Below are 68,528 nucleotides of genomic sequence, written 5' to 3'. Positions count from 1 at the left end.
GGATTTCCTAGGGAGCTTTCTCTTTCTGCCATTATACAATGGCGCCATCTGCTGGCTAGAGCCAGTACTGCGGTATGGGACAACAGAGCAGCCAGTAATATACAGTAAGAATACCCTGCCGGACGTCTTCTGGCATCGGAGCTGTACAGCCTTTAATCAGAATGTCTTCAGACGTCAGTGGATTGGAAAGGGTTAAAGGGACCCTGTCATCACCTTTGAGGCCCACAAACTATGTCATAGGGTTCAAAGATGAGGGAACGGGGAGATAAATGAGTGAGTGTATGCTCAGAGCCTTCTGAAAAGTGTCACACTGTTTACGCACACTAACTTTGTGGGGACACAGCACTGGAACACGGCTCCCCAGACTCCCCGTTTTTTAACCTTCGAACCCTATAATGTAGTTTATGGAGGTCAAAGGTGATGACTGTTTCCTTTTAACACCGCTCTGATCGGCTGGACTCTGTGCACTGCTAGGATGGCCTTCCTTTGTATATTGTTTCAGTCTGCACAATGACCGCTTGCACTGTGCTCTCATACAACTTGCATCAAAGCTTAATATATAGAAGTTTTTGGGGCGATCACCCAGCTATCCCAGACCCCAATGGCGAATTAACTTGGTGACCCTGCAATCTAGCGATAAAAAGTTACCGTTTCATAACTAGATTACCATTTCATATGTTGAACCATTTAGCACAAAGAGTGACTGAGGGACTTGTATGTTTTGGGGATTCTTCATTTGAGGTGGATGTTTGTTGCATGCACCAGCTCAGTATAGGCTCCACTGATCGCCAGTGATTGTACCTCTGCCTGTGCAAAACTGCTGACAGATGTACGTAGGACATGGGAGCAAGGAGTCATTGTGCCTTTATTAAGACTTTTAGTGGCCACATCAATTATAAAGTCAACTTTTAAAGTGACCCTCCGGCCGCGGACAAACTGGGATGGCCACCATGCTTCTCTGACTACCTGGTGAACTCTAGTATGCATCATTAGTATTAGACACTATACCTCGCTTTGATTGGCCAGTACTAACAAGTGATATTCAATTCTTGTTTTCTTGAATTGAGCGATGAACTCTTATTAACGTTGTAGGCTGTTATCACAGTTGCAGCGCTGATAAGATTCTTTCAGCTCGTGCCGCTCTGGTAGTTCACAGCGAGGCGTGAGCTGGGATCATGGAGAACAATACAGCTATTTGCATATGCAAAACAGCTGTATTGTTCACTGAGTGAGCCAATCCTCCTGCATAGCTCTTAAGTAGCTACTTAGCTACTATAGGCTATGCAAAGATGATTGAGTGACCGTTTTGAGCAAACTATTGTTTGTGTGACTTTTGAGCGATCATCTGTCAGTGTAAATGGGGTCCTAGACTAATGATGCATCAGGTAGTCAGAGTAGCCATGTGGCCATCTTTGTTTGTCCAGGACTGGAGGGTGGCTTTAATCCCTACAGCTGCAAGGGATCGGTGGACAGGACTTTCATCCAGTGATCTACCTCTGTGTCCAATGTGCTGCTCCACAGCTCGGTTTGACAGCAGTAGCGTCTAATGGAGTTATCATTATAGCTGTCGATCAGAGTTGTGGAGGAGCTCATTGTCTCGCCTACATAGTGGGTGGCAATGATTAAAATGTAAATTTATCACTGATGTAGTCTCTATAAGTCCTAATAATGGCATTATGACTCGCCTGGTGCCACCTGGTGTTCAGTGTATAATAGTACACGTCCACCCAATGCCTGAGTGCTGGAGGACGCCTATCAGTAACTCTCCGCAGCCGGGTGTCTACATACTGATTCTTGGTCTATAGAAATGGCTTTCTGGTGATTAGAAAGGAGCGGCCTCTGCCCTCCATGGCCGTACAGCTAAAAACACATGAAATTACTTTATAACAGCTATTAACGGCATTTCAGGACTTTTGGTATTAAAATGATCCATGGGATAAGTTCTCCAATGCCGTATTTACTCACAAGGCAATGGTAATCGCCATATGACCCGTATCTGTGTACATGCTTTGTTATATACTTCATACATATACACGGCTATATAACCTATAACCCTGACGTGTTCTGCGTGTGTAAGCCTGCTCATATACCTGGATGTGTTTACAAGATGACATGCATCTCTGTATACCGAGCTGACACGAGTATGGCACGTTAGAACGTAATTCACTATTAGGTTGGTGCGCACAATTCCCACTTGTGTGAAGCCGGCCTCGGGGTCTACTCACACAGTGTGATTCACGGCAGAATTTTCCTTATGAATTCCACATCTAAGGGTGCATTCAGACGACCGTATATTGGCCGGGTATTCACGCCAGCCGATATACGGCGTCTCTCTCTGCAGGGGAGGAGGCTGGAAGAGGCGGGAGCAGTGCTCTGAGCTCCCGCCCCCTTTCTGCCTCCTCTCCACCCCCTTGAAGACGTGGGGGGGGCTAAGTTCCGGGAATTGGCTCCGCCCCGTCCCAACCCTTCATCATTGAAAATAGTGCAGGGGGGGGGGAATTGCGTTTCACGGATCTGCCAAATGCACATGACCTGAAGCTCCATGTAGTGGCAGAGGACTGTGATGTTCTCCCATTGCTTTCCATGGGGCCAGCGCTGCTGCCGCCACCATTGACAGCAATGGGATGCAGGCAACCCCCACAGGAATTTTCGGAGAAGGACTTGAAATATAAGCCCTTCCCTGAAAATAAGCCCTAGCTGCTGTAAAAAAAATTCTAAAAATATATACATCACCCAGCAGCTCTGTCGGGGCGCCGGAGCGTCTTTATTCCTGGCTCCCCAGCACTCTTCTGAAGCAATTCTTTTGCCCAGAGATTTAAAAAACCCTGCCCCTTGAAAGCGCTGCCTCTGATTAGCTGAGCGCTATGACCAATCAGAGGCAGCGCTCAGCCATTCAATAAAAGCAATGGGAGAACATCGTGATCCTATGTGACAGCTGTGGCAGGGAATTCTTTCGTCCCCGCTGCAGTCCTGTCGTCACTGAATACTGTGACAGTGCTGGGGACTCACTGTAACATCACTCGATGTTACAGTGTAGCACGGACCTGCCCAGCGCACGGATGTCCCATCTTTTGCAGGTTCGAGTATTTTGTGCCTGTAAAAACGGACATGTGAACACTACATAGGGAACCAATGGTTCTCATAGACGCAATTTTTTTGTGCAGACATAGGCGAGCAGAAAAAAAAAAGCTTGTCTGACCTCAGTCTTAGGAGGGAATTAAGTAGCTAGGTTAAAAAAAAAAAGCAGAGCACCTCACAGGGTAGCAGTGTAAGGGGTTGTACCAACATAGATTTTTATCACTTATTCATAGGATAGGTAATGAAAATCGGATTGGTGGGGCTCACACCCTTGAGACCCCCTCTGATCCTGAGAAGGGGGATCCCCTGTTCCCTCTCCTCTTCAGGCCGCGCAGTTAGGAGGGAGATAGAATGGAGGGGCAGTCACACATGCTCAGTGTCACTCTATTCATCTGCAATGGCACTGCTGAAGACAGTTGCGTACAAGTGGCGCTCACGCATGTGTTGCTCTTGCTGCATTCAATCTGCTGTCACTGGGGGTGGGAGAATTTCCCTGCAGTTGCAGAAGAGGGGGATACTGGACCCCTGTTCTCAGGATCGGTGAGGGTCTCAGCGGTGAGACCTTTACCGATTACACCTGTCCTATCTTGGTACAACTGTGTTAATAATCATGTTTTGACTGATAGAAATGTGCTCCTCTTGTGTCATCATGTAGTAAACTATATGCCCATGGTGAAAGCCCAGCTGCAGGCGCCTCAAGTATCACCAAAGCAGAAGTCCACAGGGCCAGAGTGCAAAGGAGGAACACGTATCACCAGGGACTAACACTGAGGTCAAAGCTGAATGTGTCTTTATGGAAGCAGTCCAGAGCAGAACAGATATAATGCAATGATGGGGCATGTCCCTTTAAATATAAACTGTACACAAAAAGTACAAGACAAGTCTTATATAGGGGGTTTCAAGAAGAAGAGTGCAAAAGTAAAGCTGATTTCTTCATACATGGAGTGACATAAAACAGCCAGAAAGACATAAAAAGATAAAAGAACTCTTCGAGGTTTCACGGCACCTTACAGATGTTGGATGTGGGTGCCCCTAGTAACATGGCAGTTGTCAAGTCAGTAGTCCAGTTCTGCCCAGGTATATTCTCTTGTTTTTGATTCCACTACTGCAGCGGAGAGGAGTTGTTTTAGGTCATCTAGTGTCACCAGCAGCGCCCACATCAAATATCTGTAAGGTGCAATAAAAACCTGAAGAGTTCTATCTAATCGCGTCATTCTGGCCGTTGTAGGTCAATTCTTGCTCGCTCACATCTGTGCTTTTGCTTTCCGTCTAGCTGTTCTATCGGAGGAGTAGACGAAGGGAAAACAACGGTTCCCTTTAGGTTCCTATTGATTTCAGTCGGCACTAAAGTGCTTTAATTAGCCTCTGATGAAAATAATAGTGCAGACTACTGGGCCATTTTTTGTGATAAAAATGGAAATTGCACAGAAAGGACACATCTGGTTTTTTTACATTATAGTCAATAGATGTCGGAACTGAAGAGAGGTTTCTGTTTGGTTCCATTTTTGATGTCCATTTAACTGATCAATTTTTTTTATTGAGTATGCAGAAGGGTAGAAACAAAAGAATACAAAATGAATCAGTTAAAAATGGACATAAACAAGCCCCGCCCTCTCCACACTATGGGGGAGTTGTACTGTAGCAGGGAGAGAGAGTGGGCGGGGCTAGAGGGGCTCTCCCATAGCAGAGGGAGGGCGGCAATAGAGGGCAGTCCCCTCTAGCTTCACCCTCCATCTCTCTCCACTCTCGTGCAGGGAGAGAGATGAAGGAAAGTCCTGGGAGATCCTCCTCGGTGGGGCTTCCCTTCATCTCAGCGGGGGTGGAGGGATATTCCCTGCAGCGGCAAGATTGGTTCACTTGCAGAAGCAAATAGGGAAATCGCCAGCATCCGATGAATCCCTTATTCTCTCCTGCAGACGAACCCCAGTCTCACTGCTGCTGGGGATATCCGTCCAGCCCCGCTGAGATGAAGGAAAGCCCTGCAAAGAAGGAGGTTCTCCCGGGGCTTTCTTTCACCTCTCTCCTCCCGAAGCAGCAGTGACTTTTTTAAAACCCCATGCAGCTCCCAATAGTGTGAATGGGCAATTTCACTGCTATTTAAGTTCATAGCTTAATAATGAGAAATCGTCCATTCACGCTATTTTTCATGCAGTCAAACGCGATTTTTGTGCAGCTAACTTCAGCATGAATTTCACGCTCATATGAATGAGCCCTAAATGTGAGGCATCGATTGCAGGGTGTACTCACATGGGCGAGAATTGCACAAAAATTGAATATGCTGCGATTTTTTTTTTTCTCACGCTGCAGTTGAAAAAAATTCATCCACGTACATACAGCCATTGCAAATAATGGATTGCATTTTCTTGCAAGTTTTGTGCATCTCGCAATGCCCTAAAACTGCATGATTTTCTCATGAATGCACCTTCAGACAGGTTTGTTAATTCGATTGCCAGTTGCTCTTGGTTAAAGGGAAAGTTACTTAAAGAGAATGTTCCAGATAATTAAGCAAGTCAGGGTAATCATGCAATATGGGGAGGAAGAAAGACCTTTCTGAAGATGGAAAGTCTGATCTAGGCCAATATCTTCCAAATGTTTGAAAACAATTGATATTTCATGGAAACTGGAGAGAGATCATCCAACTGAGAAAAGATAGGTGAGGGATTCACAGCACAGGTGAATGGGATCCGCTAAAGGCCTAGCAGGGAAACTTCCTGCCAGACCAATTAATCTTATTAAAGGGGCAGCTGTAAAAATACCCCTGATGAGCAGCACACGGGTATTTGAAGGTTCTGATGTCTCCGGAGTGTCACGAGCCTTTCGAAGCCGGATCCTCCAGAGACTGGCAGTTTTACATAAAAGTTGGGCCTCCCCTGACCAAAGCTCACAGACAGAAGCATTTACAGTGGATTCAGAAATACATGGAGACTAACTGTTCAAACCATTTTATTCACCCATGAAGGCCGTGCTACACTAGATGGCTGCTGAATGGCAGCATAAATGTCTTCATGTAAATAAGCCCTTTAAAGGGGAATTTATAGTTGCTGAAAAAATAGGCCATCACCTTAACCCTTTGCAATCCAATTTTGGATTCAGGGTTTCCTAGGGGGCTTTCTTTTTCTGCCATTATACAATGGCGCCATCTGCTGGCTATAGCCAGTACTGTGGTATGGGACATGCTAGATAGGCCCCCAACAACAGAGCGGTCAGTAATCTACAGTAAGAATACCCTGTCGGACGTCTTCAGACATCAGAGCTGTACAGCCTTTAATCTGAATGTCTTTAGACATCAGACAGTGGACTCAGTGACTATCTTTTGCACCCCTCTCTGAGGGCAGCACGATGTAGTGACTGTCACACTGATTACAGTGATATGTCTGTAGTATAGATCGGTGTAGTAGATGTTGAGAAACTCAGTAGCAGTACGTATATAGAGGACTACTTATAGTAGTCCTGGATATTCATGAGCTGTTGGCAAGCCACACCCACCCCGCCCTCCAGCCAATGATTGACAGCTGTCTGCCTATTACTGTGCATAGAGAGTTGCCAAGCATTGGCTGCAGGATGTGGTGGGTGTAGCTAAGCTGCAGCTCATGAATATGCAGGACTACTTCTGTGTGGCACCTACTAATGAAATGTAAGTTTCTCCCAAACTACTGCAGAGATACTAACAGCAGACATATCAGTGTAATCCGTGTGACTGGCACGACGTCATGGTGCTCTCAGTGAGGACTGCACAAACATTGGGACCGATTGCCTTATAATAGTGCTATAGGTTGAAAATGGTTTTGAGTGAGAAGTGAAAGGCAATTGAATATTTGGTGAAATAAACACGAAAATGTGCCTTCTAGATGATACAACATGACGAGTAAAACCACACAGAATGTGAAATTAAACAAAATCTGAAAAAAATCATTCCTGTCTGATTGTTGGCGCCCAAACTGCGCAAATAAAGGAAACCTGTCAGCAGTTCTGTTTGCGCGACTTATACAATATTCATGCAGACATACACCCTGTATGATAAACTAATAAGACCGCTCTTGGCTCCCCGCTACGCCCCCTACTGCAGCCGTCGGTCGCTTGAACATACATCACATGGGGAGCATGAAAACTGTATAAGTCAGACAAGCCCATTAAGCCACTTAAAGCTTCAGACCAATAAAGCAGAAATCAATCCAAATCTTGCGCACATAGTCTTCGACAGCACCATTGATCGGCGACGCCATCCTCCCAGAAGTGGGATCCTCCGCTCGAGTGAAGCAAATCTGCCCAGGACAGGGCCAACCGATGTGTGCATGTGGCGGTCCTAGGTCGCCCAGCGGATGCACGAGTATTCTATTGTCCCGTGGTTGATATAGGAGACGTCATCCACATGCTTGAACCAGAAAGAAGCCAGGTTATGGAGCAAGTGTGGACTATACAGACGGTCTGGTCCCACCCACCTGACTATTTAGACTGTATTTTCATGCAGCATTGCAGATTTTAAAAGTCAATTTTTCAAGGTAATTGATTCAGCCACGATACCTAAAAATGTGGAAACGCCTCGGCTTTATGGGTCTGAGGGTGGATTCGGTTTTTACGCCGAGACGATATAAGGTGTCCTTGTCTGCAGGGGAGGGGGTGGGGGAGGAAGAGCCAGGAGCAGGAACTGAGCTCCCGCCCCTTCCCCGCCCCTCGCCACTATTTGCAATGGGAGGGGCAGGATATGGCGGAGCTAAGCGGCGGGACTTAGCTCCGCCCCTGTCTTGCCCCCTCCTATTGCAAATAGTGGCGAGGGGGTGGGAGTTTAGTTCCTGCTCCTGGCTCTTCCATCCTCCTTCCCCTGCAGACAAGGACACCGTATATCGACTCAGCGTGAAAACCCAGCCGATATACGGTCGTCTGAATCCACCCTGAAGCTGTAGGTGGTTTCATCGGTTCAGAACTGCGGACAGGTTTGTGCCACATGATTATAATGTCTGCCCTGCTAGACCCTGAAATGCGTTGTCATCCAGACACCTATATATTTGATCATAGTGTCTGGTGATTTTCTACTGCTTCCTCCTGAGACTTTCTAAGGACACACCCTATTGACAAGTGGAACAGTAACGCCCATTTATTGTACAATTCCAGGAGGAATAACAGAGGAATGGTACAATGCAGTTGGTGGAATTTAACATGCTTCCCTAATACTACGCAAAAAAATAACTTCATTTTCTCTTCTTCCTGAGCCTCATTTCAATAGATCCAGTATCACTCGTGACCCCAACGGGTCTTGGCCATGTGCACAGAGGATATATGGTGTTTGGCCGATTCCGCTCTGCCCATAGGGACTCAGCTATGTAAAGGCAGCAGGGTTTTCTTCTTCATCGCTTGCTCCAGCCTGTTCTTCAATCCTTCATCCTCTACTGCCACCCAGCTGAGACCCTCTGTTGTGACGGCGGGCAGTTCGGGACCATGGAACACCCCCATGATATTAAGACACAGTCCGTCTGCATCGTCCCCACCTTGGTGCTGAACTCCTAAGATACCGTATGACGTGGGAGGATCTTGCAGCAGATGAAGCAGCGGATGAAGGATGCTGCTGAGACGTCTAGTGCAAACAACGGTAGGGAGGTGAGCGGATTCAGAGGAGCTCCGTAGGATCTGCATCTCTCCAGGACTCGTACACACGAGCAGCAGACGCAGGACGAGAAAGGGCGATGAGCATAATTGTGGAAGAATAGGTGGGTGTGATGCCCGTTTGTGGTACTCGAGAGCAAGCTGGATGAGAGGAAGAATGTCTCTGCAGCGCAAGGGCAGGGGTGACACCGTGTCCCACCACGAGGCCTGGAGAGACTCCTTGTCCGCCGAGGCTGAAGATTTTAGAACGCCACCTGCAAAAAAAAGTTATGAGTATTACTCAAGATGGTCCAAAATTTAAGGGAGAGGGGCAGGATTAGAAATAAGACAAAGTGTAACTTCATGAACAACACTCTTAAACCTTTTTCTGTTGCATGGCTTCAAATCCCCTGCTTTCCTTTATACAGCCCTAGAGCAAACTCATAAGCAACTGGCTGCCACTAGGAGCAACCAATAGCATACAGATTTATACAGCTCCAATTGAACTCAATACTAAGTCTGTCTTCAGTAAGCTCCTGTGCTCCCCCTAGTGGCAGCTTAAGGCAACTGGAATTTAATCATTTAAAGTGCTTTTCCAGGCATTTACTATTCATGACCTATACTCAGGATAGGTCATCAATGGTTGTTTGGCATGGGTCCAACGCTCAGGATCTCTGCTGATCAATTGACCCTCCAGCCTGCTGCCAGTGCAATGGGCCAGGCGTCGTCATCAGTGGTCAGGGAAGGGAGATAGGCAGGCTTCACGCCAATTGAACTCAATAGAAGCAACGCCATCTATTACATTTCCAGCTCTGACTGCCGAGGATGATGTCTGGCTCAGCTGCACTGACAAGCGGCCAGAGAATCAGGTGATCAGCAGGGATCCCAAGAAGAGGACCCTGTTAATCAACTACTGATGAAATATCCTGAATAGTTACTCATAGGTTTTAGTTAACCCTTTAGCAGCATGTGATGCATATATAAGTCACATGCACATGGGGAGTGTAGAGAGCGGGCTCAGGAATTGAGCTAATACTGCCTGCAATGGTCGGGGGGGGGGGGGGTGAGATAACTCCGATCTGACCATTTAATCCCTCATATGAAGTGGCATCAGCATCTGTGGCATCTGGAAGGTTGAACAGAGGGATCGGACTCCCATTGTCAACCGATTGCTCCATGCGACAAAATCGAAGGGTGCCGAGCAATTGTCATGGCAGCCGAAAGCTTAGTGAAGGCCTCCAGACCTGCGACCTTAATAGTTCTATTCTTGTAATAGGATGACAGTGCTAGTACTGCAATACAGAAGTATTACTTTGTATTATACAAGCGATCAAGTGATTGCATGTTCAAGTCCCCTAGGGAGACTAAAAATATAGTGAGAAACAGGTTAAAGGGGTTTTGTCATTAAAAAAAAGAAAATCAATACTTACCTATTCCTCCCCCATCAGCCTCCTTACCGCATCTTTTCCTCACCAATCTTCTTCTGTTTCCTGCATTCCCCCAGGTCACCTCATCTCCAGCTGGACGATTCTTCTTCCCCCTGTTATGGAGCGTCCATTCTCTGCATTCTTCTTCCTGTAGGGCAATGTATACCACGTCACTAGTGATGTAGCGTTCAGTGGCTATGAAGGAATGCCGAGCTATTGCCAGGACTGCGCATGCACGCTGTCTCGCCGCGAGAGTTCATATACTATTGTCACGAGACAGTGCACATGCACAGTGTCGGCAATAGCTCAGCATTCCCTGATAGGCAGTGAACGCTACATTACTCGTGACTGGGTACATTGCCCTGCAGGAAGGAGACTACCGAGAATGGACGGTTCATCACTGGAAGAAGAATCAGCCGGCTGGAGGTGAGGTGACCCAGGGGACTGCAGAAGACAGAAGATCGGTGAGAAGAAGATCCAGTAAGCAGACTGATGGGGGAGCAATGGGTAAGAATTGATTTTTTTTCAATGACAGAACCCCTTTAAATACATTTTAATATAGAGATGCCTTAGCATGTCCTGTGTTGGTCTGTATCCAAAATACTGCCACCATGTGGTTGGATGAGCACATGGCATTCTGAGGTATTTATATATGGGGACCAATAAAGGGGACTTGATACCTAATTGTTTATACTGTAGAGGACACTGTTGCCTGAGCTCACCAGCTGGGGGTGGATGGAGAGCTATGCCGGGCCACCCAATCACCAGTGTAGCGGAGAGCGGATTCGACTACACTCACAGTCAGCACCCAAACCATAGCGCTGCACCAGGAGAGGAGAGGGAGCCATCTGATCCAAACAAAGGTGACCAGATTTTCCCAGGTCAAAGCGAGACAAAAGGGTGTGGAGAGGGGGCGGGGCTTATCCCAACGTATAATGTTACCTCCGTCATTATAAAAAGTATAGGGCCACATTGAAGCACTGTACAGGCATGTACAGTGTGATATGATCGCTAGCAGAAGGGTGTCCATGCTTAGCGGCACCTGCTGTCCAGGCACGGGGAGTGTATCAGTGGCTGCACTTAAGTAGATGCATTTTCTGTTACAGTCACCATCCTGGGAGGGGCTATCTAGTAGTATGCAAAATTAAACATTTTTTTGAAAACCCCTTTCCATTTATTTATATAAAAAAAAAGTAAAAACACATAATGCCAGAATTGCCGAGTTTTTTGGCACCTCAATTCCCAAAAATATGCAAGAAAAATTATCAATAAGGGCTTATTTACACGAGCATATATCGGTCGGGTTTTCACGCTTGGCTGATATACGCTCCCATCAAAGCAGTTCCCCCCCTTCCCTCCCCCTCACCGTCTCTCTGCCTTCTGCTCCAGTCCTGCGTTTGCAATGAGAGGGGAGAGGGGGGTGGGGGGTGGAGCTAAGCTCCCGCTGTCTCCCCGCCCCTTGTCCATAACCAGCAATGGGAGTGGGCGGGACAGAGCGGAGCTTGAGTGAAAACCCGACGGATATACGTCGTGTAAATAAGCCCTAAGGCATATGTACCTCAAAGTGATACCAATAAAAACTACAGCTCACCCCACAAAAAAACAAGCCCTCATACACTGCCCAACTACAGGAAAATTAGGAAACGTACGGCTCTCAGAATTATGATGACACAAAGCTAGTAAAGCATAACAAATACTATAGAAATTTGATACGGCCGCAATAACACAATAGAATAGCTACCTTAGTATGTAATTTTTCCTGCCCTGCGGACCCTGCGAAGGGCAACCCAAAAAACTCCACCCATAAAAAATGTTTAGCTTTTCAAATATTATATGGTACAATAAATGGAGACATTAAAAAACACCTCATCAGCTATATAGACAGAAACAGGTTTAAAAGTTCTTTGGAAAGCAGGGATGGGAAAAAAAAAACATTTTGTGATGCCGAGGGGTTAAAGCTGTTTGTCCCTGGTGTCTGTAATTCAAAACTAAAAAAAACCACTACCATACTAAAAATCTGGAGATGCCAGTAATCCTACATACCTGTTTCCTGAGCCAGGAATACAAACCGCACCCAGGAGGTGCCCCTCTCTTCTACCACCAGCAGGGTGAGAGGCTGGCACAGAAGCCCGGTCTCCTCTGTCACCTCCCTGCACAGACCTTCCTCCAGACTCTCCCCTCTCTCCAGCCGCCCAGCGGGCAGGTACCAGCTCCCCCGACACTGCACCTTGGCCTCCTGCATCATCAGCACCTCATTCTGCAGAAAGAGTCATACGATTAAAGAAGTTGTTCATTTCACGTACTGGAAGTAGGGCCGACCGTGTCATGCATACGCTGTTCATAATGCTCACGCCGAGTCCTCCAAAACAAGTATTACACTTTATATAGCAGCTTTACTCTATGTGCTATAGATGAGGTCCCAAACAGAAGGACCCCTCTGTAACCCTATAAAGCCAGAAGTGAAATAGACAACACAGACCAACAGAGCTAGCACTTCTCCTTCAGTCAGTGAGGGGGTTAATGTTTAGTATATTGGCATTATCAATACAGACCTTTGGGATCAATAAATAAAATGTCCCTGTCAATATTATATGCTCAACGCTCACTGAAGGTGGGGGAAAAAAGGTCCCTTAAAGGGGCTGTCCCAAGTTTATAGTGTCCAACCACTGGAACCCTCAGTAATCAGGAGCACAGGGGTTTCATGTACCCCGTATTAAAGGAGGCACTGCCATTCCACTCATCTTTAAGGGACCGCTAGGAGATTGCCAAGAACTGTATTTGGCCATCTCCGGCAGTCCCATATGGGTGATTGAAGTGACAGTATGCTCAGCCTACATTCCATTCATACAGGGGACATGGGAACCCTTGGCTCGTTATCATTGGATTGAACCCTAACAATCCTCAGGGAACAGGGAATAACTTCAAATCTTGGGCTAACCCATTTTAAGGGTATCCAAGTCTATGACATTTATGGCACTCACACAGACATACCATAAATGTGTGATGGCGCCACCTGTGGCGTCATCACCTATCAGGAGAATGTAGGGCTATCACTCCACTGTATACTACGGAGACAGCTACAGCAAAGAAGTGCCATGTGGCCCCCGTTTTCTCAAGAGATAAGGTTCACAGAGGTGGGATCTGCCCGACCCTATGATTTCTTAATAAGTGTGTAAGATGAGAATACCCCCTTAACCCTTTCCAATCCAATTTGTATCATGGTTTTCCTAGGGGGCTTACTCTTTTTCTGCTGTTATACAACAGCACTATCTGCTGGCTAAAGTCAGTACTGCATGAGGTGACACGTTGGATAGGCTCCGACAGCAGAGAGGCTGGCAATATACAGTAAGAGAACCCCGATGGATGTCTTTCAACATCGGAGCTGTACAGCCTTAAATCATAATGTCTTCAGACGTCAGACAGTGGATTGGAAAGGGTTAACTGCTTCCCAACCGCATTATGTAAGTATAAGTCATGTGGTCACGAAAGATGTATGGAGCAGGCTCAAGAGCTGAGTCCGCAACATACCTGACGGTTCTCAGCTTACAGCCGTCAGCAACTGCTGTGATTGGAGTTAGCGCCAATCACAGCAGTTAACTATTTACCGTGTTTCCCCGAAAATAAGACAGTGTCTTATAAAATTTTTGTTCAAAAAGGTTTAACTTTTTTACATGTATAGCTGCCTGGACACTATTTAAATTGACTTTATAAATTAACTGTTAGCAGGGCTTAATTTTGGAGTAGGGCTTATATTTCAAGCATCCTCAAAAAGCCTGAAAAATCATTTTGCATCCTCAAAAATTATTTTCAGGGAAACAGGGTAGATGCTGTGGTCAACACTATGTATCCAAACAGACAGCTGGAGAGGGGATGCTGATGGGTTAGCGTGGCAACCCGGCGCCTAGTAAAAGCTCCCCTGTAGCGAGTAGTGCCTTAGCCGAGTATCTCCCCGCTCGTCTCTAAATATTCGGGGGCCGGCGGGGGGGGGGGGGGAGCGGAGGGGAGATCGCTCTCTCACTCTCCGTCCCCCCCCCCCCCCCCCCCCCGCAACTCACCTGTCACCCGCGCCGGTCCCCGAAATCTAAACAATTAAATAAACCGGCACATTTCGTACGGCTATGCTTTTCCAGACGATTAAAGTAGTGTACTATTTGTCGCGCACAGTATACACTGTGAACAATAATGCAGAATGCCAGAAGTGCGGAGATTGTTGTTACCCTGGCTCCCAAGAAGAATAAGTTGAAATCGAAAAGAAGTACCCCAGAATGTGAAGCACTGAGCGAGAAGAGAACAATTCTCAATGATGATCCGCCTGCCTGAACATTCTGCACGAGCGCGAACAACTGCGAATGAATTAGCGGTGACGTCACACACGCGTGCGCTTGTCCAAACGAGAAGCAGTATATACCGTACAGAGTCCAGGAGCCGGTCCTCACCTGGTCATTCAGTAGAATCCCCATGACAATATAACATACATTGTGCCTCAGTTTCAGGGGCTCTGGGTTCTCGGGGGCCACATCATATTTGTCTGGAAGTGGGACAGCTCCTCCATCTAAGACAGCCTGTAGCTCCTCCTCCAGACTAGAAGACATGTCTGAAATACACGAAGAGCACATTCATTTCTTACCCCGTTGGGAAACATATTCCAGTGTGTCCGGGGCTCGGCAGTACAGTCCACAGAGAAAAAATATGGAACACCAACATCTCTGGCGCAGCTTATCCCCAGCCAGAACTGAAGAGAATTAGCTATCTTCTATACATTGGGCATCTGGCTGGGTCTACCTGGTCCAGTTTTCTAGATCTTGAGTCATCTTCTGTCAGGGTTTTTCCAGGACTATACTAACCTATCCTCAGGGTAGGTCATCAACAGTTGGATTCACCATTCAGGACCCCATCGATCCGTTGATTGAAGATGCTGAGGTGCTCGGTGACTGCTCTTCTCACGCCTGAGTTGTCACGTACATTGAACCCTTGGTTTGGCTTCAAGTGAATGAGACTAAGCTGTAATACCAAGCACAGCCACTACACAATGTACGGCACTGTGTTTGGTATGGAGTGAAATGACAGTGGCGCTCACCGAAATGCCACTATCATTTCAATCAACTAATAGGGATCCTGAGCAGCGGAACCCCATCAATTAACTATCATCAATGGTATAGTGCTGGAAAACCCCTTTAACCCCCCTTAACACAGTACACTACAGTCATCTGGAACCGCTGATTCGGGCAAGGCTGGACAACTCTCGTTTGCTGTTTGCATGGGGGACTCCCAATTTTTCCCTGGGGTTAAGGAAAATAAGGATGTGACATTGATGTGATAATCGATGGGACGAATGTTGAACACTTCAGTGCCCAACGATCGGCCCGTGTAAAAGTAGCCTTACCTGCAGGAATCTGGGAAAGCTGGGAATATTCTGTGTCGTGACTAATGTGGTGCCCAGACTGGTTGTCACCCAGTAAGGCCCGCTTCACATGGGCATATTTGCGCTGGCGTTTGTGCCCGCCGTATTTGCACGCAATATGCAGAAAATAGAACCCATTCCTTTAAGTGGGTTTGTACAGATTCATGTATTTCCAACGCGTTTCGGTCATGCCAAAAAGCATGCAGCATACTCCGCGCATGTGCGCACCCTAAGTCCTCATAGAAGTTAATGGCGATGTGCAAGCTTATCCGCAACTCATTAGACTAACTAGCCATTTCAATCAGTGCATCCTTGTTTGCCGCACGCAAATGAACATGCCTTGCGGGTGCACAGAGTCAAGTGCGGTCCCCTTCACACGGGCGCATGTGCATGCGCAATAATTATTGAATAGCACCTATGGCTTACAGCGGGTTCGTTCACATGAATGTATCGTTTTCTGTAGATTTTGGTTGCACAAGTAAAACACAGCGCGCTTTAATTTCTTGCACATTTGCGCACCGAAGGTCCCCATAAAAGTCAATGGGGATGCGCAAATCTGCGAAATATGCTGGGAAATGTGTGCAAAACTGCGCAATTACACAGGAAAAGTAACGCATCTGCAACTAATTAGGCCGCCTGCACACGAACGGGTCGGAATCCACATGCGGGAGACCACAGCAAAATCCAGTCCTGACCGCAGCTGCCGTTCTTCTTTATGTGTACTGCGGATGGCTGCAGCGCCCGGCAGTCGGTCACACGGAGTATAGATTTTTTTTGAATATTTCTTTTTCCTGCGGCCCCCCGAATCTTTAGAGACGAGCGGGGAGATACTCGGCTAAGGCACTACTCGCTCGAGTAATGTGCCTTAGTGAGTATACTCGCTCATCCCTAATGATAACCCAACAAGCGTGCATTCAGTCAATCAGCAGCGCCACCACATGGCAGCTGGTAGGGAACAGTCGGTCATGATGATCTGCCCCTGTAGAGACCCTACAGGGTATAATGCTCATGGGCGACCTCTGGCTCTGCAGCTACGGAGGAACTACAACTCCCAGCATGTCCATCCTGAGAGCTGTAGAATGCAGCAGCTTGCAGATGATGCGTATGTGACAGACACTACAAGTCTCAGCAGCTGCACCCTCACACCAACTGTCATCTCTCAGCGGTCTCACCTCATCTCTCCAAACCCGGAAATACTGGCAGGCTGCCCCCTGCACCGATTGGTCACAGCTGATCGAGCCTTTATTTCTGATTGGTTGATGTGAGATGCTCCATACATGGGGTGTGCTTTAGTTTAAAGAGACATGACCCTCCTGGACATACTGAGAAACAGAATGAAAAAATGGTTGTGGGTTTCCTTTTATTGGATGTAGAGTTATGTCATCTAAGGACAAAACACCGCTTGTTTCTCTGACAGCAATCCTATTCCGGCCCCTTCTGTCAGATTAGAAAAGCTTCACGTTAAGTAAAAACCTAAATGCCCCCCATTACAGCTGTGACAGGGGCGACCATCCCAATATGCAGCGTTACAGTATCCCGGGGAAGCTGAAAGCGTGCACGCTCCTTAGCAGGGTTCTGACTTCCCAAATCCACAGTAACAAGGCAAGCGAAGATTAAGAGAGCGGCGGAGTCTGTTATCAAACATGCATCTTTATTAACTCCGCAGGAAAAAACATCCACTGATTCGACCGCCGCTGTGGGCTTCTAACTGACAAATATGGCCCAGAGACGCAGCAATACACTCACTGTCAGCAGCAATCCCTCCCCTAGAAGGAGTATATATATATACACTCACTGTCAGCAGCAATCCCTCCCCTAGAAGGAGTATATATATATACACTCACTGTCAGCAGCAATCCCTCCCCTAGAAGGAGTATATATATACACTCACTGTCAGCAGCAATCCCTCCCCTAGAAGGAGTATATATATACACTCACTGTCAGCAGCAATCCCTCCCCTAGAAGGAGTATATATATACACTCACTGTCAGCAGCAATCCCTCCCCTAGAAGGAGTATATATATACACTCACTGTCAGCAGCAATCCCTCCCCTAGAAGGAGTATATATATACACTCACTGTCAGCAGCAATACCTCCCCTAGAAGGAGTATATATATACACTCACTGTCAGCAGCAATCCCTCCCCTAGAAGGAGTATATATATACACTCACTGTCAGCAGCAATCCCTCCCCTAGAAGTTGTCGGAATGAAACTATCTCTGAGTGATTGTAACGTTGATACTCAAGTGATTACAGTTTAAGAACAAACGGAGAAATTATTGTGGAGAACTGATCCCTTGTAAGGAGACTCTAGCTTGAATACAAGATGTGATACGGGTGGGCATGGGGGCTCTAGTATCCTGTTGTACCGCCTCTAGTTTGGATACAAGATGTGATACGGGCGGGCATGAAGTCTGCCTCTAGCTTGGATATAAGATGTGATACAGGCGGGCATGGAGGTATACAGGTTCCATATGGTATCTTGCGGCATTTCTCTCCAGATTTGCTGTAACTGAGCCTCTACAGTGTACAAACTCGTAGGCTGCTGCAGTTGGCGTCCCAGATGTTCCCATACATGATCTATTGGAGATAAATCTGGTGACCAGGAAGCTATGGAAGTGTGACAATGTTGTGGGGACATTCCTGTGACCCCCTTGTGTGTGCGGCCGAGCATTATCCTGCTGCCTCTTGGTAGCTACCATGAGAGGAACACATGTGGCTGCAGGATGTCCTGAATGTATCGCTGAGCTCCTCTCTACTTGTGGTCTGTCGGGCGTCCTGAGCCCGGTCACCTTGTGTGCCCTCACGCATCCACTGGTCCCAACACCCACTAACAGTCTGGTCAGACGCTCCTCTCTACTGGTGGTCTGTAGGGGGTCCTGCGCCTGGTTTTCCCTTGTGTGCCCTCACGCATCCACTGGTCCCAACACCCCCTAACAGTCTGGTCAGATGCTCCTCTCTACTGGTGGTCTGTAGGGGGTTCTAAGCCCGGTTACCTTGTGTGCCCTCACACATCCACTGGTCCCAACACCTCTTAACAGTCTGGTCAGATGCTCCTCTCTACTGGTGGTCTGTAGGGGGTGTCCTGGGCCTGGTCACCTTCTGTGCCCTCACACATCCACTGGTCCCAACACCTCCTAACAGTCTGGTCAGATGGTCCTCTCTACTGGTGGTCTGTAGGGGGCGTCCTGAGCCCGGTCACCTAGTGTGCCCTCACGCATCCACTGGTCCCAACACCCCCTAACAGTCTGGTCAGACGCTCCTCTCTACTGGTGGTCTGTAGGGGGTGTCCTGAGCCCGGTCACCTTGTGTGCCCTCACACATCCACTGGTCCAACACCTCCTAACAGTCTGTCAGACGCTCCTCCCTACTGGTGGTCTGTAGGGGGTCCTGAGCCCAGTCACCTAGTGTGTCCTCACACATTTACTCGTCCCAACACCTCCTAACAGTCTTGTCAGATGCTCCTCTCTACTGGTGGTCTGTAGGGGGTTCTGAGCCCGGTTACCTTGTGTGTCCTCACACATCTACTGGTCCAACACCCCCTAACAGTCTGGTCAGCGGGGGGGGGGGGGGGGGGGGGGGGGGGGGGGGGGAGATACATTATATGCTGCCCTATGTGTGTGCTGGGGGGGGGGGGGGGGAAGAGATAAATCTAGGGTACTAGAATCTCAATGCCTGCTCGTATTACATCTTGTATCCAAGCTACAGATGCCCCATGTAACCAAAGCCCCGCCCATGACCCGCCCAACCCTGCCGGGCCTTGTAAAAATGGTCTTGCTTGAAGCCGGTCCCTGGTGCCAAAAAGGTTGGGGACCACTGGTATAGATGAATTGTCGCCCACTGGGCCGTTCTGACCAGACTGTTAGGAGGTGCTGGGACCAGTGGATGTGTGAGGGCACACAAAGTGACCGGGCTCAGGACGCCCCCGACAGACCAGCAGTAGAGAGGACCATCTGACCAGAGTGTTAGGAGGTACTGGGACCAGTGGATGTATGAGGGCACATAAGGTGACCGGGCTCAGGACGCCCCCTACAGACCACCAGTAGAGAGGAACGTCTGATCATCCAACAAGCACCAGCAGCTCCAACTGTTTCATTGTTCGCCATCCAGACACAGGGGGCACCATCATTTCCCAGAGTCTGTCAGAACCATCTCGCGGTGCTAAGCTGTAGGACATTTAGTCTCATGGCGCCCATTACAGTCGCCCACTGTCACGTCAGTTTGCAGTGGTGTCATGAATGATGAAACTGGATGCTACAGAGTGGAACTGGGTCGTCTTCAGCAATGAATCCAGGTTTAGTTTGGACGACGGCCATGTTCATGTCTGGAGACCTCGGTGTGAGCGCCACAATCCTGTCTTTGCTGTGGAGCGGCACACTGCCCCCTGCTGGTGTGAGGAGCCATCGCATACAACCGTTGGTCACCCCTAGTAGTAGTACGTGGGACAATGACAGCTCAGCGATATGTTCAGGACATCTTGCAGCCACATGTGTTCCTCTCATGGTAGCTACCAAGAGGCAGCGGGATAATGCTCGGCCGCACACACAAGTGGGTCACAGGCATGTCCCCACAACACTGTCACACTTCCGTCGCCACCCGGTTGCCAGATGTATCACTAATAGAACATGTATGGGACCATCTGGGACACCAACCTCGATAACCTATGACTTTGCACGATCTAGAGGCTCAGTTACAGCAAATGTGGAGCGATATGCTGCACGATAACATACAGAACCTGCATCACATCTTGTATCCAAGCTAGAGGCGGTACAACAGGGTACTAGAGCCTCCATTCCCCCCCCCGTGTCACATCTTGTATTCAAGCTAGAGGCGGTACAACAGGATACTAGAGCCTCCATGCCCATCCATATCACATCTTGTATCCAAGCTAGAGGTGGTACAACAGGGTACTAGAGCTCCATCCCTGCCCGTATCACATAATTGTATCTAAGCTAGAGGCAGTACAACAGGGTACTAGAGCCTCCATGCCCATCCATATCACATCTTGTATCCAAGCTAGAGGTGGTACAACAGGGTACTAAAGCTCCATGCCTGCCCGTACCAAATCTTGTATCCAAGCTAGAGGCGGTACAAGAGGGTACTAGCGCCTCCATGCCCACCTGTATCACATCTTGTATCCAAGCTAGAGGCGGTACAACAGGGTACTAGAGTCTCAATGCCCAACAGTATCACATCTTGTATCCAAGCTAGAGGCGGTACAAGAGGGTACTAGAGTCTCAATGTCTGCTCGAATCACATCTTATATCCAAGCTAGAAGCGGTACAACAGGGTACTAGAGCCTCCGTTCAAGAGTGTTCAGTGTTCCCCAATAAACAATTCTTTTGCTCTGATATTGTAATCACTTAATTATATTAATTTTACAATCACACAAAGTTTCCTTCCACTCCGACAACTTCTAGGGGAGGGATTGCCTTGTTTCTTGCGTTTTTGTTTTGACGTGGAAGGGGGTGGGCGGGTAAATACATGAACACACTCACATACATTGCAGTCACCATCCTGGGACCAACTTTCTAGTTTCTGGATAAGTGACGAACAAACCTTTTGATTCACAAAGTAAGTGGTGAAAACTCAGTTACCAGATGTCGAATAACGGAGGGTTACTTTAAACAAGATGGCGCAAAGTGCCACACATTAATACGATCACGAGGAAACTGAAAGTAGCCCATGACTGATTAATGTCGAAAAATTGGTGGCCGCCAAGTTCACCAGACCAGATGCCCCCGGAGTTGTTCTTCTAGGGTTTCCGGAATGGCTGTACATACAGCAATAAGCCACAGACAACTTTCAGAGGTCCCCAGGCTGTCATGACACCCGGCCAGGACATTTAAATGCCACTGTCAGAACTGTATAGAGTTAACAGCCACAATCAGAATGGTCTCCGATCATGGCTGCCAGAGACCGCCGACACCTGCTGTGTAACCCCAAGATGGTATGTGAATAAAGCCTTGGTGACAACATTTCAGAAAATGTACCAGTCTGCCCAAATGAAGCATGACACACAAAGACCACAATTTAGGCAAAAAAACAAAAAGTTTATTTTCTAGGGTATCAAAAAACCGACAGACAAGCAAATATATAAAAGATTACAGAAAGTTCAGGCACTTGAGGCGAGGAGTCCTGGCCCCGCACACCAGGGCACTCCGATAAGACACTTGACATAAGGACACTTGGTTCATTGGAGGAGAACAGAAGCTGCTCAGTTTGGCACTTGTAGAAAGTCTCCGCACCTTCACCAGCAATGGAATTCATATCTTTGGGGAATGATCACGTTGTCGCTTTAAGTGGACCCCGAGGCAAGTACTATCTGTAGAGAGCAGAAATCTCACATACATATATACATACAAAGGAGCATTGTAACCGTCCGCTGGGAAGCGGTGGGTGAGAATGTTAGCCAGACAAAGAACACAGTGCAACAGAACAAGTGCAATCTTTTTAACCCATGCGCTCCCATAACATAAGCATAAGACCTCACCCCCCACCCCCCCAACCGTCAGTAAATATAAGTCCATGAGTCTGCCAAGCTATTAAAAAAAAACTCTCAGTAGGGGTTACTTTTACAAGGGTGATATGATGGGGCATGAGGGACGAAGCATGGCACTGGGATTCTTTGCTGTGCTCCGCCCCCTCAGGTCCTGGACTCGCTATACCAGTATCAGTTTTACTTAAAGTGTAAGAAGTGGAGGACTCAGGGACTTATACACGAGCGGTCCTACTGTTTGTGGTAATCCCATGGAGCTTTGGTCATCAGTGTAAAACAATTGGCTCGGATTTCTCCATAAGACAAGAACATGGAGCATGGCCACATTTTGGTAGCGCAACCACATTGGTGATTCAACTTCCGATTTCTCAAGTTTTGGCATTTATGGCATACATATGCCATGAATGACTGCTTGTGAGGGCAAGACAGCAAAGACCCCACAGATCCTGTAGAACAGGGGATGCCAGTTACTCTGGTATGTCTGCATTGGCCATTTACCATTATGGAGAGCGTATAAATGGCCACTGCATAAAATTAGCTTTTAGGATATGCAGGAAGTCCAACTGGTCAGACCCTCACAAATGTATGTAGTGTAAAACCTCCTTAAAATATACCTCCACATTGCTGAATCAATCTAAAGTAAAAAGAAAAAAAAAGTAATTAAGCAAAAAGTTTTCAAAACTTTAAAAAAAAGTTGTTTTAGTGTATACAGCGCGACTACCATGGTAACAGACTACAAACAAATCTGTGTAGTCCAATCCCGGTCACCCTTTCTTCCAAATTACACCTTTGGATGATGCAATTGAGATGGCACTATGACTGCAGAATCAGACTACACAGCGTTTGTTTGTAGTCTGTTACCATGGTAACACATAGGTATATACTTAGGAGCTGCAGACAAGACAAAATACATCTGTAACTCAAGATGATTTTCAAAGTTGACTCAATTTTCATTTTAGATGCACAGAAAGTTTTTAAAAGGCCCTAAAGATGAACCTTCCCTTTAATAAACGGCCCCGTATGCAGATCTCTTCTATATACTCAATAGCCAAATAACTACTGGAGAGTCAGGCGGCATAAACAGAGGCATTTCGTTACTCAGCGACATCCCCGCATCAACAGGTTATAGATTGCTTCTAGAGCACAGGCTATTGTAAAACAAACTAAAGAATGTCATAAACTGCATTTATAGTCCACACATGGGCTGCAATGGCAGCTGCTGGGAATTAGATGTCCTCGCAGCTGCCCTTCCGTAGGCTTGGAATGACGCTTCTGGGAAGAATCGGCCAGAGATACGCCTGCATATACGGGAATACCAAATAATACAGTGACCTGATATATTACCCTGCAAACCAGTTACACATAAAGGGGTTGTATGAAATTAAAACAAAAATGGCTGCTTTACTACAAATGTGACAAAAATTTTGCCAATGGGCCATTTTTGGTACTGCAGCTGAGTGAATGCAGTTAAAGGGGTATGCCAAGTTATAACGTTATCCCCTATCCACAGGATAAGGGATAACTATCAGTGTAGGTCTGACCGATGGAACCCCGACCAGACCAGACCCATTGACCCCGAGAACGTGAGTCTGGTCGGTCCCTGAGTAAATAAAGCAGAGGTTGCGCAGGCACACCGCTACTCCATTCACTTCAATGACCGCATTGAATTCCAATTGAACTCTAATCACCAGTGCCGTCACTAAAGTGTATGGAGCGACAGCGTGCCTGTGCAACCTACGCTCTCAGTCATTCGGGAATGGACTGGACCCCAGTTCTCGGTATCAGTCCCAGCAGTCAGACCCACCAATAAAAAATGTTGTCCCCTATCCCAGGAAAAGGGGATAACAGTGTAACTTGGTACAATCCCTTTAAGCTGCAATACTGCCCTCAGCCCATTGACCAGGAGAAAACAGGCATGTTTGTTCCAATTTTATAAAAGGTTGTCCCATTAAAGACATTTATTCCCATCAACAGGACCTCCGACGACACAAGACCGATGCATAGAAGTGAAAGGAGCAGCAGCCGAGCCGGCGCACCTCCATTCATTTATATACGGCATTGGGGTACACTGATCTTGGGACCACTGGAGTCCCAGAGGTTGGACCCTCAGAGATCAGACACTTATCTCCTATCCTGTAGATGAGGGATACAATTTCTTTTGTTATAAAACCCCTTTAAGTATGAAGACATTAAACAAAATGGAAAATTAAAATTTCTATTTGCATAGATTTTGCAATTGCAACATATCCTTACCCCAACCCTTAGTACGATTTACCAATAAAAACATATTAACCTTTAATTAGAACCATCAAATACTAGTAAAAAGAACAGAAGTCAATGTTAAAATAAATTAGTGCATCTATGTGTGCAAAGGTACGGCTCTGTGTACCCAAGGCCATTCACCCAGCGAGCATTACCTGTAACCTATGGCTCTCCAGATGTCACAAGGCAAATGGCTCTTGGTCATAGGCATGCAGCAGATATGTGGCAGCAATATCTGCTACGGTCTCAGTCATCCAAATGGGGCTTGCAGAAATCCCTGCTGCAGCAGCAACTCCATTCTTCGTGGAACGGAGTTTCAGCGTGCAAAGAGAAGGGTTCAGCGAGAAAAGGAATACCTCTAATCGATCTGTACTAAACCATGTACTACTATCTATCATGTGCCCAGCAGCAAGTAAATCCCACAGACACTGAGGCAGGATCTGAATTAGGGCAATGATAACGTGATGAGAATGCTATACATCACAGCTCTAACAAAGACGTATATACATACAGGCTCTATGGATATACACTGCGGTCTGTGGTCACATACACCTGTATAGGAATGCACAGACAGACATTAGGGAAGGAAAAAAATAAACTAGGCCACATGTAGAAACGTGGCTGTCTGTGTCAATACTGGAGGTGTAACTACAGAAATCATGGCGGCAACCATCAAAAAAAAAAAAAAAGTTCAAAAACTAAAATGGGTTACCTGGAACTTTAATATTAATGACCCATCCTTAGGGTAGGTTATGATGATCAGATTGTGGGGTGCAACTCCCGACACCCTCGCCGATCAGCTCTTTACAGGAGTTGTACTAAGTGAACTGGAACTAGCACAGCTCTATACACTGTGCGGTGGCCCAGACTGGTACTGCAAGCTCAGTCCCACTTAGGAGCAAGCTATATGTGCTAATTCAAATGCACTGCGACTCCTGCAAATGATTGCAGAAGTGCTTAGAATGACAATCTCCACCAATCGGAGAATCTAAAAGTCCCAGAATACCCCTTTAGAGAGATGTGGCAAGATGTGACACACAGCTGGAGAGGGGTGTGGGGTGGAGGGGGGCGAAGAAGAGCCTCCCTTTAATGTAACTAGACAGCCAGGTTTTTCCAACAGTTTTGAGGGCCAATAACCGGAGGTGGACATATTGAACGTCCGGTCCGGATCCCACAGTGCGTGTTGTGGAGACAGATAGATGGCGTTAGCAAAACATCTGGGTATCTCGGGGTTATGTAACTTGGATGATGACCACAGAAAACGAGTGCTAATACTACATAGAACGCAGCCCTCATATACATGTATACAGACAGACAGACGTATTGATCGTATTTTCACATATTTACACAGATATACATGCGCTGTGAAACCGCAAACTGTAACTCATAGCCAGTGTGAACATTAAATTAAAGGGAACCTGTCAACTGCCTAAAGCACCATAAGCTAACTTATGGTGCTGTTAGATCCAGGTGACAGGAGGCCGGGTCATGTATTTTTCATAAATCGCTCACTTCCTGCCGCACGCAGTCCGAAAATCCGATTCTTTTCAGAGTCCTATGCGCACGCTCTCCCATAGACTTGTACAGAAGAGTGAGCACAGGACTCTTGAGAAGAGTCGGATTTTTGGACAGCATGTGGACTTCAGCAGCGGGCACCGAAGGAGAGTAAGAGAAATACAGCACCCTGCCATAACAGCACCGTAGGTTAGCTTATAGTGCTTTAGGCAGTGGACAGGTTCCCTTTAAGAGTAAAATTCAGCGTTCTCAGCGTTGCATTGGGACGACGGTCGGGCATTGCACCCATCGGCTTCTCACTATCCTGATGTACATTAGACTTCCGATTCAGACTGCACCGTCTTCTTCTTGGCTCGAGGTTTGCTGCTCCGTAAAGATGCCTGGAATTCACAGTGGAGAAGTGGTGAGGGGTGGAAGATCTGTGTGCCGTTACAGTATAGCAGTAATGTCAAGTGATGCGCATGACGCAGTCTACATGATATGTGTAACAGTACATTCAAGATAGTAGTGAGGGGGAAGGCCATGTAGGTAAACACATTGAAAATGTGCCCAAAAAATGTCTTAAGTGCTTTGCTGCACATTCATGATGGGTTTTTAGACACTATTTTGCCAAATGGTGTAGCTTCACAGGAAAGGGGCATGGTTTAAAACACACCTTTTTCTACTAAAATGGGGATACAAAATCTGTCAAAAATTAAGCTAACTAGTACGTGGAATAAGCTTAGACTAAACAGCCTCAAGATACGCGAGATTTATCATTCAGCAGTCACTGTGATAAATCTGGTGCATTATAATACTGTCTAATTAGACAGCATTAGTAAATCTCCCCCACTGTCTCTACAGCGGTAATGATAAATAGAACATACAGGGTTATAACTACTGCTCACCTCCCTGGACAGCACCTTCTTCTTCGACACCCTCAGACTCTGGGTCCTCTGCAGCGGTTTGGAAGGTAGACCACCTCTTGTCCTGGCAGATGTTTTGGTTTCAGTGTCAGACCACCGCTCATCCATGGAGTCACTGTCGACTTGGGACTGAGTTGAATAACCTGCATAAGAGGCATTTATAGATACTATGCTAACAAATCACATTTATATATCCTCAAATCACAGAAGAAAAAAGCTCACCAATAGGCCGGCGATGGAGCTCAGCCTCCGGATACAGGGGATCTCTGTAGTGTATGGGGGCATCATCTGGGAGCTCCCTCAAATCTTGCATGCTGAAGCTGCGGAGACGTCCGACCAGAGCGCCTTGTCCCTGGAAAAAAAGCAAACAGAAGCTTTTAGATCATTGCTTTTGTTAATCTGCAGATTTTCATTGTAAAAAGAGGCGCAATAGGCAAAAACCGCCTTGGTGACACAGCGCCCCCAGCGGTCACTGTATGCATCCAATATTCACTATACAGCGCTCACTGTACTATGTAGTCTGCAGAAGATAAGACAGAAGAGGTAATAAACTGGTTCCGTCTTCTCTTCAGGGTGCCTGGCTGTCTCCAGACATCCAACATGGTCCTTCTCGATGGCAGGAGAGGGGATTATACCCAAATGGTACATTTATAGTTGGCAGGATGGATCTATTGATGACGTTTCATTAGGAAACACCAATAGTTGATTAGAGTTTGCCGCTTGGGACCCCCGATGATCAACTGTTAACCCCTTGCTGTCATTGCGTATGGAGCTGGAAGCCAACAACTCCGTACACATTGCAGCGGCTCAGGTTAGTAATCGCAGGTAGTGCTGCCCTTGAATTCAATACCTGCATTAGCAGCCCAGGCCGCTGCAACGTATACGGAGCTGTCAGCTTCCAGCTTCGTACACCCCAATAGCGGGCGAGATAACAGCTGGTTGTCAGAGGTCCTGAGTGGTGAACCCCCCCACCCCCCCGATTAACTATTGATGAGCTATTTTCAGGATAGGTCATCAATAGTTCAGCCTGTATATCCCCTTTAATACTACATAACGGCTTTAGTCCCCCATCATAGACATTTACTGCAACCAAATAAAGAAGAGTTCCCTTTGTTCAGGTACCTTGGTAGCTGCTTGTACGGCTACATTGGCCGCTATGTTGAGACCTCTGCGCCCAAGTGTGACAACCGATTCGTAGCTTCGCTCCTTAGCCTCTATAATATAAGAGTCTATCTCCTGCGGAAAGAAAGATTTAGGTCAAATGTGCACCAAAGAGGAGGAAGAGGCGGATGAGGAAAGCAGATACTTTAGTTAAGCAATTTTAAGTTGTGGGAAAATTCCTTTAAAAAGGACATAACTCATTTTCTCATTACTGCGTTCTGAGGCGGCAGTTGCTATTGACTGTGGCAATTAATGGATTAAAAGGCCGGGATCAGAGCTAGCCTGGTGATTGCAGCAGGGTCAGATGTAATATACAGCTGATTACCGCTGTGAATGATACCAGCCAGCCAGCACAGCTCCCATACCATTATGGTGCTTGTCACTTACTATGTTGCACAAGCACCATAAACGTATGGTGGATGATGACAAGGGGTTAAAATGTCACCGTCATTGAGACACTTTAATTACAGGCATCTACAAGAAACTAATGAGCAGTTAGACTAAGAAGTGCCCAAAACAGGTGCAGGTCCTTAATGAGAAATACAGCTGCCAACATGCTCCAGCGCCCTTCACAAGCCTTGATGGGAACAGTAGTTCTGCCTAGAATCATTACAGACTGTAGCTAGAAAGTGATCCACGGAGAACAGCAATACAGAGGAAAAATGTATCCAGCTCTTCCTCCTTCTCCCAAACTCCCCCCTCTTAAAAGGAATCCTCCACGCCATTTCTATTGATGACTGTTAAAAATCAATTCCAGCTGCAATGACTAGCACCGGCCACTACACAGGGATCGGAGCCCTCTGCTTCCGGGCTCTGGAGCCAAACAGCTGATCAGGTGGGATCCCAGTGGATAGGTCATCAATAGAAATGGCGTGGAATACCCCTTTAACAAACCCTTCTCTTGAGCTGGGTAAAAAAAACTACCCCTACTACTGCTTGACAAAGACCGGTGGTATACTGGTCGAAACGTTGCAGCCATGCTTTGAAATGGAGGAATAAAAGTTTTTTTTACTTTTCTCCGGCATCATTGTGCTGCCGCAGACTATGTGTTCCTGCACTACTACAGATGTCCTACCAGGCCACCTCAGGGTGGGCACACAGTGACGTACCTTTTCCCGCAGGGACAGGGCAGGATGCACGCACTTCCTGTACAGTAAGCTGGCCCCTCGTGTGTACGGGGACAGCAGCCACACCACAAAGGCCATCTTGATCTCATAGTAGAATGGGAACCTGTCCAGGAAAATAAATACGCATGAGTAGAAAAAGGGAAAAGTTGACTGAGCAACGCAAGGACAGTGGGGGAGGGGAGAAAGCCGTCCGTCATATATGAAAGTCCAGACAGAAGATCAGCAATACAAGTACATATATCACCTGCTCTGGACATGTGGGTGTAATACAAGAGCCGGCTGTCAGTCACAGCTCAGCATTTCCTCTATGGAGGACCCGGCTCCACCGCCCCTTCGTTTCAGTAGTTGCTGTGTAACGCTTTATTTGAAATTCGGTCTTCCCTCGGCAATAGAAGCCGATCATGGGGGTCACAACTCATCATCAGCCCTCATACGATGACCTGTCATATAGCGAGGGCTTGGCCAAGCAAGACCATTTCTGGCTGCCCATGAAAGTAATTAAAGGAATTGGGATAAGTATGACTGGTGTTGGGTCAAAGCACTGGGACCCTTACTGAGCGGCCCCCAAGGGATGCAGCCGCGGTCTGGCAATAGATTCAAATGGAACTGCAAGAGAGCAGATCTCCGCTGCCTTCGTTCAGGGACCTTCGGAGCCCTTATAATTGATAGGCTCAGACCCAACACCAATCACACAGTAGCTGTCCCTGTAGATAGGCGATAATGGGGTTGTCTCACCAAAATAAGTTAACTAATTTTGGATGATAAAACTTGGTGTCATATTAAAGAGACTGCACAGAAAACGCCCCTTATGTAGAGTGTTATTTCCTGCACAGGTTCCGGGGCGATTCCAGACAACCACCTCCCAGGACCGGTGGAAGCAGGAGTGGTGAAGGAGCCACCAGTACGAAGAGCCTCCTGGATCTATGACATGACAGGAACCAAATAAGTACAACTTTGAGGCCGCTTCCACACGGGCGGCGCGATATCGCCACAGAACATTACAGCAATATTGCATCTGCGTGATACTGCTGCATTTTTTTGTGGCGATATGGTGTCGTGTACATCACGTGCAAGGATTTTCTTTTTGGGGGGGGGGTTGAAATAAGCCCTACCTTAAAAAAAAAAAAAGCCCTCGCTGCCATAAAAAATGCACACGTTTTCGTGCGATGTGCCAGATTTTTCCATGTCGGCCATGAAGAGCAGAGATGAGAACGCCCCTTTAAGAGTGGGGTCAGTGCCTTTATTGCAGGCATAAGTACCAATCTCAGCATAGGAGCCACTTCACCTGCTGGCCTCCTCCGCGGCTCTCGCTGTAATGTCATTCCCCGATATACGGCCACAAGACAGACCCACCACAACCCCAGTGCCCTTACCATGCGAGGAAGATGTCGGTGAACGTTTCTACTGTCATGAAGAGGGCAAAGACGATCCAGTACATCATCCAGCGCACCTGAGGAGACAAGTGGAACGACGGCATCAGTGGAGGTGGTCAAGGATGATAAACATCTATAGGCGCTGGCAGACTTGGACCAGCAGTGTATTAAAGGGCACTGTCACATGGCCCATGCCACCTGAACCGGGACAGATCCGCCCATGTAGGTTTTATTCGGAAATTCTGCTGCATTTCAGGAAAAAAAAAACATGCTTAGAAAGTTTTACTCTGAGCTCAGATCTTAAGTCAAAGGGGCGAGCCACTCCACCGTCTCCAAGAGCGACAGCTTATCTCCCTGCTTCTGTATATGGAGAGCTGTCAGTCTGGATGAGGCCAGCGAGGCCTACCTGTCACTCGGAGCGCCGTCCAAGCCCACTCCAACTTCTACGTATGTTTTTTTCTGAAACCCAGCAGAATTTCAGAATAATGTCCCTTAAGACGGAACGACAGTCAGCTGACGTCACCGCTAGGTTGTCAGCGCTCCTGCAGGACGTTTACAGGCAGGTCACTGCTGGCTTCTCGCTCCGAGCGTTTACACTCAGCGAGAGATCAGCGATCCAGCTAAACGAAAACGAATCGTGCGCGATGGCTGTGCATTCAGACGCGGCGACCATCACACTAATTCATGCGTTTGAATGAATTTTGTGCGATTATCATCGTGTGTAAATGGCCCTTAAAACATACGGGGGCCAAATGGGCAGATCTGTCCGGGGTCATGCTGCCCGCTCCCCTTTAAATCTGCACGGCTACCATGTGGTGGTATATTATAGACCTCCGCTACTAGGATCAGCGGTAATGCACACGTACGCCCTAGGTTATATCAATACTCACGTATTCTCGGACATTTTTCGTTTTTACGGCTTTGTACGATGAGTAGGCAGGATATAACAAACCGAAGACAAGCCTACAGGGGGGAGAAGAAAAAAAGGATTTATTTGTAATATACTAGGCGACATAGCCATGCGTTATTATATGGTTAATAGGTGATATAGCCATGCGTTACACAGCAATTTTATGAATAGCAGTCCTGGAATATACAAAGGGGGCCACAAAAATGACCACCACACTTATGCAATCTGTGCAAAAGAAAATTTGTGTTGCCCATAGCAACCAATCACAGCGCAACTTCCATTTTACCTCAGTAGTACAAGCAATAGCAACCAATCAAAGCGAAGCTTACATTTTACCTCAGCAGTACAAGACATAGCAGCCAATCGCAGCGCAGCTTGCATTTTACCTCAGCAGTATAAGAAATAGCAACCAATCACAGTGCAGCTTGCATTTTACCTCAGCAGTGTAAGAAATAAAAGCTGAGCTGTGATTGGTTGCTATTGGCAACAAAAATTACAGGGGAAATCATTGAGTTTTCGGTTTTTAATTCCGCCACTATTCATCGCCGGATGCTGAAGAACACTCATGCAATATTTCACTCAAATCGGACGAGAACTGTGGATTATACACGACACAAACAGATTTAGTGTTCTTTATATAAGATTATATAATATATCTATATATACACTGGGCGAGGTGCCAAGAAACCAGCCGCCGCCCCAAACACTGCGGGTGACATGAGAGGTGAGGAGCGGGCAGGCCCGGCGCACTGTGTACAGGCTAAACAGGGACGGTTTACAGGCCACAACACGGCCGCACCCAGAACAACACTGAGCTGAAGATCCCAACCTAGTCGTTAACCACGTGCAGCATTAGTCAGCCTGAGCACACAGCAGCCTGCCAACCGCCTACAGGTGCCTGTACACACCACTGGCCACTACACTCAGTGCCCCCGGACCACCGCGTCCACACCAGCCTGCCACTGCCGACAGGTGCCCGTACACACCACTGCCCACTACACTCAGTGCCCCCGGGCCACCGCGTCCACACCAGCCTGCCAACCGCCTACAGGTGCCCGTACACAGCACTGCACATTACACTCAGTGCCCCCAGACCACCGCGTCCACACCAGCCTGCCAATCGCCTACAGGTGCCCGTACACAGCACTGCCCACTACACTCAGTGCCCCCGGGCCACCGCGTCCACACCAGCCTGCCAACCGCCTACAGGTGCCCGTACACAGCACTGCACATTACACTCAGTGCCCCCAGACCACCGCGTCCACACCAGCCTGCCAATCGCCTACAGGTGCCCGTACACAGCACTGCCCACTACACTCAGTGCCCCCGGGCCACCGCGTCCACACCAGCCTGCCAACCGCCTACAGGTGCCTGTACACACCACTGGCCACTACACTCAGTGCCCCCGGACCACCGCGTCCACACCAGCCTGCCAACCGCCTACAAGTGCCCGTACACAGCACTGCCCACTACACTCAGCGCCCCCAGCCCCCTCACTGGTCAGAAATGGTACAAGAGACACTTTACCATCTCCTCATTGATGTAATGCACTCTTCTGCCACCACTGCCTTTATTCTGATTTAAGTGGGTCCCTGTGCCAATTAGCTGGATAATCAATATTGGTACCGAATCTATTAAAGAAACTCAGACTCTAACCTTACGGATTCGCTGAGTCCACACCACCGCATCCACACCAGCCTGCCAACTGGTGCCCGTACACAGTACTGCCCGATGCCCACTACGCTCAGTGCCCCCAGACCACCGCGTCCACACCAGCCTGCCAACAGGTGCCCTTACACAGCACTGCCCACTACGCTCAGTGCCCCCAGACCACCACGTCCACACCAGCCTGCCAACCGCCTACAGGTGCCCATACACAGCACTGCCCACTATGCTGGCGCCCCCAGACCCTCAGGGCGTCCTTGTTAGAGCAGCTCAACCCTATTATATAGCGGTGAAAGAAGAACATCACACAAACAACTATATAGGGTCACAGATTAGAGATCTCCGACCGCCACAAAGGCCATCTGGAACCATTTTCTCCCGACCATTGGAACTTTTCTTGACAGAAACCAGCGTGGCCGCAGGCCGATATCTGTGGGGAAGATCTGACACGTTTTGTTTTTCAGTCATTGCCGGGCGCTGTGGTTAAAAAAAAATTATCATACTAAAAAACGTATCGGCATCCCATCAATAAAACCGGACACGGACCGCGGCGGACATTGTTAGCAATCTGTTGTTTGTACTTATGCCATCGTTGTCCAAGAGGACAACTTCTGTAGACCAACTAAGAAGATGGCTGCGTGAAATCACCTACAGTGTGTATGGACGGCGTTACCGCGAGGAGAGGGCGCATCTATAAAGTGTCCGACTAAATGGACAAAGTTAGGTAGATGGTCAGCTTTAGGTTTTCGTAGAGAAGACATCATTGGGCGACCAGCCATCCTTACATCGTAGCAATCCCTCTTGAACTCCCTACGGAGGAGATCTGTGTCTCAACGAAAACGGATGGCGAGGAACAAGACTCGTTGGAGGCGATTCATAAGGAGGCCTGTAACGCTTTGTAGGGGAAAACCGCCATTTGCATTGTAGCTTAGGGGCAAAAAATGCTACAAAATACGCCGATGTGTGGGCAAAAAAGCATGCGCAAATGTACCTACGTCCGTGTGACATCGGCGACTTTACCGCAGCAGTCCTAAAAATGAAAGTAGTACGTCGGTTGCTATGGGCAACGGAGGCAATTTGACAGTTTTGGCTCCCTGGTCTTATTCTACAGGCCCTCTAAGCGGCCCGGCTACCATCACGCTGCACCCCTAGCAGACGCATCACTGTCCAGGACCATCATACATCTTGTGGGGGGGGGGATTATATAAACTGGATGCCAAAAAGGAGAATGGAAGCTCAGCTGGGAGACGAGATGTTGAGTAAGAAGAGTCGTCAACAAGCGCCCGCTGCCCTTCGAAGACCGGTGGGTGACACGAGGAGCCAAGGGGCGCTCACCTGCCAACAGCACAGCTGGTTACAGACATTATTCCGAGCCACCCAGCAAACACAGTGCAGGATGACGTTAATTAAGGTGGCTGACGGACTCCCTAATGGCTAATTAAGTGTCCACAGATGGCCTTCATTATGTAGCCGTCATCTCCATAACTGTAATCACTTCTCATAGACTAGATGACTGTACTGAGGAACCCGAATGCCACCCGACTTGGTGAAGGGTAGGCGGCAATAGATATGGATGGCGAGCAGACTCAAGCACCCTCCATTCTGGGAGTCTGGGGAGTCCCAGTGTACGGCCCCGCACTGGTCTGGGGAGTCCCAGTGCGCGGCCCCTCACGGGTCAGGGGAGTCCCAGTGCGCGGCCCCTCACTGCCGCTACAGTGCGTTCTGTGGACCACATGGCGCAGTCTATATGTGCGCGACACGTAGTCTGCTGGAGGCGTCCAGCAGCAGGTTTCACGCCGGGGAGGTAAGTATAAGGGCTTGGTCCCAAGAGCGTAATATCACCGTGTATTACGGTGCGACTGCGGTCAATGACAGAACACTGTTTTTCATTGATCCATTCACAGTAGTATATACAATGCGTGAAGACGCAGGTGAAGGAGAGCGCGGCATGCTCTATGTCACTGTGTATTACGTGCGTACAGCCCTATTGTCCCCTATGGGTTGTATATTCAGCGCTGTACATACACAATACATTGCCGCCATGAGACACAGCGGGGAATTAAAAAAAAGAAACCAGTCCCATGGCGCATGAGAGCGTGCGTGAGACCCGCGGACACATACAATGGCTGTATACGCAGCGACAGCCGGCTCAGATCATCACTGAGGATCGCTGACTTCTCATCTACTGCTCATAATCCTATAATAATCCCAACCGGGGAGCGATCAGACACAACGAGAAGTCAGCGAGGCCGCGGGGGTAGCTGTGGCATATACAGCCATAACCCCCTCAGCACACGTGCCATTCAGGGGTCAGGCAGAGCTGGGTGTACCAGGCAGGATGTGTGACGTGCCAGCCACCAGCACTATACAGGTAACTGCACTGTAGTAACCAGCTGGCTTCAATGACACTGAGCTCCCAGCATGCTTTACGGGCAGGGAATGCTGGGACTTGTAGTTCTACTAGCGATGTATGCCGGGATACTCACACCACCGTCCGAGAGATGATCCAAGACACCATCCTTTCGCCGTCCACTCTCCGGGTTCTCCGGACTTCCGCTTCCGCTCTGTGGGGCCTCAGCAACTCAAACTTGGAAGAAAACAAGACGCAGCCAATCAGGAGTAGAGTGGGCGTGTTTGTCCCCGCCTACTCTGCAGTCACCATGGAGACGCATCGCTGATTACTGATTAATAGAGTGTCGGTTAGGAGCAGGCAGAGCAGTCGCTGCTGGCTCAGACATTACTAGTCGCTCACAGAGCCGACTATACCACTGCACCGGGGGAGGGGGGGATATTTTTTGGTGATGGAATGTTATATTTCACTGGGTCTTGTTTGTACAGTACACACGGTGCGAGAATGACATGTTATGGCTTCACACGATTTGCAGAATGATGCTTTTTTTTTGCACACCAATCGGCGTATTTTCTGTACTTTTTGCAAGGTATATTCATTTGCGTGCGGCAAACAAAGTTGTGCTAATTGTAATGGCTGATTCATCTAATGGCGTCCAGATCTGTTCTTTTCCAGCAGAATTGCGCAGTGTTTCACGCATCTCTCACATTTGCGCACCCCTCATTGATTTCTATGGGGACCTTTGCACAAATATGCAGAAAAATGAAGCATATTCTATTTTTTTTTTCACATGTAAAATACGTAAATGTGAAGGAACCCTTTTAAATCACTGGGCTGTATACTCTGCGTATTGCGCACGCAAATATATCCGTGTGAAACCGGTCAATACGATCACAACCATACCGAATCCATTTAACTTTTTTGCTCTAATACTTATAAAAAATTTGAAAAAATCTAATTCTTTTCTGCCGCCGACTTCTGAGCGCCATGTCTTTTTTATCTTTCAGCCGGCTGCACACGGGATGCCCAGCCGCCATCCATGCGTACCTGCCTTTCTTCTATCTCCTCTGTATGCGCAGTCCTGATTTTTTTTAATAACCTCTGCTTTTGGCTGCCTGCACACGGGCGGATTTGCATTGCGGAATCTGGAGTGGGCGTCCGCCTCCGGATCCTGCAGCAGATACCTGCCATAACATGCAATGGAAAAGCGTTTTTCCTGCCCACGAGCGGATATCAACTGCGATTTTCCGCTTGTGGGGGAAAAAATCGCAGCATGCCCTATTTTTAGGCGGGTTCCACATGTACGGCTTCCATTGAAGTCAATGGCAGCCGTCTGACCCTCTGCCCTTCCGCAATCATCATTGCGGAAAGATGTCGGGATCCGCATCAAAGCCCAGCGTTGGCGCAACATAATCTGTACTGTGCATGTGCGATGGCCGGCACTTTCGCAGTACAGAATCTGAAGAATTCGGACAGGTACGCGGGGGTCACCGCCTGGGCACAGGGTTGGATTCTGCTGCAGGGTCCAGCATGTGGAATCCGACCCGATTGTGTGTAGGCAGCCTTTCCCGCGTAATTGCCGAGAATCTGCGACCTTTCCGCAATGTCATTGCGCAGGGCCATGGATCAGATTGGCTTCAATGGAAATCGTCCTCGTGGAATCCAAGCAGAAATAGAACATGCTGCAATTTTACCTCCACGAGCGCAGCACCCGTGTGAATGAGGCCTAATAGTCAGAAATACATGGTAGCTGCTGTCATGACACCCAAATGCACCTCACTATCTCATTGAGGAGGGGCTGTTCGGAACTTCCAGTCGCCAATCGGGGGGATTTCAATGCCACTGACAGAATTGACAGTAACATATATCTTGTTATTTGTATAGCACCATTCTGCAGCGTTTTCAAGTAATTTTATCCCCCCACCACCACCACCACCAACCTGGGTACTCATTTTACCAACTTCGGAAGGATGGAAGTCAACCTTGAGCCGGCTACCTGAACCATGCAGGGATTGGACTCACAACCTTCAGGTCGTGAGCGAGAGCTTAGGACTGCATACTGCTGCCTTAACACTCTGTGTCACACGATTGGCGTGAATGTGAAAAACAGCTGACATCAGCCATGTATGGAGTGGGATCACTTCCCGATTCTACTGTATGCAATCCTCACACACCCAGAATATACATATACATCCTGGGGCATGATGGGATCAAAGCTGCAAAATGTGTAATAGTGCTGCATTTCTATGGGAAATGTGGCTTTTGGGGCTTTTCATACTCCAGGGCGGTGGTGCGACCTATGATTACAACCCTAAAGATGGATGGTATCGTAGAATTGCGAATGTACCAATAACTTCGTTTTAGGCTAGAGCCACACAGGAACTTTGTTCGCAACACAGTTCGGGTAGCAAAAGAGCGCGCTGCACTCTGCGACATTGCAAACTAACGAAAGTCAATACCGCCACATTACAGCTGGCAAGGTACAATCAGTTCAGCAAGTTTACACTTCAAACAGTTGTCGGTTGCACCAACTTGCGAGCCGCAACGCCACTACATTGGTTGCCATTTATTTGCAATGTCGCAGGGCTAACCATGCACCCAATGGTCGCACAAGCTGTGTTGCAGCTATAGACGCCATCAGCCCTAACATAATAGGAGAACCGCATGACAATTTGGACATTCATTCACATTGGCAGTTAGCGTGGTATGATGCCCGAGTTCCTTATGTTTAGTTATGTCTTGCTTCGAGTTTTCTGGTGCCACCTGTTGTTTGGTACTTCAGTCCATCCACCACTCTAGAGACCAGAGGTATCAAACACAAGGTGGATTCCATGAAAGATCCTTCAAAGAATACACTTTTGTGACCTATCCTTAGGATAACTGAGAGTATACACTGATGTGCCAAAAGTCATGGGACAGGAACTAATATCATGTAGGATCCCCTCTAGCTCAGCAGAGTGCAGCAACTCGACACAGACGTCTAGAGAGATACTGAGCCGTCTGGATAGCCCCCCACAGCTCCATGATATATGTAGGTTCAGGATCTCAGGTGTGAATGGACCTCTCTACCACATCCTATAAATGTTCGCATTGGGCTCATATCGGGTAAACGTGCGGGCTATACCATTCATAGGAACTCCTTAGAACAACTCTGGACAACTTGGGACCGAGGACATGGTGCATTATACCGCTGGAATATTTCATCATTGTGGGCGTGCATGAAGTCCATGAAGGGTCACCAAGCAGTGAAATGTAGCAGGCATCAGTCATTGACATGTTTAGACGGGCCAGTGGACCCGACTCATGCCATGAGAACACCCTGCACCAGTATGGAACCACCACCAGCCTGTACAGTGCCTTGTAGACAACTAGAGTCCATGGCTTCATGGGGTTTGTCCACACACATGAACCCTACCATCAGCCTGAAACAATGAGTTCTGTGACCCATCAGACCACACCAAATGTCATTAGTCCTTGAAGGTCCAATTGACAACCTCATGAGCCCAGGTGAGGCGCTGTGTCTGGTGTTGTGGTGTTAGTAGAGGCTCTTTGGTGGGTCTTCTGCTCCTATATCCCATGGAAGATACAAAACGCTGCACTGACCTGCAGAATATCCGCGTGGGGCATCCGGCACTGAACGTGAATGTCATTTCTGCTTGAGTCTCTTGTCTGTTTGCATGGGCAATTCAAGCCAAATGTTGCCAATTGCGATCGTAAGGCACCCGTGGGCAGCCAGTGCGCTGTCCACTGTGGGTGGTAATGCCTTCTATGATGTTTTCCCCATACATATGTGATACTCTGGACCGAGGAATGTTATGTGCCCGCACAACTTCGGGCACATAACTGCCTCATTCAAACTCCAAATATTAATGTCGCCTTGCCATGAGCACACTAGACAGTGTTCAGCCTCATTCATAAGATAACACCTCACAACTTAGGGCTCATGCACACGGCTGTGACGGGCTCTGCAAGCAGAATACTGTAGCGAAGTCCGTCACGGCGCCCGCCCCCCCCAAAGACCGCATACTCACCTCCCGGATCCGCTGTGTGACTCCCATATGACGTCCTTGCGCACATGCACAGTACAGCGCATGATGTGGCCGGCGGTGAAAGCGTATTCACGCTATACTTCCGCTGTGCTACAGCAGAAGTATAACATGATGGCCAGCTTCCATTGACTATAGTGGAGGCTGGACGCGTGTATTCCCACGGCAAATAGGACATACCGCGAGTTATTTCACGCTGCGGAATTCCGCAGCGTGAACATTCAGCTAATAGCTGCAGTGTAACGCAGCGGATTTCCGCTGCGGGGCGGAAATCTGGCCGTGGGCATTAGCCCTTAGGGCTCAGTCACACGGGCGAATCGGCACCCCTACACCGGCGCTGATGCGCCCGTGTAACTGACAGTTAGAAGACGGGCGTACCTGAAGACGGCCGTCTCTCTCCAGTGCTGATGAAAGAACACATGACCGGCAATGAAGAAGGTCACATGTTCTTACTCCTGGTGCTGCAGAGAGATGTCCGTCTTCAGGTACGGCCGTCTGCTGGCTACAGTAACACGGGCGCCGATGCGCCCGTGTGACTGAGCCCTTAGGGTGGGTTCAAACCTGCGTTATGACTTTGAGTCATAATTCTATCTTTCTGTTCCTTTTTTGGAGCAGAGAAATAGAATTAAAATAAAAATAAATGTTTCCATGTTTTTCCCGTTTGCTTCAATTCCATCAGGTTTTCGTTTTCTTAATTGAATAAATAGCGCAGTTTGCAGATCTCTGGTGTTTCCCATCTAATGTGGATTCACTCTGAAATTCATCCAAGTGATTTTATGCTGCGCTCCGGCGTCACAGCTCTAACTTCCATACAGAGAAGCTCCAGTCATGAAAGGGCCGGAGCTCTAATAAAGGACCATTCAGTGGATACGGAATGTCAGTGTCATTATTGTGTGCAATGCTTTTGGCTTCCCAGGGTACATAATGTAAGACGCACCTGACTACTGCAGAACTTGGAGCAAGGACATTGTCTTCCTTAAGAGTCATCGTAGACATTAGTCAATAACTCTTGTTCTTTGTTCTGCACTCAGAGGCATTAAGAACACTTGTGTGTCTTATGTAAGTGAAGACCATTGGTCAAAGTGTTTGACACTTTAGAGAAGTCTTAGGCAAGAGGTTGTTCTCCATCTCTAGTAATTGAGGCATGCCAGCCAAATACCAATAGGAGCCACAGAGATGGAAATAGCTCTAGACTTGACCATGGTCTGCAGGACAGAGCTACTAATTTGGTTCAAGTTGCCCACTGACCTTACCTTTCCTTATAGACCCCCAATGAGGAGGTCCAGATGTGACCTCAATGGTCAACGGATGTAAACAAAGTAATGCTCAGTGGAGTAACCGTTGCACCTCTGTAAGGAGACATTTGAGTTTTTTGATGAGCCAAGGATAAAAGTAAAAAAACACTAGTGCATCACATGGTTGGGTAGATCTTGACATTTAGCACTGCCGATAAACTAGAGTTGACTTGCAGATAATCTTGAGGGTTTACTCTCGGGGCAATTAGATTGGCCATTTTAAAGGTGTGCATTGGACGTCCTGAAGTTTCCACTAACGGCCAGTGATGTTATTTAGCATTTTTTGGGCTTTAGCTCCAGATACAACTGCATATTACACTGTACACCAAATGGCCCTTTTGTTAGATCCCCCTGCCCTTTCATGATTGGAGCTTCCCTGTTGGGATATGAGGCTCGTGACCCCGCAGTGCGGCATAAAATCATGTGACAAGTTTTCCGTGGATCAGTTTCAGTGTGACTCCACATTAGATGGAAAAATCCAGCGATCGGAGCGACTTCCAACAAGACCCGATCATCGGTACTAGACTAGCCGGGGACAGGATTTTCTACACTGCCAACCTTGTGGGGTTTTCTTGTGTAACAGTGTGGAGAGCATACCGAGAATGGTGTGATCGAGGGAAACCATCCAGCATGAGGGGATCCTGGGAACATAAATAACTTATTGCCGAAAGAGATCAGAGATGTCAAGAATTATTCTGATGAACAGATGCTGCGCAGTTAAGCAAATTGCAGCCAAATACAACGTTCGTGCTCCAACTAACATGTCCGAATGCACAGCTAGTCGTTCCTCAGCACGGATGGGCTATAACAGCAGACAACTATTTCCAGGAGCATTGCTGTCTAGGAGAAACAGAAAGGTGAGACTGCAGTGGGCAAAAAGTGCAAAAATTGTATCACTGAGCAGTAACATAGTAACATAGTAACATAGTATGTAAGGCCGAATGAAGACATTGTCCATCTAGTCCAGCCTGTCTATCCTACTGTGTTGATCCAGAGGAAGGCAAAAAACCCCAAGGCCAGAAGTCAATTAGCCCTTTTGGGGGAAAAATTCCTTCCCGACTCCCTAATGGCAATCAGACTGTTCCCTGGATCAACCCCTAATAGTTCCCAGTGGCAAAACATCTCCTGGTCAGATGGATCCAGATTTATGTTGCACCATGCAGATAGGAGGTCAGAATTTGGCACAAGCAGCATGAATCGATGACCCCTTCCTGTCAGCTGGTCAGAACATATCAGTACACCCATCTAATTTGCAATAGCTACAAGAAGCTTCCCGTCCGCAGGGGCCGATATTCTTGCCGAGTGGTTTTATCAGCTAGTGGAATCTCTGCCATGACAAACTGCTGCGGTTCTGAAGGGAAAGGAGGTCAAACCCGCTTCCAGATGGGGGTCTCCAATTAAGTGCCCACTCATGTATTGGTACCAGCTAATGTTCTGAACATTACATTAGGATCCCACATAGTGACTCAGGGTTTTTAATGTTTTTTTTTATCGTTTGCATATTCTGGGATTAGGAGCTCTGCAAAAACCAGCAATATCGATTGTCATTACGTGAAATAAGGGGTTAAGAAATTAATAGTCTGTAGCTTGCAGAAAAATATCCATTATTAAGTGTATCTGGCAGAAAATGTTATCAATAAACCTCTTGAAATGTTAGAAGTCTGTCCTCAAATATTTTCATGTCTAAGTAAGCGCTCTTAAAGGAGTCTGAGGAGCACTTCACAGCAGTGACGATACTGCAGGTCTGGGTATATATACCGGATTACAATTAGGACTTGGCATAAGTGCAGTATACAACCTGCTGATAGCTAAGAGGAAATAGGCAGCCATGGAGCAGAGAAAGATCGCGCTGATGGACACACCACCAGTGAGTGAACCTGGGAGATCAGACCCTATTAGATGCTCAGATTAGAAATAATGGGTATTATATTATAATAATGGGACTTCTATGGGTATCCATGATATGGCTCAGATCATAGTCGGCTAATCTCTTCATTATTTAGCATGCTGTATTGAGCTCGTAGTGCAGAATGTTCTAATGAGCCCATAGGAGAGTTTGTTGCATTGATAGCATGGTTTAGAATGCTCTTCTACACTCCTTATGGAGAATGATCTGCTTGTTTAGAACATTTGGTTTAGCTCATATGGAGCTAAAATACTCTAATAATATAATGGTTTAGAATGCTCAGTGTATCTCAGTGGATAATAACATACTTATAACATAATTTCAAATGCCCTTTTAGCTAAAACGTAATATCATGGTTTAGAATATTCAGTTATTGGTCTAGAATGTTCTAGACGTATGGTTACAATACTCCTCTAAATCATGGTGGATAATAAACTACTCTTTTAGAATGCACTTTTTAGTTCATAGTGGAGAATGATCTGCTAATAAGGTTCAGACTGCTCATTTTAGCACATAGTGGACAACAATCTACTAATATGCTGGTTTAGAATGCTATTTCGTCTCACAGTGGATTCTAATCTAATATCTTGATTTAGAATGCTCAAATTAACTCAGGGTGCTTTAGAATGCACTTTTAGCTCAAATAAAGAAAAGTCTACTGATATCGTGGTTTAGAAATTAGAATGCTTAGTTTATCTCAGTGGATAATAATGTACTCACATCATAATTTAGAATTCTTATTTAGATAGATATAAAGAATAATCACTGATATGATTTAGAATGCTCATATGTGGGTTTAGAATTCTCTATACTTATAATGGAGCACAATCTGCTGAGATGGTTTAGAATGCTCAGTTTAGGTCGTACTGGTTAATAGGTTACTAATCGTCATGGTTAGAATGCTCCTCTAAATCATGGTGGATAATTGATGACTCTTTTAGAATGTGCCTTTTTAGCTCATAGTGGAAAGTAATTTCATATCTTTATTTATAATGCTCAATTTAACTGACTTTTAGCTTTAAGTAAAGAGCAGTTTATTGATATCATGGTTTATATATTTAGTTTAACTCATAGTGGAAAATAGCGGCTTTATTATAATTTAGAATGCTCATTTAGCTAAGAATAAAGAATATGAACCACATTGATGTGGATTAGAATGCTCATTTAGATCTCCTATCGGAGAATAGTTTACTAAATGTCACAGTTAGAGTGCTCCTCTAAATGATGGCCGATAATAAACTACTCTTTTAGAATGCGCTATAATATACTTATATGGATTAGAGTGCTCATTTCAGCTCATAGTAGAGAGAGATCTGAATGATCTAGAGAATATTTTGCTGATTTCTCTATTTAGTTCCATCTAGTGTCCTCTCTTTCCTCCAGATATACTCAGAGCTGCTTCCGAACAGCCCCCGTATCCCGTGTCTCGGCGGTGTGAAGAAGCTCCTGTGTGTGGTGCTGGTTGTGGTAGTCCTGGTTGTGGTTCTCATTGGGGTCCTCTTGATGGGTCTACATATGAGCCAGAAACACACGGAGACGGTAAGATTTTAATTCACATATTGCCATTCATGTGGCAGTTCATTGTCCACTCAGATCTCTGGTAATGGAAAAGTCATGGAGCACTCACACAGGGGCGAGAGCGAGTCGCTCCCACCATGCATCGCACATCACATGGACACTCTGCCTGTGTGCTGTGTACCGCAGCAGGTATTCGACTGTAGATCAGCAGCGGAAAGCCCAACTCCAGTCCTATTTGGTGCAGATTTTTTAGCGGGTTTTATTGCATATTTCACTGTGTTATTCACCCCCTTATTGCAGCAGAATTGGGTATAAAATTGAAGTGCTGCGGAATTAAATTTTGCACCGCATGCCAATATCTGCACAGGTTTTGTGCGGATTATTTCCGCAGCTTGTGGATGAGATCTACAACATTTCACCCATTTTGCTGCTACTGTAAATGCCGCAGAATTTACGTGTGGAGGGTCCGCATGGAAATTCTGCGGGAAATCCGCCATGTCTAGACCCCTCTTAGGGCTTCTTGTATAGATAGGTTTTTTGGGAAAGTTTTCTTTGGCTTGTACAAAAGTGTCATGAATTTCATGTGTTCTTTTTACAAGCGTTTTTAGATTGCTTTTTTTCTATTCTTACATTTTTACATGCATTTTTCTAGTCCTACATAGAATCCTAAGGGGAAATGCATGACAAAAATAGGCTAAGGCTAGATCATGTTGCATTTTAGAAAAAAAATAAAAATAAAATAATGACCCAAAAAGTATAAAAAGTGAAGAAAAAGAACACAAAACACCTCACTGTTTATAGTGGCTTTTCATCACTTGCTATAAACTGACAACTGACCGCAGTATCATTGGAAAACAGTGCCAGGAAAAATGCTGCAAAGAACTCTATGGGGGTATTTAGAAGGCTGTGCAGCGCGACTGTGGCATACAAAAGTCACATCTTATCGTGCACCCAAAGTTGCACAAAATTTGTAACTTTTTGCTCTCGCGTATTTCTAAAAAACGTTTATAATTTTTTTTGGAGGGCAGGGAGAGAAAACACAATTATGCACATTTTTTTGCAGCGTAATCATGTAGCATAAATGACATGATAAGTTTTTTTTCTGTGGTCTGGTACAATTGCAATGATACCAAAATTCGAATAATTTTTTTTAGGTTTTTCCTTTTTTGTGCAATAAAAACTCTGTTTATAATTTTTTTTTTACATTGTGAAGAGGGTTTTCTAAACCCTGTGTGGAATGTTTTGGTTGCCCCCTTCTCCCTCATTAAGAAATAAACTATATATACTGCACTGAAGGGCAGTTTGCCTGTATTCTGCTTGTGCACAAAACAGCAAGGTAGCAGCATACCCACACCAGAACAGCTCAATGAATAACTAATAATAATCTTTATTTATATTGCGCCAACATATTCCACAGTGCTTACCAGAACCAAGCTTGTAACATAATTACAACACCAGAACCAAGCTTGTAACATAAATACAACACCAGAACCAAGCTTGTAACATAAATACAACACCAGACACAAGCTTGTAATATAAATACAACACCAGAACAAGCTTGTAACATAAATACAACACCAGACACAAGCTTGTAACATAAAGACAACAACAGAACCAAGCTTGTAACATAAATACAGCACCAAAACCAAGCTTGTAACATAAATACAACACCAGAACCAAGCTTGTAACCTAAATACAACACCAGACACAAGCTTGTAACATAAAGACAACAACAGAACCAAGCTTGTAACATAAATACAGCACCAGAACCAAGCTTGTAACATAAATACAACACCAGAACCAAGCTTGTAACCTAAATACAACACCAGACACAAGCTTGTAACATAAATACAACACCAGAAACAAGCTTGTAACATAAATACAACACCAGACACAAGCTTGTAACATAAATACAACACCAGAAACAAGCTTGTAACATAAATATAGAACCAGAAACAAGCTTGCAATATAAATACAACACCAGAAACAAGCTTGTAACATAAATACAACACCAGAACCAAGCTTGTAACATAAATACAAAAAAAAACCAAGCTTGTATCATAGATACAACACCAGATACAAGCTTATAACATAAATACAGCACCAGAAACAAGCTTGTAACATAAATACAACACCAAAAACAAGCTTGTAACATAAATATAGAACCAGAAACAAGCTTGCAATATAAATACAACACCAGAAACAAGCTTGTAACATAAATACAACACCAGAACCAAGCTTGTAACATAAATACAAAACCAGAACCAAGCTTGTATCATAAATACAACACCAGATACAAGCTTATAACATAAATACAGCGCCAGAAACAAGCTTGAAACAGAAATACAACACCAGAACTAAAGTCACAGCATAAACACAGTGCAAACCAATCATATAAGTAATTATTTTGACTTTTGTATCTCTCTGCCTTTAGATTTTCCAGATGTCTCTACATGATGGAGCGGATCCCAAGCTAAAAAGTGCCGGTGTGGCAACCTTCCACCTTGACACTGGCATTGACAAGTCAGCTAGTGTTGTGTATGACTACAGCAAGGTATGGTGATCATTCCTACGGTAGAGGCAGACACAACAGGAAATAATAAGCATTAATCAGAGAGGCTCCGACAGCGGAGTGGCTGGCGATAGATGGAAAGAATACCCTGTCGGACGTCTTCTGACATTGGAGCTGTACAAGTTTCAAACAGAATGTAGGAACACGTCAGACACTGGATTGGAAAGGGTTAACTAGGCTCAATGACTCCTCATGGATAATGGCACCCACTAATTATACTTCCTTTACCAGCTGTCTACATGTACTGCATCAGATATTTCTACATACATGTGGTGGTTCAGGGGTTAGTGATAATATTTTTGTAATATTCTTGGTGGTCTAGGGTGCTCCTAGTTACCTAATGGCTGCTGACAACTAGGCTCATTCTATAAGCTGTGTCTATATTTCCAGCTGCTGATCTGCACTCGCCCCCGGCCCGGACACGCATGTTACATTACACATATGGAACCAGAAAGCATACAGAGTCTCCAGTACGTTGCAGAAAATGTGCTGAGCAAGGTAAAATACTAGACGGCAAATATCACAGGGCGGCCTTCCAACGAGACGCGGAACTGTCACCAGCGAACGTATCACTTTATCAGCCCTATCAAGTTATGTATCTATTGTTTGTAGAAATCCCCATTAAATGTATTAACAATTATATATATTTATCAGCACTCGATACTGAAGTCTTACAACAATTAATCAAAGGCTTATTAGGCCCGTTTCAGATAAGCGTATTGTAAAGCGTCTTCAATACAGATCCACATTCGGGATGTGTAATAGATGACATTATATCGCATGTCACCAGTACTTCATCAGTTTTTTACCCCCCGATGTGGGGGTAAATACGGAAAAATAGGTCATGCTGCGTCAAAAAAAAAGGAGCCGTGAAAAATGTGACCATGTGAACAGTTAAAATTAATGAGCTCCTTCACACAAGCGTAAGCGCAATTGCGTGCACAACTTTTATGCGCTATAAACGAGTCTGTTTTGCGTGCGTGTCGGTATATTTTGCTGTACTTTTTATGCCCGTAAGGCATGTTCTTTTGCGCGGGGGACATAAACACACATTGATTGAAATGGCTAATTAGTCAAATTAGTTCCAGATGTGTTCTTTTTCCTGCGCAATGACACAGTGTTTCACGCATCTACTTGTGTATTTAGCGCCTTTGCGCATCCCCCATTGACATCTATGAAGACCTATGGTACGCAAATACGCAGAAAGATAGTGCAGCTTCTATCTTTTTTTGTGCAGCTGAAATGCACAAGTCAAAATGGGTTCTATTCCTGCGTATTGCGTGCGCAACATTTGCGCGTGCAAATACGGCCGCATAAAGCTGGCTTAAGGTGTATTTTTGTGCGCACATTTTGGCCGGGTTTAGTTAGTCCAGCTTGCTGCGTTGGATGTATATATGTATACTGGCAGGTGGGGGACTATGGTTGCAATTTTAGTCCCGAGCTCAGAGAGTAGTTTAGCTGAGTTTCCCTAATCTATAGTTGGTGTCATTGTAATAGAAATATAATTTTTGCATCTATGGATATTATATAATTTTTTTCTTTTTTGCTTAGCTGGGCTCTGAGGCTGCCAACCAGAATGACCCCCATAAGCTGGTGACTGATCCTTCCATCCTGGGCACTACCATTCGAGTGCTATGCGGAGATCTGCCAGTCTACTGGACCTAACGGATGGCAACCTTTGGCGATCAGACTTGGATCAATGTCCTCCACACAGCTCTACCTGCCTTGTCCAGACCTGTAACCTAACACCATGTACATGCATTCACTAACTTTACACATCTGTCCACACATTAGTATGTGTAGAGCAAGCTACCTGCCAGGCACAGCCTATAGACTATATACTTACACTATACTTATACATACGGTCCATTGTACAATGACTCCCACTACTATTGGCCCCTGTGCCACGCATCTTACTGCCCAAATATAGACTGCCCTATTTGTACCACCACCCAAAGAGTCAAACGATGCACTTGTTGCTAATAAGCCCCCTAGTGTACACACTTGGTCTCTGCCTGTGCTTGCTTTCTTCTATTTGGAGCTCCATTCTTGGATGCCATATACACATTTGTACATGTAATGTGTATTTTGTCCTGTCTGAAATGTATTATGAAAAATGACATTCAAGTCAAAGTTTTGCAAAATTAAACTTTTCATATTCAACTAAGACTGAAATCTATTGACTTGATGCATCCAGATGTGATTCTGTACACTTATTGCTATGTATGATTGAATGTGAATGTAAATTAACTATCACCAAAAGAAAATCCGCCAGTGCATTAAAACTGCACCCTATCAACATTCTCAGTGTATGTTCACACGTTACACAAATGCTGCAAATTTTACAACCGGACGATCTGCAGCATTTACAGTACAAGGCATGGGTTACGTTCATGTGGGCAAGTGAGCACCGGGCCCACACAAACGTTACCAAAGATAGGGAACACCAGGTGAAACAACCACTAATTAAAACCTCTCCCTATCTTCTACAAAGGTCCTAATAAAGGGCGGCACAGTGGTCTTTGGAACTGGGCCCTTGCTGCCCCTAGGCACCCACGCTAGGACACATACACATGCCACCACTGACAGGGACAACTGGACAGGATAAGCTGACACACAGAGCCATAATCACACCATACAGCAGCCAATATACAAACACTAGTAGCAGATGTTAATGCTATAAATACCAGGTATTTGTTGACATTTTGGCCAAAATATGAAAGCTAGTGGGCCACGTCAAGGCTCCCAGCAATACTGCTAGTCCCTACACTAACCAGGAGTTCAGCAACATAACCAAACAAAACCACAAGACGCAAACCTTTCTTGCAGCCACCACACATAGAACCTGCTCACACCACACAGAGAGAGAGAATGAGAACAGAGACAGCTGACCACACCCACACCTGGGAAGAAAGCTCTATGTGTACTGACCTGGAGTGATTGGCTGACTGGAGACACACCCACACCTGGGAAGACAGCTTTATGTGTACTGACCTGGAGTGATTGGCTGACTGGAGACACACCCACACCTGGCAAGACAGCTTTATATGTACTGACCTGGAGTGATTGGCTGACTGGAGACACACACAGCCAGCATAATCCCCACACTTGAGCAGGAGAACTCCAGAGCACCTATAGAACCACAGATCTCAGAAGACAGATGTGACAGCGTGTGGCTAGAACCTTAACAAATCTCATCCAAATGATGCAGAAAAAGTACATGTGGAATCCACAGCAGAATTGACACACATTTTAAATCTACAGTATGTCAATGGTTTGCCGCAGATCTCACCCTTTGCGTAACATCTGAGCATACCTGCACCAAAATCTAAGGAAAATCCACACCATCCACCAATGGATCTTGCTGCTGTGGATTTCCTGCTGTGGTAAAATCCACAGTGGTTCCATTCACTTGCAGATACCTAAGGCCTCATGTCCATGGACGGATCAGATTCGGTACGCGGGAGCCCACAGCGGAATCCAACCCTGCCCGTGGCTAAGGACACTGCGGGTCTTCTGCTTACCCATCTGGGTCTCTATCTTCTTCACTGCGGATGTATGCGAAGGGCCGGCCCGCCACCGCACGTGTCTTCTTTAAACTTCTGCTTTCCCGCGGAATCCATGGCCCATCTGTAATTGAATTACGGAGGGGCCGCCAATTGGACGGCTTCCATTGCCGCCCATGTGAGAAGCCGTTTATGCAGGGTCCGCACTGAAATGGAGCATGCTGTGATTTGTTTTCCAGACCAAAAGATCCGCAAATCAAATCTGCATGCTTTATTTCATTTCGGATGCCCATGTTTCCCTATGGACGGCTTGATTCGCGGGTCTTCCGCAAATCAAACCCTCCCGTGGACATGAGCCCTAGGGCTAGGTGCACACAAGGAGGAACTGTAAGTTGTATCTAACTGGCTCAGGCATAAATCACATCGGACACCAGTCTATGTGATGTCCAATATACACGGGAACAACACATTGACATGCATTGGCATGTCCTACAGCATGGCTGTGAAATGGACAGGAATAGGACATGCCATGAGTTTTTTTACGTGGACCATTGCAGACTTTGTATTCTCACTTTGCAGAGACCTAAGGCCCGGAGAGGATGGCTTTACCCGACTTCTGTCTATATTTTGTAGCTGGACAGTTGAGATATTTCCGGGAGAGTGGATGAATCCCCTGTCACCGACTTCTACTGGTTATTATTTAGCTGTCCAATCCCGACGCCCATACGCTATGGTCTATATTGGAGCAACCTACACTGTATTCTAGAAAACTGCTTCCACTACACAGGGTGGCAGTCCTAGTGGGGTGTGTTGCCAGGGACAGTACACAATATTGGGGTCTTTCTTCTAAGGTCCCTGTCTAGTGTAACCCCATATTTACCCATCTTTGCACTCTGGAAAACTTTCAATTTTGGGAAATATGGTAAATAATTTGGGAGATATAATTTGTATATTTCACAGGAACCTTAAGATCCTTTGAACAACTGTGAGAGGAGTTTGGCCAACCTCGATCGTCTATGAGAGGTACATTATCATACCAGACTTAATTGGACACCTGAGCAAGAATGAAAAGTAATTATTTCCATATGTTAATACTTAGTGGGGTCTCTTTTGGCCCTAATGACCTCGGATACTCTTGGACATTGTTCATATTTCCTGACCCGATGTTCCAGTTCATCCCATAGATGTTCAGTAGGGTTCAGGTATGGCTTAATTACAATAACCTGGGAAAGATGGTTTTCTGACCTTTTAGCAGACACCTCTCTTCCATCATTTCCCCCTCCTTTTTCTTCTATCTTATAACATACTGTATATAAAGGTTTCCATTTATCCTTACTAATATGGCCTAAATCTTTTCCCTGTTTTTCTTTTACCTTTATTGGGAATTGCTGTAAATAGTAAGAAATCATCTATCTATATAAATAAGAGCAGATAGTGACCGGGCGCAGCAGCAAACACATGTCATAACTGAAGGACCCTTAAAGGGGTTGTCCCGCGCCGAAACGGGTTTTTTTTTTTTTCAATAGCCCCCCCGTTCGGCGCGAGACAAACCCGATGCAGGGGTTAAAAAAGAAAACCGGATAGTGCTTACCTGAATCCCCGCGCTCCGGTGACTTCTTACTTACCTGGTGAAGATGGCCGCCGGGATCTTCACCCTCGGTGGACCGCAGGGCTTCTGTGCGGTCCATTGCCGATTCCAGCCTCCTGATTGGCTGGAATCGGCACGTGACGGGGCGGAGCTACAAGGAGCCGCTCTCCGGCACGAGCGGCCCCATTCAGAAAAGAAGAAGACCGGACTGTGCAAGCGCGTCTAATCCGGCGATTAGACGCTGAAAATTAGACGGCACCATGGAGACGAGGACGCTAGCAACGGAACAGGTAAGTGAATAACTTCTGTATGGCTCATAATTAATGCACAATGTACATTACAAAGTGCATTAATATGGCCATACAGAAGTGTATAGACCCACTTGCTGCCGCGGGACAACCCCTTTAAATCCTTCTTTTCTGAAGTCCAGGGTAACACAGAACAACCAATATGATATTCAGTCCAATTATTCCTTCTTCACAAGTGCTTTATTTTACACTAAACTGCAGTTTCCATTGTTTTGCCTATTTATCCAGTAAGGCGACATCTTTCTCCATGTTACATACCCCACCAGGAGAATCAACACTATTACACACTTTTGTGTCATCAGCAAACCGACAGAACTTACCTGTTACACCTTCTCCGAGGTCACTTACCAACATCTATATATATAAAATTGAATGTATGTCTGTCTGCGTGCGTGCGTGCGTGCGTGCGTGTTTGTCCTTTATGCGCTACTACACCATTCATCCGATCGCCATGAAACTTTGGGAAGTTGTTGAGTACACTCCTGGGAAGATTATAGGCATAGTACAAATATCCTACGATAAATGGCGCGCGAGCGTCGTCGAAAGTTACGCCCCCCCCCCCACGTAGATCGAATAAGTAAGCCACCTGCTATTGTGATGTCATCACTGATGTCATCAACATCGGACGCCCTTGAACATGCCCCAACATGTTCTATAAAGCTGCATTGTGATGTCATTAAGGCTCTATTATGACACGTACAGCTTGGAACCACTAGAGCACGCCAGCCAATTACCATTGGAGTTGGAAGTGGGTAAACAAGTACTAGGATATCTTCCTAAGAAGCCACAGCAGCCGGATAAATTGTATGTTCCACCCAACGGCTATTTTATTCAGCCCGCAAGGGGGAAGCAGCGGCCTACAAAATCTAATTCTCTCATTTCCTGATGTCATAGATAGATAGATAGATAGATAGATAGATAGATAGATAGACTGTATGCAATAACCCTGATAGATAGATAGATAGATAGATAGATAGATAGATAGATAGATAGATAGATAGACTGTATGCAATGACACGTACAGCTTGAAACCATAAATACTAGAGCACGCCAGCCATTTACAGTCAGTCTCCATTGAAGTTGGAAGTGGGCAAACATGTACTAGGCCAGTGATGGCGAACCTTTTAGGGACCGAGTGCCCAAACTACAACCCAAAACCCACTTATGTATCGCAAAGTGCCAACACGTCAGGGGGCGGGGCTTATCACAACGTATGATTTTACCCCCATCGTTCTAAAAAGGACAAGGCTGTTTCAGAATAGACCGGGTGCAGATTCTGACTGCTTTTTGGACGCGGAAATACTGCAGAATGTGCTCAGCGGAGATTTCTGTGGAAAATTCTGCAGCATTTCCGCATCTAAAAAGCAGTCAAAATCTGCACCCGGTCTATTCTGAAAGAGCCCTGCCCATTTCTGCCACATGTACACATACCCCAGCGGTAATAGTGACACCTTCACCCCAGCGATAATAGTGACATCCCACAGCAGTAATAATAGTGACACTCCCCCCATTAGTAATAAGAGTGACATACCCCAGCGGTAAACCTCAGTGGTCGCTGCTGCCGTCATCTAGATATATAAAAACGTAGTATGTATGTATGTCTGTCTTCGCAGCAACGCGCGAACATGCCCCAACATGTTCTCATAAGCTGCATTGTGATGTCATTAAGGCTCTATTATGACACGTACAGCTTGGAACCACTAGAGCACGCCAGCCAATTACCATTGGAGTTGGAAGTGGGTAAACAAGTACTAGGATATCTTCCTAAGAAGCCACAGCAGCCGGATAAATTGTATGTTCCACCCAACGGCTATTTTATTCAGCCCGCAAGGGGGAAGCAGCGGCCTACAAAATCTCATTCAGGTAGGTAGGTTCAGTTCTTGGAGGTTGGGGAATGCTTATGGGCAAGGCCTTATGTCTCATCCCAACTCGATTATTCAATTCTAAGCGCAAAAGAATTAGCGTCCAAATTTTATGTACGGAATTTAATTCTCTCATTTCCCAATGTCATAGAAACTTGAAATTTGGCTCGAGCATTGATTATGTCATAAATAGGAAAAGTTAATGGGTCCCAACTCGATTATTCAATTCAAAGCGCCAAAGAATTAGCGTTCAAATTTTACGTACGGAATCTAATTCTCTCATTTCCTGATGTCATAGATAGATAGACTGTATGCAATAACCCAGATAGATAGATAGATAGATAGATAGATAGATAGATAGATAGATAGATAGATAGATAGATAGACTGTATGCAATAACCCAGATAGATAGATAGATAGATAGATAGATAGATAGACAGACTGTATGCAATGACACGTACAGCTTGGAACCATAAATACTAGAGCACGCCAGCCATTTACAGTCAGTCTCCATTGGAGTTGGAAGTGGGCAAACATGTACTAGGCTATCTTCCCAAGAAGCCACAGCAGCCGGATAAATTGGATGTTCCACACAACGGCTATTTTATTCAGCCTGCAAGGGGGAAGCAGCGGCCTACAAAACCTCAGTGGTCGCTGCTGCCGTCATCTAGATATATAAAAACGAATGTATGTATGTCTGTCTGTCTTCGCAGCAACGCGCGACGGGGCCTTATGTCTCATCCCAACTCGATTATTCAATTCTAAGCGCAAAAGAATTAGCGTCCAAATTTTAATTCTCTCATTTCCCAATGTCATAGAAACTTGAAATTTGGCTCGAGCATTGATTATGTCATAAATAGGAAAAGTTAATGGGTCCCAACTCGATTATTCAATTCAAAGCGCCAAAGAATTAGCGTTCAAATTTTACGTACGGAATCTAATTCTCTCATTTCCTGATGTCATAGATAGATAGATAGATAGATAGATAGATAGATAGACTGTATGCAATAACCCAGATAGATAGATAGATAGATAGATAGATAGATAGACAGACTGTATGCAATGACACGTACAGCTTGGAACCATAAATACTAGAGCACGCCAGCCATTTACAGTCAGTCTCCATTGGAGTTGGAAGTGGGCAAACATGTACTAGGCTATCTTCCCAAGAAGCCACAGCAGCCGGATAAATTGGATGTTCCACACAACGGCTATTTTATTCAGCCTGCAAGGGGGAAGCAGCGGCCTACAAAACCTCAGTGGTCGCTGCTGCCGTCATCTAGATATATAAAAACGAATGTATGTATGTCTGTCTGTCTTCGCAGCAACGCGCGACGGGTACGCTAGTCTATATATATAAAATTGAATGTATGTCTGTCTGTGTGCGTGCGTGTGTGTCTGCGTGCGTGCGTGTCTGTTTGTCCTTTATGCGCTACTACACCATTCATCCGATCGCCATGAAACTTTGGGAAGTTGTTAAGTACACTCCTGGGAAGATTATAGGCATAGTACAAATATCCTACGATAAATGGCGCGCGAGCGTCGTCGAAAGTTACGCCCCCCCCCCACGTAGATCGAATAAGTAAGCCACCTGCTATTGTGATGTCATCACTGATGTCATCAACATCGGACGCCCTTGAACATGCCCCAACATGTTCTATAAAGCTGCATTGTGATGTCATTAAGGCTGTATTATGACACGTACAGCTTGGAACCACTAGAGCACGCCAGCCAATTACCATTGGAGTTGGAAGTGGGTAAACAAGTACTAGGATATCTTCCTAAGAAGCCACAGCAGCCGGATAAATTGTATGTTCCACCCAACGGCTATTTTATTCAGCCCGCAAGGGGGAAGCAGCGGCCTACAAAATCTAATTCTCTCATTTCCTGATGTCATAGATAGATAGATAGATAGATAGATAGATAGATAGATAGACTGTATGCAATAACCCAGATAGATAGATAGATAGATAGACTGTATGCAATAACCCTGATAGATAGATAGATAGATAGATAGATAGATAGATAGATAGACTGTATGCAATAACCCTGATAGATAGATAGATAGATAGATAGATAGACTGTATGCAATAACCCAGATAGATAGATAGATAGATAGATAGATAGATAGATAGATAGATAGATAGACTGTATGCAATGACACGTACAGCTTGAAACCATAAATACTAGAGCACGCCAGCCATTTACAGTCAGTCTCCATTGGAGTTGGAAGTGGGCAAACATGTACTAGGCTATCTTCCCAAGAAGCCACAGCAGCCGGATAAATTGGATGTTCCACCCAACGGCTATTTTATTCAGCCTGCAAGGGGGAAGCAGCGGCCTACAAAACCTCAGTGGTCGCTGCTGCTGTCATCTAGATATATAAAAACGAATGTATGTATGTATGTCTGTCTTCGCAGCAACGCGCGACGGGTACGCTAGTCTATATATATAAAATTGAATGTATGTCTGTCTGTGTGCGTGCGTGCGTGTCTGCGTGCGTGCGTGTCTGTTTGTCCTTTATGCGCTACTACACCATTCATCCGATCGCCATGAAACTTTGGGAAGTTGTTAAGTACACTCCTGGGAAGATTATAGGCATAGTACAACTATCCTACGATAAATGGCGCGCGAGCGTCGTCGAAAGTTACGCCCCCCCCCCCACGTAGATCGAATAAGTAAGCCACCTGCTATTGTGATGTCATCACTGATGTCATCAACATCGGACGCCCTTGAACATGCCCCAACATGTTCTATAAAGCTGCATTGTGATGTCATTAAGGCTGTATTATGACACGTACAGCTTGGAACCACTAGAGCACGCCAGCCAATTACCATTGGAGTTGGAAGTGGGTAAACAAGTACTAGGATATCTTCCTAAGAAGCCACAGCAGCCGGATAAATTGTATGTTCCACCCAACGGCTATTTTATTCAGCCCGCAAGGGGGAAGCAGCGGCCTACAAAATCTAATTCTCTCATTTCCTGATGTCATAGATAGATAGATAGATAGATAGATAGATAGATAGATAGATAGATAGATAGATAGATAGATAGATAGATAGACTGTATGCAATAACCCAGATAGATAGATAGATAGATAGACTGTATGCAATAACCCAGATAGATAGATAGATAGATAGATAGATAGATAGATAGATAGATAGACTGTATGCAATAACCCTGATAGATAGATAGATAGATAGATAGATAGACTGTATGCAATAACCCAGATAGATAGATAGACTGTATGCAATAACCCAGATAGATAGATAGATAGATAGATAGATAGATAGACTGTATGCAATAACCCTGATAGATAGATAGATAGATAGATAGATAGATAGACTGTATGCAATAACCCAGATAGATAGATAGATAGATAGATAGATAGATAGATAGATAGATAGACTGTATGCAATGACACGTACAGCTTGAAACCATAAATACTAGAGCACGCCAGCCATTTACAGTCAGTCTCCATTGGAGTTGGAAGTGGGCAAACATGTACTAGGCTATCTTCCCAAGAAGCCACAGCAGCCGGATAAATTGGATGTTCCACCCAACGGCTATTTTATTCAGCCTGCAAGGGGGAAGCAGCGGCCTACAAAACCTCAGTGGTCGCTGCTGCTGTCATCTAGATATATAAAAACGAATGTATGTATGTATGTCTGTCTTCGCAGCAACGCGCGACGGGTACGCTAGTCTATATATATAAAATTGAATGTATGTCTGTCTGCGTGCGTGCGTGCGTGCGTGCGTGTCTGCGTGCGTGTCTGTTTGTCCTTTATGCGCTACTACACCATTCATCCGATCGCCATGAAACTTTGGGAAGTTGTTAAGTACACTCCTGGGAAGATTATAGGCATAGTACAAATATCCTACGATAAATGGCGCGCGAGCGTCGTCGAAAGTTACGCCCCCCCCCCCACGTAGATCGAGTAAGTAAGCCACCTGCTATTGTGATGTCATCACTGATGTCATCAACATCGGACGCCCTTGAACATGCCCCAACATGTTCTATAAAGCTGCATTGTGATGTCATTAAGGCTGTATTATGACACGTACAGCTTGGAACCACTAGAGCACGCCAGCCAATTACCATTGGAGTTGGAAGTGGGTAAACAAGTACTAGGATATCTTCCTAAGAAGCCACAGCAGCCGGATAAATTGTATGTTCCACCCAACGGCTATTTTATTCAGCCCGCAAGGGGGAAGCAGCGGCCTACAAAATCTAATTCTCTCATTTCCTGATGTCATAGATAGATAGATAGATAGATAGATAGATAGATAGATAGATAGATAGACTGTATGCAATAACCCTGATAGATAGATAGATAGATAGATAGATAGATAGATAGATAGATAGACTGTATGCAATGACACGTACAGCTTGGAACCATAAATACTAGAGCACGCCAGCCATTTACAGTCAGTCTCCATTGAAGTTGGAAGTGGGCAAACATGTACTAGGCCAGTGATGGCGAACCTTTTAGGGACCGAGTGCCCAAACTACAACCCAAAACCCACTTATGTATCGCAAAGTGCCAACACGTCAGGGGGCGGGGCTTATCACAACGTATGATTTTACCCCCGTCGTTCTAAAAAGGACAAGGCTGTTTCAGAATAGACCGGGTGCAGATTCTGACTGCTTTTTGGACGCGGAAATACTGCAGAATGTGCTCAGCGGAGATTTCTGTGGAAAATTCTGCAGCATTTCCGCATCTAAAAAGCAGTCAAAATCTGCACCCGGTCTATTCTGAAAGAGCCCTGCCCATTTCTGCCACATGTACACATACCCCAGCGGTAATAGTGACACCTTCACCCCAGCGATAATAGTGACATCCCACAGCAGTAATAATAGTGACACTCCCCCCATTAGTAATAAGAGTGACATACCCCAGCGGTAAACCTCAGTGGTCGCTGCTGCCGTCATCTAGATATATAAAAACGTAGTATGTATGTATGTCTGTCTTCGCAGCAACGCGCGAACATGCCCCAACATGTTCTCATAAGCTGCATTGTGATGTCATTAAGGCTCTATTATGACACGTACAGCTTGGAACCACTAGAGCACGCCAGCCAATTACCATTGGAGTTGGAAGTGGGTAAACAAGTACTAGGATATCTTCCTAAGAAGCCACAGCAGCCGGATAAATTGTATGTTCCACCCAACGGCTATTTTATTCAGCCCGCAAGGGGGAAGCAGCGGCCTACAAAATCTCATTCAGGTAGGTAGGTTCAGTTCTTGGAGGTTGGGGAATGCTTATGGGCAAGGCCTTATGTCTCATCCCAACTCGATTATTCAATTCTAAGCGCAAAAGAATTAGCGTCCAAATTTTAATTCTCTCATTTCCCAATGTCATAGAAACTTGAAATTTGGCTCGAGCATTGATTATGTCATAAATAGGAAAAGTTAATGGGTCCCAACTCGATTATTCAATTCAAAGCGCCAAAGAATTAGCGTTCAAATTTTACGTACGGAATCTAATTCTCTCATTTCCTGATGTCATAGATAGATAGATAGATAGATAGATAGATAGACTGTATGCAATAACCCAGATAGATAGATAGATAGATAGATAGATAGACAGACTGTATGCAATGACACGTACAGCTTGGAACCATAAATACTAGAGCACGCCAGCCATTTACAGTCAGTCTCCATTGGAGTTGGAAGTGGGCAAACATGTACTAGGCTATCTTCCCAAGAAGCCACAGCAGCCGGATAAATTGGATGTTCCACACAACGGCTATTTTATTCAGCCTGCAAGGGGGAAGCAGCGGCCTACAAAACCTCAGTGGTCGCTGCTGCCGTCATCTAGATATATAAAAACGAATGTATGTATGTCTGTCTGTCTTCGCAGCAACGCGCGACGGGTACGCTAGTATTAAATAAAATAGGCCCCCGGACAGACCCTTGTGGTCCCCACTTGTAACTCGTCCCTATCCAGAATACACTCCATTACCAACAACACTCTGTTTTAACCAAATCTAATTTAAGTCTAATTCAATAACATATCTATAAGCTCTTAATGTGGAACTGTATAAAAGGCTTTACAGAATCCAGATAGGCCACATCCATGGCATCACCTTCATCCGCCACATGCGTGATATAGTTAAAGAAACCAATAAGATTAGTGTGACATGATCTGGCCTCAGTAAGGCTGCGCTGTTTAGGGTCCAACAGACTGTTCGTTTTTAGGTGGTGAAATATTCAGGAGAGTTTCCATTGATTTAACTACTACAGATGTCAGACTGACTGGCCTGTAGTTCCCGGCTTCTTCTCTAAGTTCCTTCATATGGATGGGTACAACATTGGCCATTCTCCAGTCATCAGGAACACCACCTATTAGAAGGGACTAGCTCCCTTGATAAGTAGGGTCCTGTAGATTTCGAGGCGTTACAGTCAGAAGGTCCTCAGACCTTATGTGAATTACAGTCAGAAAGTCCTCAGACATTATGTAGATTACAAAAGTTAGACTTTAGCTCAAGTGTGAGACATTAGCGGTAAGATGCTATTATGTGATATCGTAGCAGGAATTTTATTAGCATTGACTCCATATAGTAATATTATAAAGTGAATAGCCCTCTTTATTAAAGACCCCCATGTACTAGGGCCTTGGACCTCTCTGGCTCTGCAGCAATTCATCATGAAGTCCATACACAGGTATCAGAATACCTAGGATGTGCCAAGAAAACCTTCCCCACACCATTACTTCACCTTCACCACTCTGATTTCCTATCATTTGAGAGGAAGGGGTCATCGATTCATGGTGTTTGCCCCAAATTCTGACCTTCCATCAGCATGGTGCAACAGAAAATTGGATCCATGTGACCAGGCAAAGTTTTTTCACTGCTCACCCATCCAATTTTTTTACTATTTTGCTCACTGGACTCTTGCCTTTCGGTTTCTCCTAGACAGCAATGAAGCTGGAACTGTTACTTATAGGCCATTCTGATTAGTCAATGATGAGTTGTGCATTCAAGCATATTAGTTGGAGCACAAGTGTTGTATCCAGCTGCAATTTGTTTCACTATGCAGCGCCAATCAATCAGAACAATTCTTAACATTCTACTCTGACCCCTTTTATCAAAGAGTTGTTTATGTCCACAGGACCCCCTTTTGCTGGGTTTTTCCTCGATCATACCATTTTATGTATACCCCCTTAGTGACAAAGCCTGTTTGCGCCAAATTTTGGAAATCTGACATGCGTCGTTCAACATAGCATAACTTGGTAAAGGCTTTACATATCCAAGTGATTCTGACATTGTTTTTTCACCACATGTTGTACTTCATTTTGGTTGTAAAAAGAGACTGATATAATTTGTGTATATTTATTAAAAGTACCAATATTGGAAAAATTTTGAAAAATTGTCATTTTTTCACATTTTCAACTGTAATATCTCAAATATGTCCAAACATACTGTGTAAATTTTTGATAAGATATATATTTCCATCTATTTACTTTATTCTGAATGCACACTTGAAAAACTTTTGTGTTTTTTTTAACCATTTAGAGGACGTTCAAATTTAACATTACTTTTCAGCATTTTGAGGAACACTTTGTTTTCCTGCACCAAGCCAAGTTTGCAAAGGCTCATAAGTGTCAGAATAATAGATACCCCCCCCAAATGACCCCATTTTAAAAACTACACCCCTTAATGTATTCACTGAGGGGTGTCATAAGTATTTTGACCCCACCAGTTTTTTTCAGGAATTAATTCAATTTAGAGGAGAAAAAATAAAATGTCATATTTTTGCAAATATGTCATTTTAAAGACATATTTTTTTCCTATAGTGCCCATGAAAATGAGGATTTACACCCCAAAATGGATACCCCCGTTTCTCCCGTGTTCAGAAACATACCCATTGTGGCCCTAATCTTATGTCTGGATGCACAACGGGGCCCAAAATGAAAGGAGTAGTCGGTGGTTTTCAGAACATAAATTTCCCTTGAATGCCTTTTAGGCCCCATAGCACTTTTGTAGAGCTCTTGAGCCCCCAAAACCAAAGAGAACCCCCACAAGTGACCCCATTTTGAAAACTAGACCCCTTAATTAATTTATCTAGGGGTGTACTGTGTATTTTTACCCTACAATTTTTTAATAAATCTAAGCAAAGCAGTAGGAAAAAAATTACAATTTTCATTTTTTTGGCAGTTGTATCAATTTAAAAACAGGTTTTTTTGTACAGCACACATAGGAATGAAGACTTTCACCCCAAAATGGATACCCCTGTTTGTCCCGTGTTCAGAACCATAACCCTTGTGGCCCTAATCTACTTAAAGGACACATGGCTAGGCCTATAATAGAAGGAACACCCGTTGGATTTCAGGGTACAACGGAATAAATTCCAGGCCTCATTGCCCACTTTTAGAGCCATTGAGCATCCAAAACGATAGAGAACCCCCACAAATGACCCCATTTTAAAAACTACACCCCTTAATGTATTCACTGAGGGGTGTCATAAGTATTTTGACCCCACCAGTTTTTTTCAGGAATTAATTCAATTTAGAGGAAAAAAAATAAAATGTCATATTTTTGCAAATATGTCATTTTAAAGACATATTTTTTTCCTATAGTGCCCATGAAAATGAGGATTTACACCCCAAAATGGATACCCCCATTTCTCCCGTGTTCAGAAACATACCTATTGTGGCCCTAATCTTATGTCTGGATGCACAACGGGGCCCAAAATGAAAGGAGTAGTTGGTGTCTTTGAGAACATAAATTTTGCTTGAAAGCATTTTAGGCCCCATAGCACTTTTGTAGAGCTCTTGAGCAGCCAAAACCAAAGAGAACCCCCACAAGTGACCCCATTTTGACAACTAGACCCCTTAACAAATTTATCTAGTGATGTACTACACATTTTGACCCCACAGTTTTTGAATGAATTCAAGCAAAGCAAAAGGAAAAAATTGTGATTTTCGTTTTTTTGTCAATTCTGTCATTTTAAAAACAGCTTTTTTTGTACAGCACACACATGAATGAAGACTTGCACCCCAAAATGGATACCCCTGTTTCTCCCATGTTCAGAGACATACCCATTGTGGCCCTAATCTTATGTCTGGATGCACAACGGGGCCCAAAATGAAAGGAGTAGTCGGTGGTTTTCAGAACATAAATTTCCCTTGAATGCCTTTTAGGCCCCATAGCACTTTTGTAGAGCTCTTGAGCCCCCAAAACCAAAGAGAACCCCCACAAGTGACCCCATTTTGAAAACTAGACCCCTTAATTAATTTATCTAGGGGTGTACTGTGTATTTTTACCCTACAATTTTTTAATAAATCTAAGCAAAGCAGTAGGAAAAAAATTACAATTTTCATTTTTTTGGCAGTTGTATCAATTTAAAAACAGTTTTTTTTGTACAGCACACATAGGAATGAAGACTTTCACCCCAAAATGGATACCCCTGTTTGTCCCGTGTTCATAACCATAACCCTTGTGGCCCTAATCTACTTAAAGGACACATGGCTAGGCCTATAATAGAAGGAACACCCGTTGGATTTCAGGGTACAACGGAATAAATTCCAGGCCTCATTGCCCACTTTTAGAGCCATTGAGCGTCCAAAACGATAGAGAACCCCCACAAATGACCCCATTTTAAAAATTAGACCCCTTAATGAATTCATCTACGGGTGTATTGCGTATTTTGACCCCACAGTATTTGAATAAATCTAAGCAAAGCAGAAGGAAAAAATTACAATTTTTATTTTTTTGGCAATTTTGTCAATTTAAAAACAGGTTTTTTTGTACAGTGTACATAGGAATGAAGACTTTCAGCCCAAAATGGATACCCCCGTTTGTTCCGTGATCAAAAACATTCCCGTTGTGGCCCTAATCTACTTAAAGGACACATGGCAAGGCCTGTAATGCAGGGAACACCCGTTGGATTGCAGGGCACAACTGAATACATTCCAGGCCCCATAGCCCACTTCTACGGAATAAAAATTGACACCTTAAAAAAATCCCCCCCCCCCTCCGCGCCCTTTTCGTGAAAGTAATAATGTGAACTGTGTAGTATTTCCGAAGATAGGGGTAATTACGGAGGCTGGTTGGAATGGGTACATGGGGCAATAAAACTGGGTATCCCCCCTCCTCTCATGTATGTTGGGGGTATTTCTTGACCTCAGTGGCGGGTATGGGGTGTAAAAAGTGGCGCTCTGTGAGTCTCCGTAAGCTTGATGAGGTGCGGCGGTGTCACACAGAAGACGCTCAACAAGGTGCTCCTGGAACTGCAGGAAGGCGAACGTTCCTGGGGCTTCTTGTAAATTGCGTATTACAGGTAGCGGTCTGAATAACGCCGGGCTCACGCAGCCGTAGGTGGAATCCGCTTGCGGAGGCCCGCAGCAGATCCCAGCTGTAAGCCTGGCTGTGACCCTGCGTACGGCCACATAATATACTGCGCATAACTGCCTACTCACACAGGCGGTCATGCGCAGCACATTTTCTTTTTTGTTTGTATTTCCCGCACCGTCGCTTAGCGATGACGCGGGTACCCGCAGCCCGTATACAAGGTAGTTGCGTATGGGCTGTGGGTATATCCACGACCATGGAGCACAATGGGCTCTACGTTGCGGATATCCGGAGTAAAATCGAACCTGCTGCGTTCTCTTTTCTGCAAGTGGATTACGTAATTCCGAACTGCTAATGTGAGCGGAATTGTGTAATCCAATGCGATTGATCTGCGTATTACCGCGGATCAGACGCATGCGGAATCCGTAATTCCTATCCAGTCATGTGAGACCGGCCAAAGGTAGATCGCTACCTTTTTATCACGTGACCGGGGACCGTTCAACGAGGCCACCCATCACTGCTCCAGGCTCTCGGCGACCGTTGGTCATTGGGAATAAGGAGCTTTTAAATTTCCTGGGCTCCCCGACTCCTACGCATGTGTCCGGTGTTTTGCCGGTGGTAGCATGTGCAGAATCCGGGAAAGTTCACGGAGGAAGATCACGTCGGGGTGCAAATACGGAGGCCTCCGGTAAAAAGTTTCATCTCATCTCACTGATCGCATCGGTGAGGGGAGATGAACCTTCACCTTTTTTTACTTTTACGTGATCGCCATTATCCATTGGATAATGGCGTACACGTGATCAGGAACCGCTCACCGCAGCCCCCCGTGAAATCTCCAGGCTCTCGGCTAAGTTTTGTAGCCAGGAGCAGGGAGATTTTAAATTATCCTGGCAATCCACAGCTTTTGCGCTGCGCCTGCCATTGTGGCGACGGGCACGTGCGCAGAAGCTGGGGTAAGGTACGTGGATAAATCCGCGGGCCTTTTGTACGTCATTTCATCCTCCCTTGCGGATATGATCCGTGAGGGGAGATGAAACGTAAGCTTTTTAAACTTTTTTAAAAATTTTTTTTTACTTTTTACACTTTTTTTTTTTACTTTTTACACTTTTTTTTTTACTTTTTACACTTTTTTGAACTTTACATGATCACTGTTATCCATTGGATAACAGTGATCATGTCCCCGGTATAATCTCTCTGCTCCTGGCTACACATGGCAGTCAGGAGCAGAGGGATTTTAAATTTCCTGGGGCTCGAGCCCCTCTGTGCACGCGCCCGGGTCCCGGGACATCGGGGAGGACCGAGGTGTGTATTTTCACCTCCCCTCATGGATCCGATCCACTTTTTATTTTACTTTTTGAACTTTTTCGCGATCGCCGCTATCCAATGGATAGCGGCGATCGCGGTCCCCGGTGACATCTCCTGGTTCCCAGCTACCTTCAGGAGACGGGAGATTTTAAATTTGCCGGGGGCCCCCGGGCTTCTGCGCATGCGCCTGACATCATCGTCTGTCGCGAATGCACAGAAGGCCGGCGGCGGGTCGGGAGGACCAGATCTACGGGGGACACCACAGACAAGCCGGGTGAGTATTTTCAGCTGCCCTGATGGATCCGATCCATCAGGGCAGCTGAATAACTAACTTTTTACGCAGTTTTATTTACTTTATTGCGATCAGCGCTATCCATTGGATAGCGCCAATCGCAATGCCGGGGGGGGGGGGGGGGACTGCCCGCATCCTGGGATGACAGCTCCATGCTGTCGGCTACCTGCGGGCACCAACAGCATGGAGCTGTCACGTCCTCAGGCAAGTGGGCATTAATCCTAAGGAGATGCATAAAACTACGTCCTCTAGGATTAAAGCCCACTTACTGAGGACGTAAAATCCCAATGGGGCCGTCACTAAGGGGATACTCTTCACATAGCTGCAAAAGAAACCCCTACAAGGTCGGCAGTGGAATCCTGGCCCCAGCTAGTCTAGTACCGATGACCAGACCCCGTTGGAAGTCACTCAGATCGCTAGATTTTCACATCTAATGTGGATTCACACTGACACTGATCCACGAAAAACTTGCCACGAGATGTTATGCCGCACTCCAGGGTCACGGCTCTAATATCCATGCAGGAAGACTCCGATTGTGAAAGGGTCAGTATCTCTAATAAAGGGGCATTCAGTGTGTTAAAGGTCAGTGCATTGTCGTCATTGTGTGCAATGCTTTTTGCATCCTGAGGTACAGAAGGTACGAAGAACCAGACTAGAACTGATTTAGAATGTGGGAACTGGCAGAAAATGGGAGCGGGACATTGTCTCAATGAAGAGGCATCCTCATAGTCAGTAAACATCTCTTGTGTGTTTGCTCGGCACTCAGAGGCATTTTAAACACTTGTGTGTTGTTTGTGTAGCACTTGTGTGTGTTGCGTAAGTGAAGACCATTGGTGAAAGTGTTTGACACTTTAGAGAAGGCTTAGGCAACAGGTTTCTCTCCATCTACAATAATTGCAGATGCTGATGGGTTACCTGGAGCCACAGAGATCGAAAGGATAGGGCTTCCAATTTGGTTCAAGTTGCCCACTAACCTTTTTGTTCCTTATGGACTCCCAGTGAGGAGGTCTAGATGTGACCTCAATGGTCAATAGATGTAAACAAAGTAAAGCTCAACGAAGTAACTAGTGCACCTCCGTAAGGGAACATTGTAGTTAGAAGACCACATATTGATTAAAAAAAAACAAAGGTGCCTTTTTAGATGAGCGAAGGATGAAAGAAGACATATAAACTATTGCAACAGATTGCTGTTGGTTTAGATCTGCCAATAAACTGGCGGGGACTTGCAAATTATCTTGATTGTTTACTCCCGGGAGCAATTAGAATGGCCATTTTAAAGATGTGCTTCGTATGTCTTGGGTTTTCCACCTAACGGCCAGTGATGTCACATTTCACCATATCTAATGATTAGGAGCACCAGAGTGTTGGTGTATTATATCTCTGCCACTAGGACAGGTTTGATTCTCATGCCATGCTATTGCTTACCACCAAGGATGAGCCATGTCAGGTGTTTGGGGCAGCCAATCCATATGGGCCATCCTCTGTCAACTTTGCAATGTTTAGGGCTTTACCCCATACATTGAATGACCACTCTACTAGAGATCCCATGCCTTTCACGATTTGAGCTTCCCTGTATGATAATTACACACATGACCCCGATGTGCAGATAAAATAAGTGACAAGTTTTCAGTGGATCAGTTTCAGTATAAATCCACATTAGATGGGAAAATCGAGCAATCTAAGTGGCTTCCAACGAGGCCGATCATCTGTGCTAAGGATTTCACTGCCTGCCTTATGGGGTTTTGTCATACAATATTGTGGAGAGTATACAGAAAATGGTGTGATCAAGTTTAAACATCCAATGAAAGTGGATCCTGCGGGTGTAAAGAACTCAAGGGGTAAAAGGGGTCAAAGGGGGATTTCAAAAATCATTCTAATGCAAATTGTAGCCGAATAGAATGCCATTTCTCCAAGTAATGTGTCCATTAGCAAAACTCAGTCTTAGTCTTACTTAGCACGAATGGGCTATAACAGCTGATGACCAGTTCTAGTGCCATTGCTGTCCAAATGCCTGTCCAAATCTCATTATTGCCTCTATCAAGGGGTCTCATCAAGGTGTACGTTTAAAATACAGAAAATGAATCTCCTGGATGGAGACCGGATAGAATTTCAAGCATTATAGAAAACTGCTAAATCGGAAACCAATAGGTCTCTGTCATGGCTGGTATCCATTCACGTTTGCCATTCTGTGCCGGAAAGAAAAGCAGTCTACCACATTTTTCTTTCCGGCACAGAATGGCACAAATGAACTGAAACCTACTGAAATGGAGACCCAATGGTCTCCGTTTCAGTAGTTTCCTAGAATTCTCCAGTTATGTTCTGTCCAGTCTCCATCCAGGTATTTCCGGTTTGCTGCAACTACAAGAAGCTTCCTGTCCACAGGGGCCAATATTCCTGCAATATAATTTCACCACCTAGTGGAATCTATACAACGAATTGCTGCAGTTCTGACGATCAAAGAAGCTCCATCACGCTACTAGATGGGAGTCTTTAATAAAGTGACCACTCAGTGTATATATATATCTATTGGTACTCGCTATTACTTTGAATTATTACCTTAAGATTCCACATGGTGACTCAAGCGTTCAGGTTGAATATTGTGCTGGTATATGTAATCCAATAACATGCCTATACCTGCCGTATATTAATTGCAGATCTTTTTTTTTTTTACCTTCTGCATATACGGGGATTAGGAGCTCTGCAAAAACCAGCAACATCAGTTGTCATTGCATGTTTTCTATGAAATAAGGGGTTAAGAAATTAATACTCTGCAGCTTGCAGA

At 45.7% G+C, this 68,528-nt stretch overlaps 3 protein-coding genes across 4 annotated transcripts; 1 reads left to right on the top strand and 2 right to left on the bottom strand.

Moving 5' to 3' along the window:
- Window positions 1-8,144: 8,144 nt before the first annotated feature.
- Window positions 8,145-16,736, bottom strand: NUDT18 (nudix hydrolase 18). Of its 2 annotated transcripts, none has more exons than XM_066593467.1 (4): window positions 16,656-16,736; window positions 14,519-14,676; window positions 12,126-12,339; window positions 8,145-8,930 (listed from the first exon to the last, which is right to left on the bottom strand). In XM_066593467.1, the coding sequence occupies exons 2-4, from the start codon at window positions 14,672-14,674 to the stop codon at window positions 8,389-8,391; spliced, it is 912 nt and encodes a 303-aa protein (XP_066449564.1). In that variant the 5' UTR covers window positions 14,675-14,676; window positions 16,656-16,736; the 3' UTR covers window positions 8,145-8,388. The 2 variants fall into 2 exon arrangements, with proteins under 2 accessions (XP_066449564.1, XP_066449565.1); XM_066593468.1 differs by lacking the exon at window positions 16,656-16,736 and adding an exon at window positions 14,927-15,200.
- Window positions 16,737-21,516: 4,780 nt separating this feature from the next.
- REEP4 (receptor accessory protein 4) lies at window positions 21,517-35,459 on the bottom strand. The gene is made up of 8 exons (XM_066593466.1): window positions 35,388-35,459; window positions 31,217-31,289; window positions 30,327-30,403; window positions 28,936-29,056; window positions 27,788-27,901; window positions 26,888-27,017; window positions 26,648-26,808; window positions 21,517-26,140 (listed from the first exon to the last, which is right to left on the bottom strand). Exons 1-8 carry the CDS (start codon window positions 35,417-35,419, stop codon window positions 26,075-26,077), a joined length of 774 nt encoding a protein of 257 aa, XP_066449563.1. The 5' UTR covers window positions 35,420-35,459; the 3' UTR covers window positions 21,517-26,074.
- Window positions 35,460-42,383: 6,924 nt separating this feature from the next.
- On the top strand, window positions 42,384-48,755 carry LOC136610850 (surfactant protein C-like). Its single transcript, XM_066590046.1, has 5 exons — window positions 42,384-42,459; window positions 43,882-44,037; window positions 46,451-46,570; window positions 46,979-47,086; window positions 48,140-48,755. The coding sequence occupies exons 1-5, from the start codon at window positions 42,421-42,423 to the stop codon at window positions 48,251-48,253; spliced, it is 537 nt and encodes a 178-aa protein (XP_066446143.1). The 5' UTR covers window positions 42,384-42,420; the 3' UTR covers window positions 48,254-48,755.
- Window positions 48,756-68,528: the final 19,773 nt, after the last annotated feature.

Source organism: Eleutherodactylus coqui, chromosome 2, assembly GCF_035609145.1.
Source record: "Eleutherodactylus coqui strain aEleCoq1 chromosome 2, aEleCoq1.hap1, whole genome shotgun sequence".
Classification (NCBI taxonomy): domain Eukaryota; kingdom Metazoa; phylum Chordata; class Amphibia; order Anura; family Eleutherodactylidae; genus Eleutherodactylus; species Eleutherodactylus coqui.
The sequence above is the reverse complement of the archived record's forward strand: the minus strand, read 5'-3'. Positions and strand labels throughout refer to the sequence as shown.

Bases quoted from the DNA above. Each gene is read 5' to 3' on its own strand.
- NUDT18 (XM_066593467.1), bottom strand. From the start codon at position 14,674: ATGTCTTCTAGTCTGGAGGAGGAGCTACAGGCTGTCTTAGATGGAGGA. The intron at 12,340-14,518 runs GTGAGGACCGGC...CTCTTTCTGCAG, and splicing joins GGATTCTACTGAATGACCAG to AATGAGGTGCTGATGATGCA. The intron at 8,931-12,125 runs GTATGTAGGATT...TTTTTTTTGCAG, and splicing joins ATTCCTGGCTCAGGAAACAG to GTGGCGTTCTAAAATCTTCA.
- REEP4 (XM_066593466.1), bottom strand. From the start codon at position 35,419: ATGGTGTCTTGGATCATCTCTCGGACGGTGGT. The intron at 26,809-26,887 runs GTGAGCTTTTTT...CCTCTTATGCAG, and splicing joins GCTCCATCGCCGGCCTATTG to GTTATTCAACTCAGTCCCAA. The intron at 26,141-26,647 runs GTGAGCAGTAGT...TGTGAATTCCAG, and splicing joins AGAAGGTGCTGTCCAGGGAG to GCATCTTTACGGAGCAGCAA.
- LOC136610850 (XM_066590046.1), top strand. From the start codon at position 42,421: ATGGAGCAGAGAAAGATCGCGCTGATGGACACACCACCA. The intron at 42,460-43,881 runs GTGAGTGAACCT...TCTTTCCTCCAG, and splicing joins CGCTGATGGACACACCACCA to ATATACTCAGAGCTGCTTCC. The intron at 44,038-46,450 runs GTAAGATTTTAA...CTCTGCCTTTAG, and splicing joins GCCAGAAACACACGGAGACG to ATTTTCCAGATGTCTCTACA.